General features: G+C 46.7%; 1 protein-coding gene across 1 annotated transcript; it reads right to left on the minus strand.

Annotated features, from left to right (window-relative positions):
* Positions 1-34,985: 34,985 nt before the first annotated feature.
* On the minus strand, positions 34,986-35,334 carry LOC142457922 (small ribosomal subunit protein eS27-like). The gene has a single exon (XM_075559010.1). It carries the CDS (start codon positions 35,309-35,311, stop codon positions 35,057-35,059), a length of 255 nt encoding a protein of 84 aa, XP_075415125.1. The 5' UTR covers positions 35,312-35,334; the 3' UTR covers positions 34,986-35,056.
* Positions 35,335-72,089: the final 36,755 nt, after the last annotated feature.

Raw genomic sequence — 72,089 nt, forward strand, 5'->3', positions numbered from 1 at the left:
CCAAATGAAGACAAAACAAAATGAAAAAAGAGAAAGAAGGAAGGAAGGAAGAAATAAAATGAAAGAAAGGAGAAGAAAACCTTCCACCCTCACAAGCCAGCTCACCTTTTTTCACAAGTCATCCACCACCAAGAGTCCTCATTTTGGCATTTTCCATGTTGCAGTAATGGTCTGTTTTGCTCTCTCCAAACCAAAGAAAACCTCACTGCTCTGGAGCACCTGATGACTCATAGTAACCCTACAGAACAAGGCAGAACTGCCCCTATGAGTCTCTGAGACTGTAACTCTTTACGGGAGTAGGAAGCCCTGTTTGCCTCCCAAGGGTTGGCTGGCATTTTGAACAGCGGACCTTGTGATTAACAGCCCCATGCATAACCGCTGTACCACCAGGGCCCCTCTAGATTATTATTTCTAGTAAGTACTCTAGCCTCCTGCCCAGCTAAGGACCTGGCCTAGAGAAAGCTCTTACTTTCACTTCAAGTCACTCTGTTGCCTCATCTCAGAGAAGACGGAGATTAGAATAGAAACAAGCAGAGAAAGCCATCCAGGGAAGCTGCTTACCTTCTACCCTGGAATCTGGATACACAGAACGGAACAGAAGATTCCCAAGAGTGGCTTGAGAAGACAAGTGTGAGAAAGCTTCAAAAAGTTTATGGAACAACGGAATGAAAAGGTCCATGAACTTTTGGAAGTAACTCATATTAGAATGAAATAGACAGACCTCAAACTAGGAACGTCAAAAGCAGACCTTGAACTAGGAACGTCAAAAGGGAGAAACATGCTTCCACTTGTCAAACTGAAAGACCTGGTGAAAAGCATTCACACTTTGCGTTGCAACACTGAGAGATTCTATGGGCAAAACACCAAGTGATGTCAGCAGCATCAAAAGAAGATGGAACAGTACACAGAATCATAGCACCACATAGACTTGATCAATGTCCAGCCATTCCGTAAGGTAGCATGTGTTCAAAAACAACTAATACTGGAGGAAGAAATCCAGGCTACACCAAAGGCACTGGCAAAACTCAAAGTTCCAGGAATCGACCGAACACCAGTTGTGATGTTTCAACAAACAGACACAACACTGGAAGCAATCACTATACCGAGAACTTTGAAACACAGCTGCCGGGCCAACTGACTAAAGGAGATCCATATTTGTGCCCATTCCAAAGAAAGGGGATCCAACAGAATTCAGAAATGAGCCAATAAAATTAATATCATTAATATCACATGCAAGTTAAGGTTTTCTGAAGATAATGAGAAAAGGTAGCTGGAGCAGTCTACATCAACAGGAACTGTCAGAAATTCAAGCCGGATTCAGAAAAGCATGTTCAGTGAGACATAGCCTTGCTGATGTCAGATGGCTCTCAGCTGAAACAAGAGAACAGGAGAAAGGACTTTACTTGTGTTTTATTGACTATGAAAAAGCATTGGCCTGTATGGCTCGTAACAAATTCTGGATAGCATCAAAGGTGAAGAGAATTCTAGAACATAATCGTGCTCCTGACAAAAGCTTCACATTGGTTGGGATGGTGGTCTGAACTGAACAAGGGAATACTGCGTGGTTTCAGTCAGGAAAGTTGTGTGCATCTTTTCATCATAATGGATGAATCAATGTATTGAACAAATACTTCCAGGAGTTGGCCTAGATAAAGAAGAACATGACATTAAGAACACGATTTCTGGAAGACTGAGTAGCAGCCTGGGAGATCAAATGAAAAAACCTCGCTAGCTGAATGTTAAGAGGACTTGTCACACTTACTGGTGAAGAGCCAAGACTGTAGTCTTCAGGATGGATTACAACTCAACATGAAGCTGTGGTCCTTTTGATTGGTGGTCTTGTACGTAAGGATACCATTACTGGACAAGGAATAAAGAAGGCTGAAGACAAACGGATGTCTTTGAAAGATGGTACTGATGAAGAATATTAGACCAGAAGAATGAACAAGTCTGTCTTAGACAAAATACGGCCAGCTTCTCAGAAGCCAGGATGGCAAGATGAAAATGTCACCAACGCAGGTACTTTATCCAGTGGGATCAGAGAGGCCCCTGGAGAAGCACGGAATGCTTGGGAAGATAGAGGGAAGTGAAAAGGAGGGAGACCCTCAACCAGCTCGACCCAGTGACCTCAACACTCACCTCGTGAAGGCAGAGGATGGTGCAGGATTGGGCACGGAGGGTCACTGTGTGTCAGAACACACTCCACAGCATCTATTAAAAGCAGCGATAGCCCGTTGGCATCCAGTTGTTTCCAATGCATCGCAGCCCCTGTGAGTCCGAGTAGAACTGTGCTACGGAGGGATTTCCCTGCCGGATTTATTGGGAAATAGATCACTAGGTCTTTTTCTCATATACTTCTGGGTTGACTTGAACCTCCAATCTTTGGATTTTCATGCCTCCTTTGTTTACTGTTTCTATCACCAAGGGACTCCTCAGATACTCTGAAAAGCATTTTAGAGGCCATTAGTTTTAACCATTTGACCCTGGAATCCATCCCCAGCGACTCACCCTTTCCATGTACAACTCTAAATGTTGTTTTAGGCTCAGATGTCCCAACCCATCCAAATATTGTTGCTGTTAGTGGCTGTTGACTTGGCGGGACTCCGGAGGACCTCATGCATAAGGGAATACAAACCATCCTCGTGCTGTGTTTTGGATCAGATCATTGTGGCTCATTGGGGTTAGACACTGGGTTGAGTTTTTATTTCACTGAAGAAAGCAATGGTCACAATTTTACATAAAAATAATGCTGACTCATAATGACCCTATAGGACAGGGTAGAATTGCCTCTGTGAGGTTCCAAGACTGTAACTCTCTACAGGAGTGAAAAACCCCATCTCAAACAAACAAACAAACAAAAACACCCATCTGTCTCCTGTGGAGGGCCTGGTGATTTCGAACCGCTGACCTTGCAGTCAGCTCTCCAATGTGTAGCCACTGTACGTACCACCAGGGCTCCTAACCCGGTAACGGTCACTACTAAATTGAGACCAGGTTACGCCAGGCACCAGGAGAAGCATTTCACAAGGCCTAGTATTAAATCCTCCCTGATAGGTATACTTCAACCGATCTTACTATCATTCCCATTTCACAAGTTAGAAAATTGAGGAACAGAACCATCAAGAAGCTTGTTGGGGATGACAAAGTAAGTCTGGATTTAAATACAGTCCCCTGACTTGAGATTCTTCAAGGTTAGCTACCAGGCTTTCGCTCTCTCCTTGGAGAAGAGAGGTTCACAGAGCATGCAATGGAGAAGGAGCACAGAGAGGTGCTTCCTGGACTCAGTCCTTTCTCGTACTTCCAAGGGCCGGTCGCAATTCAAGGGGCACCACAAAATTCAGGGGAAATGGAATTATACGATAGTGTAATTTTTCCATGAAAGTTTTGTAGCCCCATTATACGTTTTTATTTATTTATTAAACATTTTATTAGGGGCTCATACAACTCTTATCACAATCCATACATATACATACATCAATTGTATAAAGCCCATCTGTACATTCTTTGCCCTCATCATTTTCTTTTTTCCTCTTTTCTTTTTTTACATTTTATTAGGGGCTCTTACAACTCTTATCACAATCCATACATATACATACATCAATTATATAAAGCACGTCCCTACATTCCCTGCCCCAATCATTCTCAAAGCATTTGCTCTCCACTTAAGCCCTTTGCATCAGGTCCTCTTTTTTTTCCCCTCCCTCCCTGCTTCTCCCTCCCTCATGTGCCCTTGGTAATTTATACATTGTTATTTTGTCATATCTTGCCCTATCTGGAGTCTCCCTTCCCCCACTTCTCTGCCGTCCATCTCCCAGGGAGGAGGTCACATGTGGATCCTTGTAATCAGTTCCCCCTTTCCAACTCACTCACCCTCCACTCTCCCAGCATCGCCCCTCACACCCCTAGTCCTGAAGGTATCATCCACCCTGGATTCCCTGTGCCTCCAGTTCCCATATGTACCAGTGTACAACCTCTGCCCTAACCAGTCCTGCAAGGTAGAATTCAGATCATGGTAGTTGGGGGGAGGAAGCATCCAGGATCTGGGTGAAAGCTGTGTTCTTCATCGGTACTACATCGCACCCTGACTGACCCATCTCCTCTCCTAAACCCCTCTGTGAGGGGATCTCCAGTGGCCGACACTTGGGCCTTGGGTCTCCACTCTGCACTTCCCCCTTCATTCAATATGGTATGTATATATATATATATATATATATATATATATATATATATATATACACACACACATACACACACACACATATACATATACATACATATATCTATTTTTTTTTGCATGATGCCTTATACGTGGTCCCTTTGGCACCTCGTGATCGCACTGGCTGGTGTGCTTCTTCCATGTGGGCTTTTTTGCTTCTGAGCTAGATGGCCGCTTGTTTACCTTCCATTATACATTTTTGCACAGGGAGAAATATTTTATAATAGTATATTGACAAATATAAGTAGTAGATGTAGTTATATAGAACATACCTATACAACATTTATAATCATATATACCTATATGCATGCACTGATAATACATTTTTGGAAGAGTCAATCTCTGGAGAAGGACATCATGCATGCTAAAGTAGCGCTTCAGACAAAAAAGTGGAAGCTTCTCAATGGGCTGCACCAATTGGCTCAAGTGTACCTGTGAGGACGAGGCAGGACTGTGCGAGCTTTCACCACGGCACAGCAGTGGTCCTTATGAGTCGGAACTGGCTGGACAGCACCTAACCACATCAGAAGGGATTTCTAAGAGTTTGTGGAAATAGAAAGCTAAACAATAATTAAATATACATAGATAGCAACATATATATACACAAACATGGACAAGTGTTCCTTTCTCACATCATGCAAAACAGGTAATTTAAGTGTGTACCACTAACAATATAAACAACTTTTGAGATGAAAAGTTATAAGAGATGATTATATTTACCATCTTTTAATATTCATATATGTAGGGGGGCACACTGAAAAATTAAAAGGGAAAAAGCAAATACTGGCCCAAATATTTACAATGTATGTAACAGATGAAAAAGTTATGATTTTTGTTCTGTTGACAATTCTTTCAACATCATAAGAAAAAATAATAGAAAGGTAGGCAAAATGGGTGAACTTTGTATTTACAAAAGAAGAACTAAGAATGACCAATAAACCCATTTTGAAAACCATAGTCATAGCCCTTCCACTTCCCCAGTGTACCCACCAGGAACTCTTGCTCTTATATGAGTTCACATGCTGGAAACCATCGACACACACGTAGCAGAGTCAAGAAGGCTCCCAACAATGACAAAATACAACACAGATAAGCCCCCGTATGAAAACTAAAATAGAAAATACTGAAAACCAGATCAAGCACAAAGGCTATCAGAAAAGAGATCAGGTGGCATGGTTTTAACCATTTGAGTCCGGCATCCCCCTCCAACACTGTCTGAAAATCACCTTACTCCCCTCCCTCAATTACGGTCAGAGGGAAATCACCGGAGGCTTCTTCCCTGTGTAGATCCTGCAAATGTATTTTGGGCTTCCGCTGTCATCCATAGCCTTGTGCACACCAGAATCTCACACCAGCAATTCTTCTGAGAGCTGGCTTCCGATAAATTGGACTGGATCCTGTTACTTTGTGTTCTGGATTTCAGTGAGTTCAGCTTCAAACAAACGCCAGTGGCGGTGCCCCGAGTCACTTCCTGCAGCAGTGGAAGAGTTTGAGTTGCTCCGCCTCTTGCCAGCACACGGCATTCTCAGACGTCTCCAGTTTGGCCATTCTCGGAATGGAAGTTTTAATTTGTAGTTCCATGTTGCACTCGCGCGTAGGTTTACTGGTCATTTCGATGCCTGTGTTGTGTGTGTGTGGAATGCCCATCCACGAGCCTTCCCTTTGACTTCCCTAACTTTTGGGGGGGTCCATTTTTCCATTTGGCTCTCTGTCCTTGGGTAACCATACTACTGGAGTACTTTACGCATTTTGGATCCAAATTCTTTAGTGGATATATATGATATGTTGTTTTAGGTTCTATCCTTTATAGGTACATATATTCTTTCTCAGTCCATGTTCAACCTTTTTAGCTGCTCCCCGCCCCCCACAAATCAGAAGCTCTTATTTTGAAAGCAGTCTCATTTGTCAGTCATTTTTCTTGATGGCTAGTGCTTTTTATGTCCGATTTTGAGATATTTAATCACACCTACTCCAAATTCACGTTCTTCCACAAATTGTAAAGAAGCTTGGTGTGTGAGTGTCACTACTTAGATTTGTAATGCAGCTGGAACTGATCCTTGTGGGTGGCACACCTTTCTTCTCCTTTCTATCCAAGTCTGCCCAGCTCTTGTGAGGGACCACACCGTCCTTTCTTCTTTGCGTGGCTGTGTCATCTATGTAATAAACAAAGACGTCGATTTGTGAGTCTGTTTCTAGGCCCTAATTATCCAGTGGACTTTTTGTGTCCAAGCCACACTGTCTTAATCCCACTTGTTTTATAATACGTGGTAGTGTAAGACCTCCGGTTTGTTGTTTAAGATGATCTGAGCTTAAAAAACACCAAAACAACCTTGTAGTTTTTCTATACAATGTATAGAAATGGTTAAGCAGTATCTACTAAAACCTAATAATCATATTTGCAAGTAAGTGCTCAACAGAAAGACATACACAAAAATATACAGAGCAGCTCTGGGCATATAAAAAATCCCACTGCCATCAAGTCAATCCTGACTCCCAGTCACCCTACAGAGCAGAGCTACATGGCTCCCTAGGGTTTCCCAGACTGTCAATCTTTACAGGCAGCTTTCTGCTTGGTGAGTTCCAATTGTTGATCTAGAACATAACCAACTTCACCTTCGGGGTGTCTTGTGTAGTAGCCCCACATTAGAAACAACTCAAATGTTCATCAACAGTAGGATGGATAAATAAGCAGTCACACAGTGGAACGGCATTCTCAAGTAAAATGACTTAACTACTCTTGTATGTCATCAAGTCGATTCTGACTCATAGCGACCCTATTGGACAGAGAAGAATTGCCCTATGGCGTTTCTATGACCATGGATATGACTGTTAATGGAAGCTGACTCTCAGATCTTTCTCCTGTGCACCCTTGTGCCACTAGGCCTCCTTATGCTGTTCCACTCACCCCCTGCCATCGAGTGAGCGGGGGCTGACTCACAGTGTGCCTATAGAACAGGGTAGAACTGCCCCTGCCCGTTTCTGAGACTATGTTTATGAGAGTGAAATACCCCGTCTTTCTCCCATGGAGTGGCTGGTGGTTTCGAACTGCTGGTCTGGCAGTCAGCAAGCAGCCCAACCATTCTGCAAACAGGACTCCTGTAAATTAACTAGTGTTTCACAAAACAGCAGGTTTAAAGTTCACAGACACATTGCTTAATGGAACAAGCCAAAATAAGAGACTTTATACTCTGATTCTATTTATAGAAAGTTCCGAAGCAGAATCAAACTTTGGAAATGGAAGGAAGGAAAATTGCTACTTTGGGGGAGGAGGGGTCCTAGTGCTGGACTGCTGGGGGTTGTAGGGGGTGCTGACAATCATCTCATTTCTCTAGAGACAATTCCAAGCGCTCTAATACTTTGTATTGTGGCCCTTTCTATTTGCACATTACACTTTAGTAAACATTTTACTTAGTAAGTCATTCAATGTAACAACATAGATGCAGGAACCCTTGTCTTGCACCTGTGTTGGGGTAGCTAGGGAACAAATATGAATACAATGTGTTAATTGCCCTGGGGAAGTTCAGAGAAGAGTGGTGGGGCCCAGGGTTCTGGGGTGAAGGAATCAGCCAATCAGCTGAGACAGTATTTCAGAGCACTCTGGGAGAACCGGGCAGCGCAATTTGTCTTGCCTCGGGGCTTGGGGGAACTGGAGTAGGGTATTCAGTGCTAAGTAGGATCTCAACTACCGCAGAGAAGGAACTGTGAGTGTATTTGAGTCCAGGAAATAGAGACATATTAAAGCAATGTGCTAAATGGTATTTTTAATTTGAAACGAAATGAAAATTTAATTTAAGCCCTGACTAATTTCCTTTGGACTCTGGGGCAGCGGGTATGTTGCAGTCTGGGTGGGAGTAAAGCAACTCTAAACTTTCTAGCGGGCAAAAAAGTAATAGACTGATCATTCTATCCTCCATTCCAGGGTACACTGAATAAGTTATTAACCAATGGCATAGATTAGCTGTGGCTTCATTAATGAGGTAATGAAATGCAGTTCTATTTGTAAACAACAAACAAATCAACCTCAAGTTTTTTTTTATATTAAGAAATTGCCAAAACTTTATATGGCAGAAGTGTATTCATAAGTAAGGTGTGTGTGTGGGGGGGACACTTGCTCACGCACGTGCAGTGGGGGTGGGTGGGGGGAAACAGAGAGGAGCAAGAAGCAATCAAGAAGGAGATGAAATTTTCTATCTAATCATTAGCAATTTTGGGAAAAGCCCCAAGGACCGAATATTCTGGAAGGAATTTAATGTAGCAAGAATGCACCTAAATGAGACATCTCAGCTTAATCTTGGCCTTCTGGAAGTCCCAGTTTCTTGAAGGTTGGTTTGATTTCTCCCTTAGAAATGTAAACCATGGTGATTGCGACAAGTGTCCCGTGGAGTCAGTCAGGGAAGGACTTGGTTGTTTGCTCAATGCAGACTGGTTGGTAGGTACCCCCACGCCCAACCCCACCCTGGCGTCCCTGAGGAGGCAGAGCAGAGAGCTCAACCCCAGCCCTGACCATTTACTGGCTCCACGACTTTGTGATGCAATGTCCTACCTTCCCAGTGTCTCAGTTTCCTTTTCAGAAAAACTAAGCGAATCACATACACCTGAACGTGCTCTTGTTTAAATCAATTCGCTAAAAATGAGTCTAGCATGAGCACACACTTCTTCCACACTCAGCATGCGGTGAAGCTTGTCATGCTCCTGGCTGGAGTGTGCCTGCAGAATAAAGGCATCACTTCCGGACCACTGTGTCCAGCAGGGAAGGGTTTTGCCAGATCTCGTGCTGGGTGGAGCTGGCTCGGTCCTCGGGCAAATGGTGAGAGCCAGCCAACTCAGAACCGCCTCTGCCTATCTGTTGGTCTGCGTCTTGCTGTTGTGAGGTGTCCCGACTCATGGCAACGCTGCCGGTCCTGCGAGATCCTCACAATCGCTGTTGTCTTTGAGCCCACTCTTGCCACCCCTGTATCAATCCATCCCTTTGAGACTCTGCCCTGCAAGCCTTGAAATTGTCGTATGGTGTGCTTCGCCCTTTCAAAAGAAAGCTAAACATCAGCCCACAGTGAGAAACGCTTTGTGTGTGGATGACGGTACACATGTGTTTATGCATAAGAACTTCATAAGACCTCTGCAACCTGGGATTTTATAGTCTACCCAATGCCATCTCACTTAAAATAAAAAGCTTGCCCGTAGCCTCCTCTATTGATGTTATTACTTCTTAGTGGATTTACACTTGCTATTTGAAAAACATTGCCCTCTTTCAGATTACAAAGGAGGATACAGAGGCACACAGCAGGGGGAATAGCTTACGGAAAGTGGTGAGGGGGGATTGAGTTCAGCTCTGTGGACCTCGGAGCTCCGACTGTTTCTACAAACCACTGACTGGAGCAGCACCACCAGCTCTGCCATACAGATACCAGCACCCCAACACAGAGGAGCCCGAAGGGACTTCTTTTTTTCTTTTGGTAAAAGGGTCCGCAAAGGCTCTTCTCACTGCCAAAGAGTCTGTTCGGACTCCTGGTGAACCCCCAGGACAGCGTGGAATGTCCCCTGCGGTTTCCCAGGCTGGAATTCTTGATAGGAGCAGAAAGAGAAAGCCCATCTTGGCCCCTCAGAGAGGTGGGGCATCTTCCACGGCTGGCCTGTGGTCAGCAGCAAAGGCTGCCAGCAAAGTCTCTTCATGAGCAATCCCATTACTACAAGGACCATTAGAATATGTCCTCCCCGAGCAGGGAAACTTCAACCTCACTCCGCAGATGGAAGCAGAGGCCCCGCATCCTGCCAGTCCCCCGGAAGACAGCTGAAGCCGAGGTCAGACAGACTGCTTGTTCTCGAGAAGCCGAGTGGTTGAAGATCTTGCCCCCCTTTCTGGAAATAGCCAACTGAGGGCCTGGCGGAAACCAGTTTGCCCATCTCCCCCCCAGGCTCCCCACGACGTTCAGTGCCCCAAATCATTGTCAGATTCTAAGAAGCAATCTTTGCCCACGATAGCTGGCTGGGAAGTCTCCGGAGTTTCCTTTGTGGGGCTGCTTTTGCTGTCAATTTCTTTAGAGCTTCCTCTCCAGGAGCTCGTGACCAGGGGCTTGCCTGGAGTTCCTTGGCATGGCCTCTCTGAATCCATTCGCTCTTCCTGATTAGTCTTTCCACAGTCTGCCTGTGCTGAGTATTCACTATTCCCGCTCTAGGAAAAAAAGAAAACATACAACACAGACAAAAACCAAAAAACGCAGAACCAAACCCATTGAGTTGCATCTTGACTCACACGGACCCATCTTTAGGGTTTCCAAGGTGGATGGGTTTGCAGCCTAATCCGCACCCCATGGTGCCCACGCCAGGGCTCCCTGTTCTTATCAAAGCACCCTGCACTTCACACCCTCTGAATCTTGTTCATCCGATAACTATCCCACTTAGAGCCTGACCCAGGAAAGGTGGGTTGAATCAAGGTAAACGGTAAGATTTCCCAAGAATTTGTTTCCTTGAGCTAGATGTTAGTCTTTTGTTTTTGATTCAGGGAAGAATGTGGATTTTCACCCTTGTTTCAGTAGCTGTACCAACGTACAGGCATCTGATCAAAGCTTAAAGACACAGGGTTGGTATTTCTGAAGCTAGACTTACCGTTTTCTGCTCTGGTAGGAGGCTCTTGTACCAACTGCTATCCACATCTTGGCCTTGACTGCCAACTACTCTGGTGAAAACTCATGAAATTCTGGTCAGGTGTGTGTGCCTGTCATTTCAGTCAGCTGGGTGTCCTTCAACGGACATTTGTTGATTCACTCTTTTATGCTCAAATACTATGATTAAGTGCCGCCTATTGTTCTACTGCAGGAGGTGAGGGCAATCGAGAGACAGAGAAGGTTCCTGGTCTGATGGTATTTATATTCTAGAGCAGCGTAAGCACATAACAAATAAGTAAACAAATGAAACAATTTGAGAAAGAATGCATGTACTATGAAGAAAAGGAATAGGAGAGAGCAAGAGGGTGGAGAGAGAGAGAGAGAGAGAGAGAGAGAGAGAGAGAGAGAGAGAGAGAGAGAGAGAGAGAATTGAGTTTGGTTGGTAGTAGACTTCTCATCTTTCATGCAGGAGACCTGACAACCCTACAGATAACAACCATTGCAGCCCATTGTGCACGGAGCCAGTGCAATTGTGAATGGACTCTGGCAGCTCACAACACAAAGGAGCTTGCCCACAACGAGGACCCATCACTCTTCCACCTTTCTGAGCCATCCGCAACTTCAGCTTCCTGTCTCTACCTGCCAAAGACTTCCAGTCTTTAAAGCATCGACCACATCTCAGAGCTAGGCAAATAAGTCTCTATTTTAAATTAAAAATAAAATACAACAGTGTTCTTTGTGCAAACAGTATGACAAGAGATAAGAAAGGCAATTACTTCCTTTCTATCTCTCTAACACAAATAGCAATATAATTCTTGTCTTCCATGTGATGTTTCAATTTTTCCAACTTGTATGCTTTTTATGTATTTCAATGGGTGAGAATGGTAGGGACCCAAACACAAATCATTTACCAGTTAATAAATCCCCCTCTCTCTGTCCTCCTGCTATACTATCTACCTACCTACTGCCTACCACCTACTGAACGCACAGCTGACCTTGTTAATGATCATGGCTTTGAGCACTGTGCTCATTGTTTTTAAGTGTCTTATATCACACAATCGACCTAATAACCTTGTGAGGTAAGTGCTAGTATCATTCCCATTCTACAAGGGAAAACCTAAAGAGCACATCAAGGCCTAAACTAAAACCAAACCAAACGCACTGTCATCGAGTCAACTCTCCATGTGAGTAGAAAGCCCGGCCTTTCTCCCACGGAGCTGCAGGTGGTTTCCAACTGCCGACCCTGCTGATCACAGCCCAACTCTTAGCCACACCACCACCAAGGGCTCCTAAATAATGCCCCCTGAGATGATCTAAATTATTGCCACCAGTGATAAAAGCAGAATTCAAACCCAAGATCGGGACACTATGGTGCTCATAAACCTGGTCTACACCTTCACACTGAGGCTACCTCAAGAAGAGGTCAATCTCACACCAAACTCGGCCCCATCAAGATGATTCTGACTCATAGTGATCTTTTTCGGTGGAGCCGAACTGCTCCTGCCGGGCTTCTGCCACTGTAAATCTTTGAGAGTAAAATGCCTTGTCTTTCTCCCACAGAGTGGCTGGTGGTTTTGAACTGTTGACTTGAGATTAGCAGCCCAATGGGCAACCCACCACCCTACCAGGACTCCCTTAGGCATTGCAAAACTTGGTTCTTTTCATGAGACGGACTGATACAACAAGGAGCCCCGGCAATGTAGTGATTACATGTTGCACTGCTAAACACAAGATCAGCAGTTTGTAACTACCCCTCCTCCCAGGAAGAAAGACGAGGCTTTCTACTACTCCCGTAAACGTTTACAGCCTAGGAAACCCAACCGGGGGCAGTACTCAATGGCAGTCAGATTGATGTAACTGTTGGGTATTCAGCGATTAACCAGAAAATGGATGGCTTGAATCCTCTTGTGGCCCGAGAGAGACCAGCCCTGGCTCCCTGGTTCTGTGAGGGTCACAGTCAAGAAAATTCTATGGGGCAGTTTTAACTCTGTCACGTGGCATAGTCCTGAGTCGGAATCAACTTGAAGGCACCCAACAAGAAAGCCCCCTGGCTAGCTGGGTTGACAAACAGACTCTTTCTGGCCTTCTTTTATACTTATATCAAGACTTACTGTAATTAATGTTGATCATTAACATGTTGCCAGTAGCTGTTTAGCAAAAAAGGTTTTCAAACACAGGATCTTATTGAAGGCTCACTAAGTAATCGTGTGGCAAGGCTCTCTCAGTAGCCTTAGGTGACTGAGGAGGCAGGAGCTGTCCCAAACAGAAGTGATCAGCCCAAGGTCATTCAGACAGCAGAGGTATTCTGCCAAGATCAGGAAAGTGAGGGAGCAGTGGAATGCTAGGCAAGTCCATTTGGCTCATCCCCAAAACAAACAACAAAACATTGGCATCAATTCACGGAACCTCCACATATTACAGAGAAGAACTGAGCTCTGTAAAGGCTTTTTGATGGTTATCTTTACAAAAACAGATTCCCAGGCCTTCTGAGGTGCCACCGGGTGGATTTCAATGACCAGCCTTTGGGTTCGTAGGTGATTGCAAACCACCTGCACTTCCCAGGGACTTAATCCACGTTATCCATGTCGTTATTGCTGTCAGGTGACATTGAGTCATCTCTGGCTCGCAGTGCCCCTATGTACAACCCAAAGAAACACAACTCAATGCTGAGCCACTTCCACAATGGTTGGTTGTGCTTGCAGTCGCTGTGCCTATCTATTTCACAGAGTCTTCCTCTTTTTCACTGAGTCTCTACTTTACCAAGTAAGACATCCTCCTCCAGGGACTAATGTCTCTTGATAACATGTCCTCACTACCTGAGGACATCCTAGCTTCTAAGGAGCATCTTGGCTGTACATCCTCCTGTACAAATGTCTTTGTTCTACTGGCAGCACACAGTACTTTCAATGTTCTTCACGCGCACCACAATTCAAGCACATTACTTCTTCTCTGGTATTCCTCACGGTTCAGCTTCTACATGCATCCGAGGCAATTGAGAATATGCTAGCTTAGGCCAGGTGTTCCTTAGTTCTCAAAGTGACATCTTTGCTCCTGACCTTGAACGCGATCTTGTGCAGTAGCTCTATTGTCTGTAAGTATTGAACAATGCTTCCTTCCTGTCAGCAGACCATAAATATATAAATCTAAAGTGTATTTTATTATTTTCTTGGTTATTGAGCGTATACACCGAAAACCCTGTACCAGTTCCGTAGCATCTATGGGCAGCATTCAGTGACATCGATTCCATCGGTAGAGCTGTACACTCACTCTCATCTCCTTTTCTGGGTTGTTCCTTCCCTGTTTTGCATGAACCCACGGCCCCTACCAAGCCCAAACCAAACCAAACCAGACTCCCTGCCATCAAGGCCATGTCTACTTACAGGGGCCCACAACAATAGGGTAGAACGGTCAAAGGTATTTCTGAGACTGTAACTGTTTAAGGGAGTAGAAAGCCCTGTCTCTCTACGGAGTAGAGGGCAGTGGTTCCGTACTGCTGACCTTGAAGATTGCGGCTAAGGTGGTAGCCACTATGCTACCAGAGCTCCTTACTATACCTTCTGATTCCTTTCTCATCGACCCAGGTGCTGTTGTCAGTCAGACCTCCTCAAGTGACCTCTGAGGAGAATGTAATTCTCAAGGCAGACTGATTCCCACTGCTGGTCGTTGCTGCTGGGTACCGCTGCAGTGGTTCCGAGGAGGCTCTATTCGAGCTGTCTTGTTTCAGCCTCTCCTTGCAGCCCCTGGGTCCAGGCATCCCTGTGAAGGTCTCCCTTTTTGCTGACCTTTGACTTTGCTAATATGATGTCTTTTTCCAGGGACTGGTGTCTTCTAATATGTCCCAAGTAAGTGAGATGAAGTCCAGCAAGCTAAACTATTGTTGGGGTTTAAGAAAACATCGGGAGATGTTTGTGTTTTAAGTTTTAAAGATTATTTCAGGGCATGTACTGAACTATTGAATTCTATGATATGTGGAGTAAGTGCCAATAAAATGGTTTACAACTAAACTAAAATAAAGATTATTTCAGGGCAATGGCTTCAGGAGTTCACCCACCTTCCATGGCTGCAGAAAGGTTGGAGTCTATGAGAATGTTATATTTTGTCCAAAATACGGGCCCCTCAGTTTTTGATTAAACTTCTGCTGTGGACTCTTTGACCAAAATATTCAGTAATGATAACTGGGTACCCTTTAGGTGAGCTGTTCTCAACCTGAGGGTCGCGACCCCTTTGGGGATCAAACCACCCTTTCACAGGGGTCGCCCGATTCATAACAGTAGCAACATGACAGTGATGAAGTAGCAGCGAAAATAATTGTCTGGTTGAGGAGGGGGGTTGTCAGTCAGTCACCACATGAGGAACCGTATGAAAGGGTTGCGGCCTGAGCAAGGTTGAGGACCACTCCTCTAGGTCTTTTCCGCCCGTTCCATTTCCTTTTTACTATTTCTGTCTCTTTTGCTGCTTCAGGAGAATTAAAACCAATTGCTGTGCCTTGCAGGTAAAGCACATTATGAGACCACATTGAGACTGGAGAGGCAGTCTCACTTTCACTTTTGCATCAGGGTGCTTTTCAGAGGTCAAGGCTTGCCCCCAGACTCTTGGCTTTTGGAAGCCATTTGCCATCTCCTGTATCACTGTCTCTAAAGGAATTCTGGGAAGGGCTGGCATCTTGTGTCCCAAGGGGGCTGTCTGACCCGCAGGTTTCCTTACTTGTACAAAGCACCCATGACACCAGCAGAAACCTCTCCAGTGACCGAGGAGTAGTGTACAGCCGACAAAGGGCTTTCAGCGCTCGGATCTCAACAAGTCTGTGAGGCAGCTAGCCCTGTAGTTCTCTGCCCACTCTCCGGAGGGTGGAATTGAGTCCTGCAGGGTTCACAGAGCTATACAAGGGGGCTCTTTCAGGATTAGAAGGCAGATGTGTTCTAGAAGAATCCATGTTTTCTCTACTACACCATGTTGCAGCCTCCCCCCTCCCCCTAGATATAAAGCATTCCACAGCACTAAAATGGTTTGTTTACTGCAGCCCCCCCCCCAGGATAACGCACCTTATAGTGCTGTTTTCCAGGCAGCATCTGGCAAATGGTTGGCTCTCTCCCCGTGCCAGCTGGAAACCGGCAAGTAAAACATTGACCAGATCGTAGCAGGCAGTTGTGGATCACCTGCCAACACTGTTTTGAAATGAAAATAAATGCGACACTGAGCCTGAAATGGGGAGTAGCATGTCAGAAGTAATCAATACCCCAGTATGATATCTTTGATGACTGTGCTGGAGTCAAGGGCGGGGACTCAGAGGGGAGCCATTTGTTCTGCCTGGGGGTGTATGGAGGTCTTTGAGGAGGGCCTGGAGGACAGGGCTGGCACAGGTGTGAAGGGCAAGGAGAGCCTTGATGGGAGCGTTATTGACTCTGGAGCGTCCAGAGCTGGATCCTCATTGTAGGTGTGTGATCTCAGCAGTCACAAGGTTTCTTGTTGGGCATACCCAGAAGCAACAATAGGGTATCCTCATGTGTAAATGAAATTGTCTTGGAAGAGGCGAACTGAACTACAGACTAGCCCAGCGTGGACTAGTGATATGCAAAATCCAAGAGATAAAACTGCCTTTCGGGAATCTTAACATATCTAAAGAAGGCCCATGTCAATCTAAAGGAGATTACTTCATTCCTGGAAATTTGAGGCATGGGAGGAGGAGCACTTCTGAATCCCACCCTGTGCAGAGGAGTCTCTGCCAAGGACACATTCGTTCTAAGATGCTAAATATTCAGGGCACAGGGTGGCAGCCAGGGACCCTCCAAAAGCCTAATGCAATTTTTCCTGGTGAGTCTTTCACAGGGAGACTACAGCCTGGTCATGTCCATGTCTGGGGAGCTGCCGAGGCTCCTGAATTGGGGTGGCTAGTGGTTATGCTTCGGGCTGCTCACCCCAGGGTCAGTAGTTCGAAGCCACCAGCCACTCCTCAGAAGAATGATGAGGCTCTCTATTTTTGTAAAGAGTTATAATCTCGGAATTCCACGGGGGGCAGTTCTACTCTGTCCAAGATAGAAGGAGCCACAGCTGTTAGATATGAGCAAGGTGGTTATCAGACTAACAATGACCTTAGCAACAGAAGATCATGGTGACCTTGGTTACAAACCATCACGTGGTACAATGGACCTGCTGCCAGTCTATGGGCCGAGCAAGAGGGAGAGAGTAGAGCCAACTGCAGTGCGAGCTCAGACAATAGCAGGAGGTGGACTGGGGTGAAGGGGTTCATGTATGTGATGAATGGGAGCTGGTTGAATGTTGACCGGACGTTGGTGGTGGATAGGAACAGACTGAAGAGTCTCCAGTGGAAACTTGGAGGTCCGAGGAGACGTGGTGCCCACTGAGATATGACTGGATGTGTGCACAAGGGATTCTGGGAATGTCAGGCCTGCCGAGTGCGTCTTCTCTGCTGAGGTGAATAAGACAGACAGGGGTGGTATCAGTTGGTGGTTTGAAGGAGGTGGGGGCTTGTAATCTCAGCCGAGCAGAATGGGGAAAATGTTGTCTAGGGGTCCAGGGATAGGCTTCCTTAATGATGCTTCAGGTCCTGGAAGTCTCAGCATGATCTAACCCCTCTGGGACCTCCTCCCCAGCCCCCACCACAGTTATGAGGGCCTGTCCGAGCGAGCGAGGGCCCAGCTGGTACCAAGGAACGTCATTTCTCTCTGCCCTCCATGATGCAAGTGTGAATCAGTCACTCAACTCCTGTCTCCCTGGTAAAACTGAAAGTGATCCTGGAAACAGAGCCATTATGAAATCTGGACTCATTTAGTTTATCTTTGGCAACCAGGTGGTATCTTCTTTACCTGAAAGGCAGGCAGCTCCCCGAGGGTCCTCAGCCTTCGCAGTTCACAAGCTGGGACCTCATGTCTACAAACATTTTTCAGGGGAGAAGGGAAGCAGGGTGAGGAAACGAAGCCGCAGTGCCAGGACCTGCCAAGGACTGAGAGTTGGAAGTGGAAGCTAGTGGCCTTTTAAAAAGCAAACCAGCTCGGCGATGTGGGATGAACCAGACCATCACATGAGGGCCAGGTAGTCTCGCTACGGAAGGTCTCTTCCCCTTACCTGCGGGGCTCCTCTGCCTGCCAGCTTCCTCGTACAGACAATGAAGTTAGGATGTCTCCCTCCCTGCCTCTTTCCACCATCCTTCTGTGCCATGTGACTGGCGCTCTCAAGAGCGTCAAGGATGCTGAGAAGAGAGGCAAGCGCCAGGCTGTGCTCCAACATCACTGACCGGTCTCTGTGCTGATGAAGCCCGGGTACATGGCGAGGCACAAACCAGTGATGATCACTGGGCTGGGAAGCTGGTTGTGGACCTCACGGGCCACATGAAACGTGGAGTGACCAGGCCTGAATTTGATGTGCAGCTCAAAGATCTAGAGAAGTGGCCGAATGATCCGCCCCTGCCATCCTGCCGACTTGGTTTCATGGTGCTGATGACCTCCGCTGGCATTAGGAACCACAGGCAGCAGGGTGAGACTGGCAGGAAAACCTCTGGGGCGGCTCTTTCTCGGTATGCCAGGCATCGAAACAAAGAAAACACCCAATGGACAACTAATCATGTTTGAAAGTTGGGATTTGAGGGTACACTGAGATACTCTCAGGAGCGCTTGCTGGGCGTGGGCCCCAGAGGCTGCTGCTTGGAGAAGCCATTTCCCTTGGGAGGAAGTTTGAGGAGAAAGTGGGCTTGTCAGGCCGGAGTAAAGGAAAAGAGTTTTTCTGCGTTGGGAACCCCCTTCCCCAGCAGGTGGTCCTCATCCTCAGGGTGATAGAAATTCAGGGAAGGCTCCAGAAATGGTGCTGCGGGTGACTTTGTGCTCGTTCACAGGTTCCAACTCCTGCCGGCCATCAGTACAGCAGACGCGACACCACCCAGGCCTGCGCCGTCCGTCCTCACAGTGGTCCACAGGTTTGAGCCCCTGGTCGCAGCCACTGTGTCCTCCCGTCTCACCAAGGGCCCTCCTCCCTCTCACTGCCCTTCCATTTTACCAAGCAGGACGTCTTTCTTCCAGGACCGGTCTCTCCTGATAACACATTGAAAGTATATGAGACAAAGTGTCAGTCTCCTTGCCTCTAAGGAGTATTCTGGCAGGATTTCTTCCAGGACAGATGTGCTTGTTCTTTTGGCTGTCCGTGATGCTTTCAATATTCTTTGTCAACATCAAAGTTCACATGCATTTCTTTTTCTTTAGTCTTCCTCATCCCCCGTCCGACTTGCCCATGCAGATGAAGTGACTGGAAATACCCTGGCTTGGATAAGGCACAATGGATGAGTTGAAACAAAACAAGTATTAATGGTCGAATATCAAATTGTGGGCTGCACTGTAGACCTTCACGGAGTTCCTCATGGAAAGTTTTAGGAAACAGTTCATGGAAAGAGGTCCCTGTCTTTTTATTCCACTTTCCCACAAACCCTTTCAAGCCCCCTGTTCTGACACAGGAGCCCTGGGGGCTCAGTGGGTCACGCTTGGACTGCTCACAGAAAGGCGAGCAGTGTGAAACCACCCCCCTGCTCTCCAGGAGAAAACGAGGCATTCTGCGCCCAGAGAGATGTGCAGCCTCAGAAACCCCACGAGGGGCAGTGCTCTTCTGCCCCATAGGGATGCACTGAGTTGGAATCAGTGGATGGTAGTGAAGGTTCCTTTTTCTTTCTTGTCTTCTGACATAGAAGGATCCTGGAGGCACAGTGGGGTGTGCATGTAACTGTTAACCACGAAGTCAGAGGTTCAAACCCACCAGTTTGCTCCTCCGGGCAAAGATGAGGCTATCCGCAAGTTTAACGTTTTACATCCTGCCTCCAAAACCTTCTACCAGGTGACTGTGAGTCAGCATCAGCTCAGTGACCTGGGGTGGGCTCTGGCACAGGCTTGGGTTTGTCCTTTGGAGGGCTGTGTAGTCAAGGGCCAGGGGGTTAGCACATGTCTGGCTTCACTCTCTGAGCTTCAGTCTCCTTATCTGTGTGTAGTGATGTTCATACCCAGCTCTTGCACTGTGTTGAGGATCCCAGGAAGTCAGGCAATTCGAAGTCCTCAATTTTCTAAGTAGGTGTGAACTCATAAGAAGTGAGGCGTGGCTTGCATTGGTATATTCTTCAAGCTTTTTGTGTCTCTCTTGTGGCCAAGTCCTTGGGATACAAAAGAAAAAGACCATAAAGATAAGATGCAACTGCCTGCCTGGACAACTGTGGCGGGTAGCGGGGAAGAGGGTGGGGAGCTGAGGCTTCAGCCAGATATGATAGATGCTGTGGAGCAGACCCTCCCCCCCAAATCCAAACTCACTGCTATGGAGTCACCTCCGACACATAGGGACCCCGTGAGATGCAGTAGAACTGTCCCTGTGGGTTTCTGAGGCTGTACACTTTTTATGGGAGTAGAAAGCTTCATCTTTCCCCTCAGGAGTTACTGGTGGCTTTGAGCTGCTGACCTTGTCGTGAGCAGTCCAGTGTGTATTCTTCTGTGCCACCAGGGCTCCAGAACAGAGGAGTGGAAGGGCAAAAGACGGCGAGATGAGCAAGCAAACCACTGTGTGATAAGTGATGTGGAAGAGATGCGTGGTGCTCAGCCTTGCGAACGCCGCGTCCCTTAAATAGCTCATGTGGTGGTGACCCTCCAGCCATCTAGTTATTTTTGTTGCTATTTCGTCACTGTCATTTTTCTACTGTTATGATTCGGGCGATGCCTGTGAAGGGGTCGTTTGACCCCCGAAGGGGTCTCAACCCACAGGTTGAGAACCGCTGGATGAAGCGGTCAGAGAAGGCTTCCCAGAGAGTAGCAGCTATACTCAATGGGCCAATCATCAGAGAAGCCAGATTAGATGAGGACAATGCTGCCTTGGGATTAGAGGAAAGCTTTTTAACAACTTGTGGCATGTTGATTGAAGTACTTGCTGATGCAGGTCAAGGATTACAACTCAACGTAAAGAAGACCTAACTCCTCACCACTGGACCAATAGGTCACATCATGATAAATGGAGAAAAGATTGAAGTTGTCAAGATTTTCATCTGGCTTGGATCCACAACCAATGCTCATAGAACTAGCAGTCAAGAGATCAAATGACTCATTACATAGGGTCAGTCTGTGATGCACAAGACCTCTTTAAAGTGCTGAAAAGCAAGGAGGTTGCTCTGAGAACTAAGATATGAAGGCCAAACCACGGTATTTCAATGGCCTCATATGCATTTGAGGTAGTTTATTGTGCCAACCTGATCGTAAACACATGTGGGGTTAATTGACGGGCAGACAGATAAATGGCTCGGTGAGCCTCACCTTTCTAGTTCTCAGGTCTCTTGCTCTGTGATGGTCGGTCCAGGGTGCATCTACCTTAGCCCATTCCCTGCTTTAGCTGGCAAGGCTCACTTCCTGCAAGACAACCCTGAGGAGAAGCCACATGGACCTACCCTGATGCAGCCCTGGGTGCTGGAGCACACCTGTGGAGACCCTGCCAGTGCTGAGATGCTTACATGTTCACTGATTCGGATTTCCTCTTGCAGTCGGCAGCACTGTGAGTGTTTTGTGAGATGGAGGAGGGCTTTGTGGATTTGGTGTTGGACACATGGATTAATGTTGGACTTGTGGGCCTGGGCAGCACTGGGTTGGATGTTTTCTTGATGTGCACTTACCCGTGGATTCATTGAATTATGGTGCTGGAGAAGAATGGTGAGCGTCCCACCTCGGCAGAGAGGAATTCCCTCGAGGAACTGGATTGACACAGTGGCTGCAGCAACGGGCTCATGCGTAAGAGCGATTGTGAGGACTGCGTGGTGTTTTGTTCTGTTGTACAGAGGTAGGAACTGACTCCATGGCCCCTAACAATGACAACGACTCTAAATCTGGCCCCGAGGAGTAGGCGGGATGGAGGATCTAGGAGGGTGAAAAGTGGGAAGAAAGCCCCTTCATGCTCGCTCCCATCAAGAAGGACCCACTCATCATGACTATCGGACAGAGTACAACTGTGCCTTTGGGTTTCTGAGGCTGTCAGTCTTTATAGAAGCAGCAAACGGAGCAGCTAGTGGGTTTGAGCCTCTGCCCTGGTGGTTACCTGCTCAGTGAGTAACACACCACACCCCCAGGGCTCCTTGGAAAGAACAGTATATGGTGTGAATCGATAGAGAGGTGAGAGTGCCTTTATCCACTTGGCTGCCTCCCAAAAGAGTGGCCATCTGTTTCCCTAAGATGGACATCCTTCAACACCTTACAGGATAGCTATACTCTCTTTGCTAGACTTGCTATGTGTCCAAATCGACTTGGCAATGGTTTTGGGGGGGCATTTATGGTTAGTAGTGAAATGCTTAACTAACTGCACCACCTGAGCTTCTCAGTGTTGCTAAGATATAGTCTGAAGGAGGGAGGGAGCAATAATATAAACTGTGTCTAAACGGATGAATAGCAATCATGAAGATGATGTCTAGTGTTTGCTGAGTACTTATGACGCACCAGGCAGTGTGTAAGTGATCTGAATGAATTCAAATTATCCCTGTGTAACTCCTAAAAAGTTTATAGTTGGAACACAAATGAAAGCATACACACTTACTAATTTCATGGTGTCAATAAAAGTGTTTTCATGTTTTCTTTCCTTTTTTATTATTATTTGGGATTTAATACATATATCAGATCATTCCATATTTCAGTCACGTCAAGTAGAATTGTACAATTGCTCTCACAGTTTCCAAACATTCTTTTCCTAAATGATTGACATCATCTCTCTTTGACTCACCACCACCACTGCCCCCCACTACCCCTGAACCCCTTATTCTACTAGCTCTTCCTATAGGTTCATAAATTCTAGGTTTCATACACCAAAAAACGGATCATGTTTACGTTTAAGGCTCGGTTCACACAAACACGTGTTTCCATTGAGTTAAAATCGCACAGTAGACAAGATTCTGTATCCTTTCTTAGTATCAAGTGAGCAGTTAGTTTGCACAGTGACAGGTAGCAAAATGCCTGAGAATGATTAAAGCACCCATTCTCGGCTATCAGGCCCATACGGCCTTTTACAAATTCTTGAGAATTTAAAAAAATTATCTTTTGCCATGAATGTGTGTAGGCTTTTTGTCTTTTCTTTTGACTGCTTTTCTTAGGCTACATGCTCAGAAGCGTGGCTATCAGGGACATAATTTCAAATGTTTGGATTGTATTAAATGTATCTGTAACAAAGCCTTTGACATTTCAGCAGCCTTTCCTCCTATAGGCCAGTGCCACCGTGTCCTCATGTTCTTCAACCACCAGCCTTATCTGTTGCCAAATTTTTCCATCAAGCATGACTTTTATGGCTCGTAATCTGTGCTGCCAGGTGTATACGTTAAAGAGCTATGCTAACTTTTCCATCTGGTTAACTACCAGGCCCTAAAGTTTAGAACAAGTTTTGCCTCATTCCGGAAGCCTACTCTAACTATGCAATCTCCACTATGGCACTCGCTACCCCACACAGCAGGTGCGGAATAGGGCCGCATCGTGTCTGAGCCCCCACCACAGGAATCGAGCCTTCCTCGTGTCTTGGTCCTGTGTGTACAGCAGCGCTTGGTAGGGCAGGGGCTGTGCCGAGTGAAGGAAGCACCATCGGATGCCAGTGTCCTCCCCGAGTGACACAATGGGAGAGGTAGATCGGTCGGTCAAGGGTCACGGCTTTGCCTTTCCTTTGCGGCTGGGCCAGTCGCTCGGAGCTCCCTGCACCGGACACCTTTGCTGCACGTGGTGAGGACTAGGCTCACAGGCTCTGGAGTCAGACTGCTGGGTTTGCAGCCTAGTGTTTCACGTGTCGTCATCTCTTTAAGCATACGTTTCGCTAGGGTTTCTGATAGTCCCCTCTCTCAGGGTTATTTTGTGGTTTAAAGGCAATGATCCAGTAGCACATCAGGGCCACGATTCCGAACAATCCAAGCCCACTGCCACTGAGTTCATTCTGCCTCGTAGCCTCCCTGGACAGGGCTTCCAAGACTGTCGGTCTTTATGGGAGCAGAGCGCCTCATTTTCATCTGAGGAGTGTCTGGTGGATTTGAACCATGGACCTTGTGGGTTAGCAGTGCAAGGCTTAGCTGGTGGCCTAGTGGGCTGTCTTTGGAACCCACCAGCTGCTCTGCGAGAGAAAGACGAGGCTGTCTGCTCCTGGCAAGATTGAAGTTTTGAAAACCCCAAAGGGTTGTTCTTCTCTGTCCCATCAGGCCAATATGAGTCAAAATCAACTCTCTGACAGTGGGCTTCTAGAGAGCACTCTCAATTATAGACTCAATGCTTGGTAGACCAGAAGTTCAAATCCAGGAATTAGCCATGATGATTCCTTCTGAGGATTTTGAGAGAGGTGCTATTTTGTGCCTGTCTGCTAACTGCTTGATTGATTGTATTTCTTGTGGTTGAGAGATGCGCGGCCGAACATACACACAGTTAACCATTTTCATGTACAGCACAGTACCTGACGAAATTCCACCGTGCAGCCGTGCCCAGCTTCTTTCTCTGAATTGTTCTTCCTCTATTAACATAAATAGCTGCCCTGAAGTGCCCTATCTAATCTCAAAAGTTGTTGTTGCAAATCGATCCCTTATAGATAGTTCTTAGAAGAGCACAATGCTCAAGGCAGACATTCTTTACTAATTAGCTAAGCTATTGTTTGCCTTAAACATCATTATCATTGGATGCACCTGACTCCAGGGGGCTGGGGATCTTCTCTGTTGACTACTTCCTCCTTTGTGAGCGAGGAGATAAACTAAGACCATTGTAGGTACTCAGCCAGCATTTAACATCCTCCTCCCGATTAATGGTTTCTGTTCCCGCCTTCGTACTACACCCCTAGGAACAGCGAGGCAGCCTGGGGGCCCAGTTAAGCATCTCATTGCTAAGCCCTACGTGCAGACAACCCGAGACAATTTTGGACTCACAGAAAGCCTAGCAAGACTGGAGAACTGCCCCACGTGGTTTCCAAGCCCTTTCTTGGTAGTGATGAGGAAAGATTCGTTGGGAGGGAAGACTGGAGTTTAGTTTTAAAGGAAGGCTAAGGATGATTTTACCGATTTCCAAACAAGGTGAAGTCCCAATCCTCCGAAAGTTTATTTCGTGTTTCAACCATCATCTGGTAATCATAGCCTAGACTCTCCACACGATTAGCTCTGTTAGGAATTTTCTCGGCGAGGAAAGCCAAGGGCAGAGTAGGGAAAGGCCGTGCAGGTATTGGGAGCAGCTAGCAAAGACATGGAGGTAGAGAAGGGCAGCCAGTAGGAGCAACAGGTGGCTCCTGGTGTCCGGGGACTGTGGGACACAGAGGGCTTTACCGAGGTCTTCCCTGTCAGGGTCGTTTGAGTACCCTTGCACATGCCCTTGCACTTGGGCATCTCCCTTCTTTTCCTTAATCCCAGCCCTGGGCCAAGGAATGTGAGATGCCTTTGCAGAGCCCCAGGGCCTAGATGGTTCCAGACTGGGCTTTGTACTGAAACCATTTGAAAACTTGTCCAAATGCAGAATTCCTCCAGAATCTGATTTTCTACAGGTGGGGCCTTGGAATCTGTGTTTCAAAATTCCTCCAGAAGGCTCTTGCTTTTTCGGAGTCAGTCCCAGTCAGGGCCTTGGGAAGTATTGAACATAGCCTTTCAAAGCCAGTGTATGCTGGTGGTTCACAAAACACTTTCTCATGCACAAAACTGAGTTCATTTTTCTTTTTTTCATGAGCAAGAGCCAGGTGACACAGATCCTTGTGTGCCATGCTAAGAAGTCTAGAGCCCTTGATGGGGTTTGGGTTGTGGAGTTATACCTGCAAGCTACTTTGACTATTTTGTCCAAAAACACCCATTCCCTCCTCAGCAGTGGGCATTCATCTCCCGACATTCCTAATTCCATCTATGGGAGATCTAGGTTTGACATGGGAGTCAGGCTCCCTCAGTTTGAGGCCAGTCCCCTCTGTCACTGCCTCCCCTCCAACCTGCTTCTGACTCATTTCTCTTTCTCCTGGTATCTAATCTCTTTTAATCTCCCGGCTCCTTATGCAGATCTGTGAAAGGAGTCAGGGCTCCGTAAATGTTTGCGGAATGAATCACGGATCGGAGGGCACCTGTGTGCAGGACCTCTTGAATTTCTGTCTCCCTCCCCGGCCTCGGAAAGATGGCAGAATAGAGCCCGAACGGCCAGCCAAAACTAAAGCCTGTGGGCTCTTGCTCTCGCAGTGACCGGCTGTGGTGCATGGCCAAATCCCCACAGACCTCCTGGGCCTGGGTGTACTCCTCTGTGAAGCAAGATCGGCAGCATCCGACCTGCCTGAGTGAAGCCCCTGGGTGGGGGCAGGAGCAGGGAGCCAAGTTGCTAAGACCAGTTATATGTCTCTGCAGAAAGCCGTGCCAGATCTTTGTGAAAGACCATGGCCTTGAAGAGCCTTCGAAGTCGTTCTGCTCAGCGGCACGCAGGGTCCCCACGAGTCAGAAAGAGGCAGGGAAAGGAGAGGCGTGCCTGATACTCCCAGAGTAGTTGTGAGCCAGGAACAATCTATGCTGAGAGAGGGCTTGGTTAATGTGCGTGCTGCAGCTTCCCAGGGCAGGCTCCCGCTCAGTCTCTGCAGTAGATGATCCTGTGTGGACCACGGGCCATATCCTCCACGGGTAAAGTCCCCACAGAGCACAGGTACATTTGGGGGTTAGTTTACAGAGGGTCGGTGGTCGGGCTGGGTGTCATTCAAAGGGGTCTCAAGACTCTTAATAGAGGGCTTCCTAGGCCTGAGAGGTCAAAGGAGGGAAGAGGGTTGAGGATCAGCACACCACAGTCTCTGTTCTCCGGCTGGTGCCTCCTCTTGACTGACCCCTGTTAGACCCCAGACTCAAAAGTTATTACTGAAGGAACCCATAAAGGCCAGCTTCTTCTGGGCACAGAGCTAAGTCTACGGGTCAGAGGGAAGGCTTCTGGTATTGGGACACTACCCAGCTTTGGTGTCTCTCTGTTTCAAAGGGTTCTCCTGTTGCGGTTGGCTCTCGGCAATCCCTCTTGGTTCATCTGACTCACTCCTAACGGGCCCAGAAGCTTCCTTCAGTCTCACCTCCTCCAACAAGCCTTCCTGGAACTCCCTCCGTCCCCGTGTCAATAATTCACCAAGTGAGCTAGCGTTCCCCCTCGGCCCACATCTGGAAACCTCATCCATCACCTAACGCAGGGTCTATGCAGCATGAACTTCAATAAGGGTCTGCTGCCTTGAGCCGAGCCCTGTGATCCCGAGGCTCAGGGCTGAATGGGCTTCTCTTCTATCAAACCTTCACTGGCTGCCGTTTTCTCTGGGCCACAGGTAATGGAATCCCTTTTCCCTGCCATCGGGGTGACATATCCTTGTCCTGTCTCTGTCCTTGTCCTCTTGACTTTATCTCTGACCTCTAGCGTCCACACAGGTCTATCTTGTCAGCGTGACAATTCCTGTCTTACACGTCATAAGGTGCCTTGGGTTCATTCTCATTGTGTTTGTGGTTTTTTTTTAGATAAGCTTTTGTTTTTTGTGATGCAGGCAATAGGGTCCTGGTTTAGGGAACTGACAGTGTTACAAAGTCACGGGAGAATCTGGATGCACAACAGCAATACTCACTCTCCTCCTCCCCATCCACACACACTTATCTCGCCCATTACTGAGATAATGGGCCGATGCTCTAGGTCAGATAAGCCTGCAGTTCAGTTCTTGCTAGAGCTGGTTCCTAGCATGGGTTTCAGAAAGCGCTGGAGGCTCAGGGTGGATTCGTTGATTCCTTTCACTAGCTGTGACCTTGATGGAGACTCTCTTTCTGGGAAACACTGAAAGCCCTATGAGGCATTTTCTGTAATCCCTCCAAATGGAAGAGCCGAGACCCTAGGCCAGTAGGTAGGATTGTTGGTAGTACCCTTGGCAGTTCACCTGGTGCCATCATCAGCCTTCTTGACGTAGATTCCATGTAGCCCAGGTGGGATGGTTACATTTGAGGGTCTATGGGTGTTGAATCATTAAGAAGAAATCCCAGATATTTTCATAGCACAGAATCCTCAAATATTCTTTGTGCTCAACATTACAAAAGAATCAAACTCCCTACCACTCTGCTGATCGCATGCACGAAGAAAGATATCAGTATTAAAAAACACAACTCTTTAGAAATGAGTGGATAACTGGATGCTGATACAATAAGGCTCCTTTCTCATCATATATATATATATATATATATATATATATATATATATATATATATATAGAGAGAGAGAGAGAGAGAGAGTTTTATGCATTGAAGCATATGTTGAGATGAACAGAATCTGCCAAGCAGTTTCCATGCCTGTGCACAAAGTTTCCGAAGTCAGCCTAACATCAGGGCAGTGCCCTCCGGCCCCGCCCCAGAATCCAGAATGTTCACAGAAAATAAAGGAACCATTTTCCCAATCCCTCAACAACAACCAAAAAACCAGCCCCCTGCCATCCAGTCAATTCCGACCGATCGCTTGGAACTGCACAGCACGGAAGCCCAATCTGAAGCCTTAGAGTAGTTGTGGGCCCTGGAGCTGCTCTGTGACACTGGACAAACTCCTTCACCTCCCTGAGCCTCAGTTTTTTCCATGTATGAATTTCCTACCTTGAAGGGTCATTAGAATGGGAAGAAAGAACTATGCATGTGCTGCACAGCCCACTGAGTTTGGCACACCCAGTAGGCCTGTGGCAAGTGAGCAGAGAGAGGAAGGAGACTGAACTTTGTGCTCTCTGGGAGGTAGGAGGTGGTGGTGAGCAGCCAGCGACAGTGGGTCTCCATCAAGACTCACGGGTGGGCAGTTGAGGCCAGTCTTAGGAGCCTATTAGGGTACTGACCATGGTGAATCTGGAATCTTCAGGATCTGAAGAAGGGAAGCATATCTTGCTCATTTGGGTGCCAAACTTAACTCTTCAAAGGATGGCGGTGCCCCAGGTGGTCAGACTTCGTGGGTCTTGAGGCTGGAAGCAGTCTGTCTCTTCCAGACTGAAGGGAACACAGACCGTTAATGGGGCTGCAGTGGTCATGCCTGGAAAGCCAAGGCTCTGTGGGCACCTTGTCCTCAGCTCACCTGGCCTGCTTGTGGCTGAGGTGCTGGAGAGCCTGCACGGCAGCTTGAGGAGGCCACTGCATTCTCCTGAGGGCTGTGTGTCAGGGCGGGCAGAACTCAGATATTCAAGGTGGGTTTGCAGAGGAGTGGGACATTCTTTGCTTGGGTGAGCAAGAGGACCAAGGTTTGGGTGGGGTCAGATCGTGCCCCAGTAGAATGGGCTTTGCAGAGGTCTTCCCTGTCAGGGTCATCTGAATACCCTTGCACATGCCCTTGCACTTGGGCATCTCCCTTCTTTTCCTTAATCCCAGCCCTGGGCCAAGGAATGTGAGATGCCTTTGCAGAGCCTCAGGGCCTAGCTGGTTCCAGGCTAGGCTTTGTATTGAAACCACTTGAAAAACTTGCCCAAATGCAGAATTCCTCCAGAATCTGATTTTCTACAGGTGGGGCCTTGGAATCTGTGTTTCAAAATTCCTCCAGAAGGCTCTTGCTTTTTCGGAGTCAGCCCCAGTCAGGGCCTTGGGAAGTATTGAACATAGCCTCTCAAACCCAGTGTATCCTGGTAGTTCACAAAGCACTTTCTCATGCACAAAACAGTTCATTTTTCTAATGTCTTTCTGAAGTAGATGAAAACCAACTCAAATCCTTTGCCCCTAAGTAGATAGTGACCCAATGGGTCAGAGTAGAATTGCCTCTTAGGACTTCCATCGATGGAATCTTTATCTCAGAATGCCTCTGCATAGTGAATAAGACACAGGTAAACATCTTTCTGGTATTCTCTATTTCCAGTCAAGATCCATCTGACTTAGCATGATCACCCTCCTGCTGAGCCCACTTCTGCGTCCAGCTTGAATTACGATCTGGTTCCTGTTGATGAAATGCTACAATTTTTTAATTTACTTCAGGATCATTTTACGTTGCATATGAGAAGAGGGGACTTCAAAAAGTTTGTGGGAGAGTGCCATAACTGTTTCATTCCATTTCTCTAAATCCTTCTTGAAGACTGTCACATCTTTCGCTCACAGCCTGGAGTGGGTTTGACCTACGGACTTTTCAGCCAGCGATGCAGTACTTTACCAGTGCACCACCAAAGCTCCTTGTGACGGAGCTGAGAGTTTTTCTTTTCTTTTTTTTAAATAATAATTTATACCTTTTTATTAAAAGATCATTTTCTTGGGGCTCTTACAGTTCTTCTAACATTCCATACATCAATTGTATCAAGCATATTTGTACATAGGTTGCCATCATCATTTTCTGGACGTTTAATTTCTACTGAGCCCTTGGGATCAGCTCTTCTTTTTTTTTTTTTAAACATTTTATTAGGGGCTTATACAACTCTTACCACAATCCATACATATACATACATCAATTGTGTAAAGCACATCTGTACATTCTTTGCCCTAATCATTTTCAAAGCATTTGCTCTCCACTTAAGCCCTTTGCATCAGGTCCTCTTTTTTTCCCCTCCCTCCCCGCTGCCCCCTCCCTCATGATCCCTTGATAATTTATAGATTATTATTTTGTCATATCTTGCCCTATCCGGCGTCTCTCTTCACTCCCTTCTCTGTTGTCCATCCCCCAGGGAGGAGGTCACATGTAGATCCTTGTAATCAGTTCCCCCTTTCCAAACCACTCACCCTCCACTCTCCCAGTATTGCCCCTCACTCCCTGGTTCTGAAGGTATCATCCACCCTGGATTCCCTGTGCCTCCAGAGCTGAGAGTTTTTCAAAGAGGAAAATCAGGCCAGTGATCATTGGCAGAACCAAAGAACTATTCATTCATTCTTAAAAAAATTTTCTCTTTAAAAAATTTTCTTTCAGCAAACATGGATTAAATAATTACTGAGGCCTGGTGGCATAATGGCTACACATTGGGTGGCAATCCACAAGGTCAGCAGTTTGACTCCACCAGCCATCTCCCTGGGAGAAAGGGCTTTTTGCCCCTGAGAAGAGTTATAATCTCTGAAATGTACGGGGGCAGTTCTTCCCTGTCTATAGGGCTGCTATGAGTTGATAGAGACTCTATGGCTGTGAGCCTGGTTTTTGGTATTGGGCCATATCTAAGCAGCCACAGTAGTGCTAGGAGTTGAGTGTGGGACTACTCACCACAGAGCTGGTGGTTCAAACCCAGCACTTGTTCCAAGGGAGAAAAATGAGGCTGCCTGCTACTATAATGATTTATAGTCTCAAAGACCCTCAGACACAGTTCTATTCTTTCCTTTGGGGTCACTCAGAGTTGGCATTAACTCTCTGGCAGTGGATTTGTTTGCTTGTGGCCTCCTCAAGGGGCTTGCCACCTATTAGAATATACACAAACTCACACTTACACAGGCGACATAAACCATAAGGCTGGAACAGTAGGCTGGGGCTAGGGTGGGAGAAGATTCCAGGATGAAGTCTTGGGCTGGGTTTCGAAGGACAAGTGGAATCTCATCATTTCTGGAATGACATTTTTGTAAAGGAAGCTGCTTACACAAAGTTCCAAGAAGGTATAGTGCCTCTAGGGGATACAGAGTTTGTGGAATTATTTGAGAAGAGGCTGGATAGGCAGACTGAGCTGTGTGGCTGAGTTTGGTGGATTCCTTTAGGCAGTGGGGCAGGAGTGACACCAGATTCCTGATTTAGACCTCAGTGCTACTTAATTCACTGCCATCGAGTCGATTCTGACCCATAACAACCCCATAGGACGGGGCAGAACTGTCTCTGTGGGTTTCTGAGACGGTAACTGTTTATGAAAGTAGAAAGCTTCTTCTGAGGACCGGCTGTTGGTTTTGTTTTTTAATCATTTTATTGGGGGCTCGTACAATTCTTATCACAAGCCATCCATCCATCCATCATCCATCCATTGTGTCAAGCACATTTGTTACATTTGTTGCCATCATCATTCTCAAAACATTTGCTTTCTCCTTGAGCCCTTGGTATCAGCTCCTCATTTTTACCCCTTCCTCCCTGCTCCCCCCTCCCTCATGAACCCTTGATATTTTAGAAATTATTATTATTTTACACTGTGCAACATCTCCCTTCACCCTCTTTTCTGTTGTCCGTCTCCCAGGGAGGGGGTGTGATCGTTAAGGTTTATTGTGCCAACCTGGCCAATAAACATGTGGGGTTAATTGAAGGGCAGAGAGATAAATGGCTTGGTAAGCCTCGCCTTTCTAGTTCTCAGGTTTCTTGCTTTGTGATGGTTGGACCAGGGTACAGCTACCTTAGCCAGTTCCCTGCTTCAGCTGGCAAGGCTCACTTCCTGTAAGACATCCCTGAGGAGAAGCCACATGGACCTACCCCGATGCAGCCTTGGGTGCTGGAGCAGCTGCACGGAGCCCCCTGCCAGTGCTGAGATGCTTACATGTTCACTGATTCAGCTTTCCTCCTGCAGTCGGCATCATAGTGTGTGTTTTGTGAGACTGAGGAGTACTTTGTAGATCAGTGTCAGACATATGGGCTAATGTTGTACTTATGGGCTTGGACAGCTCTGGGTTGGGATGCTTTCTTAATGTACACTTACCCTTTATATAAAACTCTCTTATACATATAAAGTTCTATGGATTTGTTTCCCTAGTTTACCCAGACTAACACAGGGGATTATATGTAGATCCTTGTAATTGGTTCTGCCTTTCCACCCCGCCTTCCCTCCACCCCCCTGTATTGCTACTCTCACCACTGGTATTGGGGAGTTCATCCGCCCTGGATTCCCTGTGTTTCCCGTTCCTATCTGTACCAGTGCACATCCTCTGGTCTAGCCGGATTTGTAAGGTAGAATTGGGATCATGATAGTTGGGGGAGGGAGGAGGGGAGGAAACACTTAAGAACTAGAGGAAAGTTGTATGTTTCATCGTTGCTACACTGCACCCTGACTGGCTCATCTCTTCCCTGCTACCCTTCTGTAAGGGAATGTCCAGTTGCCTACAGATGGGCTTTGGGTTCCCACTCTGCACTCCCCTCATTCACAATTATATAATTTTTTGTTGTTTGATGCCTGATACCTGATCCCATTGACACCTTGTGATCACACAGGCTGGTGTGCTTCTTCCATGTGGGCTTTGTTGCTTCTGAGCTAGATGGCTGCTTGTTTATATTCAAGCCTTTAAGATCCCAGATCTTTTGATAGCTAGGCACCATCAACTTTCTTCACCTCATTTACTTATGTACCTGCTTTGTCTTCAGAATCCTTTGGGGAAGGTGAGCCCACAGTTGGTTTTGAACAGCTAATCTTGTGGTTAGAAGCCCCATGGATTCTCCAATGTTACCAGGAGACCTTGGTTTAGACCAGTGCTTCCTAAAATTCATGTCCCTGTGACATGGGGATGTCATCAAAATACAGATTCTGATTCAATGGCTGGGGTGGGTCTGGGATGCTAAAAGTTTTCAAGGTGTGGTGATGGATTATATGAAAAGACTGGGCAGATAAAGGGGAGAGGTTACCACAGGCATGAAAAACATCAAATGTGTGTAAACTCACGTCTGATAATAATGGCCAAGAAGATGCTCTCTGTTGAAGCATGAGAAGCATCTCTGTGGTTTTTCCCTAGGACAAGGGTCTCATTCTCTCCTGCTGGCCTGCCCTCTCCCGGGAGTTTCCCTGGTGGGGAGCCTCCTGCAATGGATCTAAAGCTGCCTTGCATCGTGTACCAGACAGGCCAAGAATCTGGAGCTGAGACCACGTTCCCCTTCCAGGTCTCTAGCTGGTTACTGGCAATGAGGTCCCTCCATTCCTTTTTATTTTCTAATGGGGTTTTAGTTTACTTTTCTCCTTTTGATATCTATGATCAGGTGCGGGAGAGGTGTGCAGTCCTTTATTTCATTGTTTCTATCGGACCCCCCCCACTCTTAGCAGACCCTCCCTGTTGGCCCCCATGAGTGTCTCTGCTTATTCCTCCAAGTTGGACACAGTCCATCTTCAAGTTGCTGTTTGGAGGGAAGGAGATCTGCTTCCCGCTGCGATCGGACTATGGGATGTTGACTTGGCTGCAGGTGCTGTGGGAGCTGACCTTGGCTACTGATGCACGGCTCCATGAATCCACTGTATTTAAGAGCTTTAGATGCAGCATGCCATTGGATGTTTATATTTTTTGGAATAGTTGTATTTCTTACAATGAATAAAAGTGGGTTGAAAAAATGCAGAAAGATGTGGCTAAACACACACACACACACACACACACACACACACACACACAGAGACAGAAGGAAAGAAACGGAAAAAGGAAGAATAGCATCAAACATGACACTGGGGAAGGGGGTTCCCTTGGAGGCTCGCCTTAGAAAAGGAGGCTGTTGCTTTCCAGTCAGGTTTTGGAAGGTGACCCCTTCAGTGCGGGGTTATGCCATCCCCTGTACCGCTTCCACCCAGAACAGAATAAAGACAGGAGCCTTGGGGGAGCACTCGACTGGGACCCACAAGGCCGTGGCTCAACCTTCACAGCTGCTCTGAAAGGGAACGACGAGGCTGGCTGCTCCCATACGAATCCACATTCTCAGATGGGGTCGCTTTGAGTAGGAATCCACCTAATGGGACATCTCCTCAGATGGCCATCCCAGCATCTGACATGAAGCTGTGCTTCCGGGATCACCACAAGCTACGGACAGTCCAGCAGAAACGGTGCCTCCTGTCTGTGCCATGCTATGAGAGCATGCCCCCCAGCACGGGCCCTACAAGGGGACCAGCCTGGGCGGTGGTTTGCTGTTACTATTTGTGAACTCTTCATTCTTGTCATCTGCTAGTAGAAGGGAGAGTTGCCAGACGTTTGGGGGGTGGGGGCAGTGGGTGGGGGCGGTTTTGTGTGTGTGTGTGTGCGCGCGTGTGTGTCGGGGTGGAAATCGTGGGAACATTTACATTTGAGAAAATTCCATTCATTGATTTAATTATTTCTGGGAACTCAGGAAAGACCACCATGCTCCTTTAGCCATGAGAACCCTGGAAGCCCCGGAAGGAGCAGCCTGTGAGCAATCGTGCACTGCGTGGCTGAGTATCCCCTCTGTATTTCATGGGTTCGAGACGCTCAATAGCGCTATACTGGCAGCATACGGTGCAATTAACCCAGGGTGCAAAGAATTAGAACCGGAGGGGCCACGGTAAATCTTGCCGTCGTCGCCTTGCCATACTTACCCTAACGCGTCTGTTCCCAGCTTTTCTTTTCCCTTACCCAAGTCTCAACTCTACGCACTTCGTTTTCTTTTTTTTTTTTTATCCAAAATGGGTTTATTAGAATGGCTTCCCACTCATCTCGACTCCGGGCCTTTTAGTGCTGCTTCCATCTGAAGGAGCATCCTTCTGTGAGCCTTGCTTTTCCTCCTGTAGGCTGACAGAGGACAGTAGAGCAGCCAACACACAAAACTACTGTTTGTGCGTGGCTGAAGACCGTGGTGATTTTATAGCAGCCTGGGCATTTGACATCCATGAAGTAGGAATTGGGGCTCTGCACCAGGCGCTTCTTCTTGTGTTTTCTCTTCTCCTCTTCGGGAGAGGGGTGAAGGAGATCCTTTGCGAGAGGCATGATCGCCGAGCGGTCGTCAGCGCCGGAAAAAGGCACTTCGTTTTCTTTAGTGCAGTTGCAATTAGCCCCATATTCAAGTCTGCTTCCTGCTTTTTCTGCTCAGCATTGCAGCATAAGTGTTTTTCCCTGCTGTTACGCAGCTCCTCACAGTCATGCTCATGACGAGCCGGACCCCAGTTTCCTTAAGGCTGGCTATGGGGCCTTTCAGGCACAGGAGGCTATAAAGAAATGGAATGAGCAGCGTTGCCGCTGGGAGTGCGAGATGCTCCAGTCCTCTGGGGAAAGCTAGTTGGCATTAAGTTTCGCAGACCAGAGCCCTGTTGACTCCCGAAGAGCTAGTCATTCCATTCTGGGAATCTCCCATAAGTACCTAATCCAAAGTGCAGACCCAGAGTCCCTCACCTAGACCAGAACTTTGCATATTGAGAGAAAGAAATGAAAAGCAGTTTTATGAACAAAGATGAGCTAGCTGCTCAGTGGATTATTATCTAGCCACTAAAGATGTCTATGAAGGGCTTATATAAATAAAAATTGCTTACATGGTCACTGAAATAGGCAGGCTGTAGGGTCCAGCCATATGAAAGTGAGCTACCGAGTGGGCATAGATGAACGCTACGGGCAAACACACCGGAGGCCAGCAGTGGATGGTGGGAAGGGGGATCCTTTTTTTTCCTTTTAACTTCTCAGGTATTAAAAAAAACAAAGCTTGCTCTGATAAAAAATTAATACATATTCATCAAATACTGTGTCAGCCATTAAAGATATATGTGATTTTAGGAAGTTAATACTTTCTCTCGGAAACACATTTTCCCAAAATTAGTTTAGAGGCAGAGCTAATTCTAAACTATTTGGAAGCAGATACATATACAGTTGAACTTTGACCTCAGTGTCTGTGGGTAACTGGTCCCGGGACCCCAAAGGTACCAGTCTGGGAAGGCTTAAGTCCCCTCTATAAAATGGTTCAATGTTTGCATACGGCTATACACACTCCTGCATAGTTTAAACTATCCCTAGATTACTGATAGTACTTAAAATATTTTCTACTTCCTCAGCAAGTACTTCAAGTCCTTCACTTTTAGCCAGAAAGGTTGTGTCATTTTTTTCAGTCCAACTAATATTGCTTATTATTTATTGTTAATTCTTTTTTCTTTCTGGTTTCTTTTTTTTAAAAGCATTTTATTAGGGGCTCATACAACTCTTACCACGATCCATACATATACATACATCAATGTGTAAAGCACATCTGTACATTCTTTGCCCCAATCATTCTCAAAGCATTTGCTCTCCACTGAAGCCCTCTGCATCAGGTCCTCTTTTTGGTCGTGTCAGTTTTATATCACAGTGTGTTCCCGAGTCTTCCTCCAACCCCGATGCTGGGTTCTCCTTCCCAAAGCAGGAGCACAAGGAAATGTTCTGGAATTCCCATTCTTAATATTATCCATGATTTGCTCTGTTCCACACAATTGAATGCCTTATTGATAAAGATTAAAGACTACATACACCCTTCAGTGCAGATTATATCTTAACATAAAAACAACAACAGCAAATTTCCACAAAAACTTCACACAGTGGGATCAATAAGCAACTCATGATACATGAAGATTGACGTTATCAAGGATTTCATTTTACTGGAATCCACCATCAACATTCATAGACAGGACACGTAGTCAGAAAAACAAATGATGTCTTCTTGTACAGGCTAAATCTTCACTTTGAAGTGCTAAAAAGACCTCTTTAAAATGTTAAAAGTAAATCCAAGGACTAAGATGCCCTTGACTCAAGCCATGATCTTTTCAATTGCCTCTTATGCAAGAGAAAGCTGGACAATGGATAAAGATGAAGGAGGAAATGGTGCTTTTGAGTTGTGGTGTGGGGGAAGAATTTTGCTCCTACTCCGAATGGCTGGAAGAATAGACAAACCTGTCTTGGAAGAAATATAACCAGAATTATGTAGAGACCCTGTGTCTGTACTTTGGATATGTTATCAGGAGGGACCAGTCTCTGCATCTGGGCTTAAAAACAAAATCATTTTATTGGGGGCTCTTGCAGCTCTTATAACAATCCATACATCAATTGTATCAAATACGTTTGTACATAGGTTGCCATCATCATTTTTAAAACATTTTCTTTCAATTTGAGCCCTTGGTAAGAACTCGTCTTTCCCTCCCCCCCTCCCATCCTCGTGACCCCATTTGATAAATGATAAGTTATTATTATTTTCATATCTTATGACCGCTGTCTTCCTTCGCCCACAGTTCTGTTGTTCGTCCCCCTGGGGGGGACATCATTCTCGGTAAAGCGGAGTCAGTCACAGGAGGAAGACCCGCGGGAGCTGGATTGGCACAGTGGCTTCAACAGCTCTGCCTTAGTGTGGGACTGGGCAGGATTTCATTCTCTCATGCCCCAGGGCACTGTGAGTTAGAACTGATTGGACCTCACCTAGACCACACCTGCGGAGAACACAGTCATTACCCAACAGGTTCATGATCAAGCCTCAGAGGCCTTCAGATCTCTCAGGTATGGAGTCAAATCAGTTTGCTAATCAGGTCATATTGATTAAAACGTTTTTTTGTTTTCTTTTTTTAAAAGAGAAGATTAAAATAGAAAGTCGTCATATTCTCTACCTGCTTTATCTGACGAAATAGTTATTTTACAACAGCAGGACGATCTTTAAAGCACATGGACATCTGCATCAGTTCTTCAAGAAAGGACAAAAGACAAAACTAAATTTTCGTCCATCCATTAAATAACATTTTATTAGTGGTGAGGAGTGCGGTCAAAAGGTTTGAATCCACCAAGAGGCATCTCTCACGAAAAGTGCAGCATGTTAGGCCAGCAACAGCAGCCTCTGACAATTCAGCAGTGGTCGAGCTCCGTCTTTACTGATATTGGTCACCTGGCTACAGCACCTGAACGAGGTGTCAACACCTGAGACCCGAACACACCGACCTTTGCGATGTGACCACGGCTTCCATGGGTGTTTGGAGTTCATTGTGGACCCAAGTAAAGGGAAATCCTCGACCACTCGAGCTTGTTTCCATTCCTCACGAGTTGCTTATTGATCTAGCTAGGAGGATATTTTTTTGGCTTTTTGGTTTTTAGGTTGAACTGTCGTTCAGGCACACACGCACATGGAGACCCGGAGACTCAGACACTGCTTACGTCGTGTCTTGGAAACAGATTCCCCCAGCCAGAGGAACGTTGTGGCCACTTTTTATTTTCTCTTTGTTTGTCTGAATTTTTCAGATTTTCTACTTGAACACTTGGTATTTATGTAACTTTGAAAATAAAATTTAAAAGCAGTCTTTTTTTTAGATAGAAAAAAAAAGAAGAAGGAAGATGCAAGGTTGACTTTTGCATGGGAGCAGAGGAATTCTGGAGAGAAATTTAAATTTAACCCTGTCTACGTCTATGTGGACAAGGTGGATTCTTCTCCAAGACCCTCCGGGGGTTGAGGTCGGGCTCAAAGGCAATCCCCTCCCCTTTTGTCCCAAGTGCCTTTTCCTCATCCGGTCTGTACGTTTCTCTGTCCTCCAGGGAGCCTCTTCAGCTTGTCCTATTGCCCATCAAAGCGCAAATCATACATTGTGTGGGATTTTCCCAGCCTTAGACCTGATTCTTTTAAATTTCTTGATCAGTCTCTTTCTTGCATTGGGGATATACTTATGATATTCTTGTTGATTTCATTAAGTTCTAACACCTAAGAGCTTCAGGTACAGTCATCAGCACTGGAGAAATGTTCTCGATGCCCCTGGAAGCTTTATATCTCTGCTTCTCCACATCGCACCAAACCACAATGAAGGAAACTGCCAGAGTCAATTGTGATGGGGTGGAGCTGCCTGCCCGGTGGGCTTCCCAGACCGTGGTGCATGCGGCGTGCTATTGAGCCTAGTCTGACTCCCAGTGACCTTAGAGGACAGGCGACAGGATGGTTTCTAAGACTGTAACTGTTCATGGGAGTAGAAAGCCTCCTCTTGCTCTAGCAGAGCAGCTGCTGGCTTCAAACTGTCGACCTTGCAGCCAGCAGCCCAGTGCATAACCCACAATGCTACCAAGGCTCGCTCTATTCACGTGAAAAAAATCCTCGCTTCCATCTAGTCATTTTCAACTCATGGTGACCCTCTAGGACAGAGTAGAACTGTCCCTGTGGGTGTCCAAGCCTCATCTTTCTCCTGCCCTGTATTATACAAGGCTCGTTAAGGTTTTGGTATCGAGTATTTAACCACTGCATCACCAGGGGTTCTTGTTAGACTCTCAAATCCCAAACCAAACTCATTGCCATTGAGAGGATGCCGACTCATCGCGACCCTATAGGACAGTACAGAACTGCCCCCTGTGAGCTTCTGAGAATGTAACTTTCTCCTGCGAAGCTCCTGGCAGTCTGGAACTGCTGACCTTGTGGTTAGCAGCCCAACTAGGTATAAGATAAACGTTTGTTAAAACACGCAATGGATGACACAGGGTCTTATCTAGGAGAAAGCGTTCCTGAAAAACAATACTCACAAATAAACAGGCTATGCATTGGGCTACTAACCCCAAGGTTAGCAGTTTGAAACCACTAGCCTCTGTGAGGGAAACTAGAAGAGACAGTCATGCTGTCTTCGCAGTTTTGTCCTGTATGGTCTCTGTGAGTTTGAATGGACTCATGGCTGTGAGTTTGAATTCTTCCTCCTCCTCCTCCTCTTCTTTTTTTTTAAAACAAGATATGACAGCAACATCCAAGAATCTAATTGAATAACTCCTTCTGTACCAGAGTCTGCAGTAGGTATGGAATTTTCTTAAATCTTTTCCATAACCCCATGAAAGAAGTACTGTTAGCCCCAATTTACTGATGAGGAAAGCAAGGCTGAAATTTGCCCAGGGGAATCGGGGTGGGTGGGGGGTGGACAGACAGGATGTTAACTTATACCTGACTCAACCCCTGATCTTTCCACAAGTCAGGAGAGGCGCCAAATGAATGACTCAGGAAACGGGGCCAAAGGTTTCGGTCTTCTGAGGTGAGTGCTCTTTCAGGCCAGGTGGCTAATGAAATGTTACCCATTTGATTTGTTATCTTCTATGGATCTTCTGTGCCGGACTCCACATGGTGCTAAGCTGGTAAAGCGCATCGCCACCCGCCCCGACCCCCAGCCCCATCTCTTTTTTCTCTAGTAACAGAACATTGACACCTGTCTGCCCGAGTAAGTGTTTAAGTTCCCCTCCTTGGCTCAGCTGCTTCTGCTGTGCCTGACCAAGACAACCCGTCCTCTGGACAATATCAAACACACCAGGCTGCTTTCCTCCTGGGCAGCATGGAGAAATGATTAGTTTCTCATCCCTGACCTTTCCTGGGCACGTCTGCTGGCCTTTGCCAGGTTCTGTGTGATATCAACCGCTGTCGAGATGATTCTGGCTCATGACAGCCCCACATGCATTGGGGCACAACTGTGCTCCATACAGTTTCCAAGTGGCTGCCTTTATTTGCAAGTAGATCACCAGGTCTTTCTTTTGAGGTACTTCCGGATGGGCTTGACCCTTCAACCTTTCTGTTAGCAGCAGAGCACGTTAACTCTTTGAATCACGCAAGCACTCAGATTATGTGTTCAACCCTAAACCCACTGCCGTTGAGTTGGTTCAGACACCCAGTGGCCTCATAGAGGATGTCGGAGGCTGTAAACCTTACAGGACCAGACAGCCTCCTCTTCCTCTCCCAGAAGAGCTGGTGGATGTGAACCGCTGACCTTGAGGCTAACAGTCCAACACCTCCCAGAGCGCCACCAAAGGTCCTTAGGTTATATAGTTAAAAAAAATCCCAAACTAACCAAAGTCCCTGCCATGAAGTCAATTGTGACTCCTAGCAACACTATAGGACAGAGCAGAACTGCCCCTTTCTGAGATCTTCTTCAGTCTTTAGGGGAAGAGACAGCTCCATCTTTCTCCTGTGGGGCAGCTGGTAGATTTGACTCACTGATCTTGTGCTTAGCTGCTCAGTGTGGCCTGCGCACCACGCAGACTCCTGAAGTTATGCGCTAGAATTGTCCATTCAAGAGCACAGGAGCCAGCCCAGAGAGCAAATGCATGGAAAGAAAAGTTAACAGAACCCAGCACAGTACTAATCTACTTAAAAGTACTTAATGGCATCAACAACAATGGTTGGTTTCAACACTTGATGGCCTGTTGAATTTTTGACAGTTATTTGCAAGGCTGGCCTAAGGTAAATTTTGAGCTCTAAGAAGCCGGTTTTCTCCTCTGGAGGCGGGTTCACATGCAGAGTCCCAAGAGGAACTAAGAGAAAAGGAGTCTTGTTCATCCCCACTCACTGCCTCCTCCCATTCCCCCCGCTGCTGAATTCTTCTCTTTGAGGGAAAGCATGCTTAAAGAAGAGGACAACAATGGTGCGTGTAAACCTTCTGGCCTCACCCAAAACATTATAAAATGAGCCATAAATCCCAGGAACACAATGTCTGCACACTCTGTAGTCTTCCAGAAACTGGAGGCCAGACAACTGGAAGGGGCGGGCGGAGTGGGAGATTGAAAGGAAATTTCTCACACTCTTCTCATACTCCTAATAGGCTCTGCCACAGGCTATATTTATGTTCTCATTAAGCTCCTACCCAGCCCCCGGGGAGGATGGGCAGCAGTGATTGGAGCTGAGGAGACATTGAGTTGCCTGAAATCAACCGGCCACTTAGGGGCTAGAATCAGAGCTGGGACCTTCAGGTCCCATAGAAGCATCCTTGGCTTTCCTTTTATTGTTGTTGAGTGGGAACTAGTTGAATCAGACCCATATGTTGCTATCTGTGCATCTGCAGTTGAAACCATCAGCAACGCTTCCTAAGCCTTGAGGGATTGGTGCCTCCTTTGACGTTTTAGAGCCCCAGTGGTATAGTGGAGATTGGTTGGGCTGCTACCCACAACGTCAGCAGTTTGAAACTACCAGTCACTCTGAAGCAGAAAGACAGCGCTTTCTCCTCCTGTAAAGAGTTGCAGTCTTGAAAAATCATGGAGACAGTTCTATCCTGTTCTCTGGGGATGCTATGAATTGGTATTGACTTGATGGCAGTGAATTGCATTTATTTCTTAATTTTCATTTTTTGAGTCCATACCTCTTAAAATTATTAATCATTTTATCAGGGGCTCTTACAGACATTATAACAATCTATAATTCAATTACACGAAGCATATTTTTACAATTGCTAGCTATCACCATCAGTTTCAAAACATTTTCTTTCTTCTTGAACTCTTTGATATCAGCCCCCCTACCTCTACCCTACCCCCCAGTAAATTTTATTATTATATATTTTTTATTTTGAGGTTTTTCACTTTTTAACACTTGTTTCTTGGGCATTTGCAGTTCATGAAAAGAGAATGAGCATTGGAGGTCCCTGATAGAATCCTGATTGCCTAGAGCTGGGTTGTCCAATAGAAACATAATGTGAATCACATATGAAAAGTTAAATTTTGTTTTAGCAACAAGGAAAGCTAAGAACAGATAGCATTCATGTGAATGTATACTTAACCCACTAGATAAAAACTCTTGGCGCTTCAACATGGAATCCCAGATCAAAATTGTGTAGGTGATAGCATGCACTCTTTAAATCATGCTAGGTTTAAAAAGCCCAGTGTGGGTTTTGCACTTACAGTATATTGCAATTTGTGCTAGCCCCATTGGAAATATTCGAAAGTCACCTGGTGCTGGTGGCTGCCATATTGGAGGGTTTTTGACATCTTTTCAAGTCACTCTATCCAACACTGTTACTGCACGTCTGCTTTTTAAGATGCACCATGTTAGGTTAAGGTTCCGTTTTTTTTCCCTCTGTGTTTTCAGTGGAACACAGTACTCACAGATGATGTCTATCTTATGAGCCAATCTCCTATTTAGCTGAAAGATGCTCCCTGGGAGTAGTTTCAGCTCCGTGTTTCAATGATATCCCAATGGAACAATCGTGAAGGTTCTACTGGTCCAGTCAATCTGGCCTTTTCCTTTTTTCTTTCTTAATTTTTAAAGAATTTCAGTTTTTTTCTACAAATTTCTCCCACTGTGCCCAGAACCATCTATTGTTTGTGGTCTGATCAGTCAGTGATGGTGTCTGAGCACCATCTGGTTCTTCTGGTCTCTGGATAGGTGAGAGCATGGTATGTGTAGGCAATTCGTCCTATCCACTAGTTTCTTCTTTCAGTCCTTGGTTTTCTCTTTCTTTTTAGTTCTATATGAGCGGAGACTATTTGTATTATAGATAGCTGCTCATAAGATCTGTTTTTAAGCAGTATAAACACTTCTAACTTATATACCTCCAAAGGATGCTAGCTAAAATGAAAACCTGTACAGGGAGCTCATAGGAGAGAGCAATTCACCTCGTTTGGGAATTGCTTCTGAAGGATTCCTGGAAGAGGAGACTTTGAATTGGGTATTGATGACTCTCAGTGGGGAAGGGCATCATTGACAAAGGTAGGATCATTCACCTGGGGGCTGGTAAACAGAGGACGCCCTCTTCCTGAGCTAGTTCAATCTTGATAGTCTCCAGGATGTTTTGAGTTTTGCCAGGGGACTTGAATTCCAGGAAGCACAATAAAGTTTCAGTACTGATGCCTTTGCTCAGGCTTCTGTGTTTAGAACTAAAGAAACCAATCCCATTTTTTTTTAAAGGACCTTCTCTCTAGACCAACATTCTTCAAACTCAAGCAAACATCAGAATAATTAGGGGACTTATTAAAACACAGATTTCTGGGCCCTGGCTTTAAAGTTTCTGATCCAGTAGGCCAGGGATTGGGCCTAGAATTTGCATTTCTTTTTTTTTTTTAATCATTTTATTGGGAGCTCTTACATTCCATAGTTCAATCACATCAAGCGATATTATACAATTGCTATTACAATCAGTTTCAAAATGTCTATCAACTTACTGGCCCAGGGACCAGTCTTTTGAGATCCGTTGGTCTAGTCGACTAGGAAAGCCAGCAGGCATTCACTTACCACACATTCCCGGATTAGTGCTTTGTGACAGATGCTGCTGCAGCAGCAGCGGGGCCTCAGAGGTGACCAGAACAAGCGAAGCTGTGCTCCCCGCTCACCACCCCATGGAACTTCTAGCATGGACACCAAGAACTGGGATGTGGTGATCGCACAGGGAGCTATGGTAGCACATTGGTTATTCATTGGGCTACTGGCCACAAGGTCAGTAGTTTGCTCTGAGGGAGAAAGATGAGGCTCTCTACTCCTGTAAAGAGTTACAGTCTCTGAAGACACAGGGTAGTCCTACCCTGTCCTATAGGCCTACTCAGTCAGACTGAACTCACTGACAGTGTGTGAGTGATCTCAGGGTTGCTGAGTCAGAATCGATGGTAGTGATTTCAAGGACTGGGTTTTCTGGAGCTGATGTGATCAATCATTTTCTACTCTTTTTTTCACTTCTTTTTAAAAAATAAATCATTTTATTGGGGGCTCTTACAGCTCTTATAACAATCCGTACATCAGTTATTTCAAGCACATTTGTACATATGTTGCTATCATTATTTCCATCATTTTCTACTCTTATCCTTAAAAATCAGATGACTAAAAATGACAGAATCTTGACTTCCAAGTTTGCTTTCACACTCTGAGAGAAAAGTTTGTCAGAAAACATTTACCATTTATTGAGACCCGGTGATGTGACATGCGCAGTGCTGTGGGATACGCCCATGTGATCACATGGTATTCTGCTTATGCTGCGCTCAGCAACGCCATTGGCTGTTTGTATCGGGAGTGCCAATATTTCCATGGCTGGGTCAGGGCAAAACTGCAGCCTGTCCCTGGTCTGTCTGTCTGTCCATGGTGCTGCCTGTCTGGTCCTCTTAGCAACACTCTCCCCCTTCCCTGCTCCGGCCTCCCTAGCGAAGCACTCTTCCTCATCGTCAGGTCCCGGTACAACCACTCACTCTTCAGACAAACCTACACAGCATTTCCTCTGTTTTTATTCTGTTTTGCGCCGGATCACTCTGAGGTCACTTGAGGGGATTGGATGACAGCTAACAGCAAGAACAGCAAGACTGACCTGAAAGTCATATGACCTGTCATACAGTAGCTACTAAATGAAACTTGCTGATTGAGCGAAGGAGTGAATGAATTTGATGAAATCAGGGAAAGATTCTTGGAAGTGGGCCTTGCCTCACTGGGCTGCGCGGGACTTCCCGCAAGTGCAGGGCGAGGAGAGGGGCTGCCAGGTAGCTGACGTTCAAGGCAGTCTTGAACCTGGCATGGTTCAACGGGGCCAGGGAGGGGACCAGACAATTTGGGTAGGTGGTGGGTCTCCTATTGGTCAGAGATTTTAGACATGGAATTCTGATATGCTGTGCAGGAGAAAAGCCAAAAAGGCATTCACTGTCATCGAGTGGATTCAGACTCATAGCGACCCCAAGGGGCAGGGTTGAATTGACCCTGCGGGTTTCCAAGACTGTAACTCTTCACGAGAGTAGAAAAGCTCATCTTTCTGCCACCCAGTGACTGGTGGTTTCAAACAGCATACTCTGTGATTAGCAGTCCAGCGTGCATCCCATCCACATGAACCAAGAAACCAAAGCAAGCTCGCTGACCTCGGGTCAGAGCTGACTCAGCGTGACTCCCTGTGGGTTCTGAGGCTGTAACTGTGTACGGAAGTAGAAAACCCAGCCTTTCTTCCAAGGAGCTGCTGGTGGTTTCAAACTGCCGACCACGGGGATCGCAGCCACCACCAGGTGTAACCACTCCGGCACCAGGGCTGCTGCCACGCAAACCAGGACTCCACATAAACAGCGGGTACAGGTACACGTTTATTTCTTTATCTGTTAGTCATTTCATTGGGGGCTCTTACCACTCCTATCACAATCCATCCAGCCATCCATGTGTCAGGCACATCTGCACATGTTGCCATCATCATTTTAAAAACCGTTTCTTTCTACGTGAGCCCTTGGCATCAGCCCCTCATTTTCTACCCTCCCCACCCTTCCTCCCTCATGAACCCTTGATAATTTATCAATTATGATTTTTAAATTTTTTTAATGTTTTATAAGGAGCTCATGCAACTCTTATCACAGTCCATACATACATCAATTGTGTAAAGCACATCTGTACATTCATTGCCCTCATCATTTTCAAAGCATTTGGCATCAGGTCCTCTTTATTTCTTCCTCCCTCCCCGCTTCCCCCTTCCTCCTAAGCCCTTGATAATTTATAAATTATGATTTTTTTCATGTCTTACACTGACCACTGTCTCCCTTCACCCACTTTCTGTTGTTCTTCGCCCGGGAGGGGGTGTAAGTTGATCCTGTGATCACAGTTCCATTTTGAACAGTACAGTTAGCATTTTAATGTGTCACTATTTTTTTTTTTGAAAACGATCCTGCAGACTGCTGAGGGGGAGTCCGTTTTGAGCCTCAACATCTCTGCGCACAGCAGAGGGGGATGAGGTCCGATTCTGCTCGGGCCTCACAGCTCTGCTGGAGCTCGCTGCTGCCACCAAGGTGTCAATGTAGCTCACCTACGGTGTCTTCTTGTACCAACCCTGAACTTTTCATTAGATTCAGATAGAGACTTGCCACAGAGTGAGGTTTTTAAAGGAAATCTAAACACGGGGCTGGGCCCACGCAGAGCCATGTTGACCCCTCTCTAGCAGATATAGCCCGGGGAGAGTGGCGGGTCTGTCCAGACCATATGGGCACGGGGAACTAAGTGAGAAGGAGAGAGAGAGAGAGAGTGCCCCATCATGGCCCACCAAGCCCCGTGGACGACATCCCTGCTCGGAGAATCCAATGCACAGAGAGGACCTTAAGGCTGGCCCCAACCCAAGACATCACATTCCCTCACTGCCCCATAGCACTATGGGGGACAGCACTGGGGACATGGCAGAAAGCGCGCTAGGTCTGCCCCACGCACAGCCACACAGCAGAGTGAAACGTGAAGGGAGTGCAACAGGACAGCAAGGGGAGCAAAGTAATCAAGTCCCCAAGGGATCCTGAAAATAGACTTCTGACTCGGAGGACAGGGCTTGGCACCTCATCAGACCCAATCGGAAAACCCTCACGTGGTCACCAGACAGACCTAGAACTATCTATTGGGTTTTTGGGTTTTTTCCCCTTTTCTTTCACCATATGTCTATCTATATAAGATAGGCAGGACAAATAATCCCAAGGAGAGAATAATGGGACCAGCAGTCCCTTAGGGACATGGGAGAGGACGGGGCAGGGAGGGGGAGTGCGGAGCGAACAAACTCAGGGATGAGGGCACAACAAGAGATCTAAAAATGATGGCGAGGAGGCCTGGTGGGGTTTGGTCAAGTGCAAAGTATCCAAGAGGAATTACTGAGAGCCGAGTAGAGGGTGAACATGGTAGTGGGACAGGAGGAAGGTGAAAGGAAAGAGAGGAAAGAACTAGGAGGCAAAAGCTATTTATAGAGGTGTAGCTATTGGCATGCATATATGTAAATATATTAATTTATAATGAAAGGGATAGAAGCCAATGTACCTATATTTATATGTTAAATATTAAGATAGCAGACGGCTTTGGGCCTCTACTCAAGGCCTCCTTAAACACTTTATTCTAATAACCTGGCCCTTTTTTGGTGTTTGTATTTGTTTTATGTATGTGTGTATGTGTTTATTTTTTAATCATTTTATTGGGGGGCTCTTACAAATCTTATGACAATCCCATCATTCAATTATATTAAGCACATTTGTACATATGTTGCCATCAACATTTTCAAAACATTTTCTTTCTACTTGAACCCCTGGTATCAGCTCCTCTTTTTTCCCCTCCCTCCCCCACATTCCCACCCTAGTGAATTGTTGATCAATTATATATTACTATTGTTATTTTGTGTATTGTACTGTCCATTGTCTCTCTTCACCCACAATTCTGTTATTCATCCCCCTGGGGGATGGGCTATATATCCAACCTTATGATGGGTTCCTCGCCCCCCCCCCCATGATAGCGCTACTCCCACTACTGTTCCTGCAGGTTTTATCTGTCCTGGATTCAATGTGTGGAGAGCTCTTATCTGTGTGTACTTTGGTGTAGCTAGAAGTGTGAGGTAGAACTGGGTCATGGTAGTGGAGGGGAGAAGGCTTTCATGAACTAGAGGAATGTTGTGTGTTTTGTCGATGCTATACTAAACCCTAACCTGGCACTCTTTGATACTCACCTTCCTGACATGATCACTGAAGACAAGATGGGTTCATAAGCAAATGTGGTGAACAAAGTGGATGGTGCTCAGCTATAAAAAGATATAGCATCTTGGCTATTAAAGGCATGAAGTTAAACAAGCAGCCATCTAGCAGGGAAACAAATAAGCCCACATGGAAGAAGCACATCAGCCTGTGAGATCATGTGAGTGGAGACCCGAAGCCCATCTGTAGACAATCGGACATCTCCCCACAGAAGGGTTACAGGGAAGGAACAATTCCAGCAGAGTAGTGCTGATGAAACACACACCATTCCTCTACTTGAATGCTTCCCCCCCCCCACTACTGTGACCCAGTTCTGCCTTACAAATCCAGCTAGACTGGAGTACACAGATTGCTACACATAGGAGCTCTCAACACATGAAATTAAGAACAGGTCAAACCCATAAGAAGAGTTTTGGGTGTAGTGATATCATGAGGAAAGGAGGATGGTGGGCTGGGGTGGGAGGAGGAAGGGGGAGAAAGGGGGAACTCATCACAAGGTTGGATATGTAGCCCATACCCCAGGGTGACGAATAACAGAAATGTGGGTGAAGGGAGACAGCGAACAGTATAAGACATGAAACAATAACAATAATATATAAGTGATCAAGGATTCATGAGGGTAGGAGGGGGGGAGGAAAGGGACAAAAGAGGAGCTGATACCAAGGGCTCAAGCAGAAAGAAAACATTTTGAAAATGTTGATGGCAACATATATACAAGTGTGCTTAATATAATTGAATGATGGGTTGTTATTAGATTCGTAAGAGTCCCCCAATACAATGATTAACTGTAATAAAAAGAATCCAGAAATCTAAACAGCATTTCTCCACTTGATCTTTCAAATCACCAGTTCTTCTATTTAGTTATTGAGATAGTTTATTGTGCCAGCCTCGCTGATAAACACAAGTGGGATTAATTGAAGGGTGGAGAGCTAAATGGCTCCGCGAGCCTCGCCTTTCTTGTTTCTTGCTGTTTGATCATCAGACCAGTGTGTGGCTGCCTTGCTTGCTCTGTGCCTCAATTTACAGGCTATACTACCTGTGGGATTCCGAACTTGTGGACTGTGTTGCTGTAAGTTGAGGTCCCTTTAAGATCACACAATTGAAATTTATATCTCTTGAGCTGGGGACTGACAGTTGGTGACCTGCCTTGCTGTTTTGCTGCCTGGGCTCTCTACAGAGGACTACCTGGTAGCCCTCAAGACTTGAAGGACTGCCAGTGTCTCACAATTCTCTCACGGGAATGAGTCGCACTGAGCCATTTTTATTTTTACTGCTTTATAATTTAACTGTTCATTTCTAGTATTATATATCTATCTGTTTATAATTTAACTGTTCATTTCTGTGTTATCTATCTATCTATAATTATCAGCAATCTGGTCTTATCTCTCTAGAGAACCCTGTCTAACACAGTTATCAAAGAGTTGCATCATCAGTAATTATTATACATATAATTTTTCTATCAATGTTAATAGTGGGATGTGATCAACATAGCTATAAATTACTTAAATGTAACATTTCATAGAATATATGAATACCTATCTCAACATGCTTTTGTAAAGTCATTCTACATTGAATTACATTATTAGCTATAGTATTGTGAGTATTGAATAGAAACCTTATACCTATAAACATATTTATTGTGACATAACCCACATATCATACAATTCAATAGTTTCCTCATATCGAGAAGAGTTGCCCAATCACCACCACATTTCAATTTTAGAACACTTTCGTCTTTCTTGTATTCCTTGTTATCAGCTCCTAAATGGACACCTTTGTGGATTTTTCTCCTTTTCTTTTAGCTAGTACTTCATTCTCCAAAAAGTTATCGACAGAGGGACACAAATACCAGTCACCACAATATGTAGCTAAAACATCAGAACGCTTCATTAAAACGGTGGTGCCCGCAAACACCCTGGCAGCCACAGAAAGAACAGTGGCTTGCTCACAGCGTGGGCGGACCCAACTTGGCGGTTTTCGCAGCACTGCTGTAATTGAATAACAGTGACGGCTCGGACTGCTAGAAGAGTCAAACAGTAAGTTGCCACAGAGTCTTAGCCTTGTGGGTACACCGATACTTCTAAGTCGGGCTTCCAAAATAATGTTTTTTTCTTGTGATAACTCAAAACCAGGGATATTTTTATGAAAAAATAAGTTTCTGCTGAAACATTGCATACAAAGCTTACAGACAGGAATTTTGGTGTCACCCCATCTGACAGGGTCACCGACTGAGGTTCATACCCTCTGCATCCCCTCCACTGCCGCATTTTTCTTCAGCAGATTGGCTAGTGGGTTTGGGCACTTTAACCACTGCACCACCAGAGATCTCTCGTAACGGTACGTGCCTGTGTGTGAGTTACATAATCCCTTGTCAACTTGAACGTATTAAGAGCGAAGGGGTGGAGTCTAACCTGTCAATCAGGCCACAGACTGATGTGCCTCTTGTGGGCATGGCCTTCTCATGGGCCTTCTGGGAACTTCCTGTCTTCCTCCCTGGAAGCAGGCGACACACTTTGTTGTCCTGTTGACAAGCTACGTGGAGACTTGTTGAGACCTGGGAGAGACACTCCCTCCTCTTCACCTTCCTATTGAGACACATGCAGAGAGCTGGAGAAGCCACATGGAGACTGGCGCCAGTACTGAGATGCTTGATGTTTCCACGGCTACTGGATCCACAAGACTTTTTACCCGCTCACCTGTGATCTTCCTGCATTCAGTATCATTGCATGTGCTGCATGAATCTGAGGACTGGTATCAGACATATGGGCTAATACCGGACTTATGGACTTGATCTGGGCTGGACTGGAATAGTTTCATAATAGACAATTACTATTTTTATAGAAAGCTCTTTCTTATACACATATACATGTCCCTGGATTTGTTTCTCTAGTCAACCTGCCCCCAGTACAACCTGGTAAATGTGGGGCAGGTGGCAGCACCCAGGACACTGCCACCATGACCAAGAAGATGCTTTTTCCTCTGGTCCCTTCCCTTCTCCTTTCTTCTTCCTCCTCTCTTCAGACCTGGCACCATGAGGACTAGATGAAGCCCAAGGAGCCCAGGTGGTGTAGTGGGTTATGAGTTGGGCTGCTAATCACAAAGTCCGCAATTCAAAACCACCAGCCGCTCCTTGGGACAAAGATGAGGCTCTTTGCTTTTATAAAGATGCTTGGCCTTAGAAACCTACCATGTCCCCATGAGTAGAAATGGAACAGACTACGGTGGTTTTTCTTTTTTTAGGAATTCTCACACTGGCCTTGGCACTCCGATAAGAGGGACATCATGGAGAGACTAAGGGGCAGGGCCCAGGGGGTGGCAGAGAGGAACACAGGCCAAGCTGGTTTCAGCCTGTGTTAGTCCCTTACCTGATCCCCTGCCACTGACCAAAGGCAGATGGCCCATCATTTGTCACTTTCTGCATCCCCACCATAGGTGCTTTAGGTACAGAAGAGACCTTGATCTCAAACATAATTTAAGGAAAAATATTTATTAAGCCTTAACAGGGACAAAGACAACAGAAAGACGGCATTAGCAAGAGGTCACAATGGCATCTGAGGAATCACAGTCAGGATGCTAGTTCAATAAGGCATGGGGCAAAGGAAATGGTCACAAATTGATTAATGGCAGATAAAAAACTCAAACGCAAACTCGCCGCCATCAAGTTGATGTCAACTCATAGTGACTTGGTCAGGACAGAGTGAACTGCCCCTGTGAGTTTCTGAGACTGCAACTGTTTATGGGAGTAGAAAGCTCCTCTTTCCCCCCCTCAGAGTGGTTGCTGGTTTTGAACTGCTGAGCTTGTAGTTAGCAGCCAAATTTGTGTGTCTCCAGCACCTGGGCTCTCTCAGTACACCACAGTTACAGGTGCGACTACAGAATCAGAAACAGGGTCAGGATCAGGACTTGTACACTATGCTAGACAGGAGCGCTTTCACGATTGGATCAAGGCAATCAGGGATTGACTGTTAGGGAAAGGCTAATGAGGATGGACCCAGGGACCCACAGTATTACCCATTAAGGACACACCCAGGCAAGCTCCTCAGAAAGCCTGTCCTTCTGGGCTGGCTGGAGAGGGGTGGAGGTAATCCGCTTTCCAATGCATTCTGCCTGAGGACAGGACGACCTACACCCTTGATCCACGACCAGCAGGAATTCAATAAAGGCTTACTCTATGTGGAGACTGTACAAATGGATTTTCGTTGTCCTGCATAGCCTCCCCCAAAGGGGGTGCTCAGAATTTAAGTCCTCGTACGGGGGGGGGGGGGTTGTCGTGGGGGGAAACCACCATTCCAGTGGACTATTATCGCTATGATTATTACCTCATTACCCCAAGTCCAGGATCTCCTCCCAGGAAACAATTGCGCACGTACTGAGGTCAGCAAAGGGCCAGGGTCAAATCTGCTGAAGGCTACTACTGTGTGTGCTAATCTGCAGGGAAGTCCCTGCCCACACTCACTGCCACGGAAAACAGGACACATGAACACACTGAAGAAAGGTGAGGCTTTCTACTCCCGTGAAGAGTAATCATCACCGAAACCCACAGGGGCAGTTCTACCATGTCCTGCAGGGTCGGTAGCCACTGGGATGGACTCACCAGCAGTGAGTTTGGTTTTGGCTTTTTGCAGGAAGGAAACCAGACTTTGCCTATTCCTTTAACTGAGGACTATGAGTAAGCAGAATAGCAGTCAATCTAAAAATAAGGTCTGGGAGGGCCTCCTTGGGCTTCTTTCTACGTTAAATACACACAAGCTTTCCCCTTTCTACCTGCCTAGGGAATGTGGGCCCGGTTCCGAGGCAGAGGATGCGGAGAAGCTCAGGGAGAAAGGGCTCCCGCGATCACTGTGTGTTGCTTGAAGATCAGACCTGGGCCAAGCTATGGTTATGCCCAGCGAGCTCCCCCAGCGCTGCTCTCAACAGTTTGGTTCTCAGTCTTGCTACGAGAAGGTTGGTCTTATTAAACGATCTATCCCTTTTCTTTCCTTGTTTATAAAAGCAACGAATACTCATTAGAGAAAACTAGAAATTACTAAACAATTAGGCACCTGTCATTCAAAGATCCCCAAGGTTAACAGTATCTATCTGATTAAAGGCCGCCCCGTGGCTCCCCTCTATTCCATCTCCCCCTGTATCCCCATGAGGTAAGTTTGTGTTTATCGTTGTCCCACATATCTAGCCATTGACTCTGCCTCGTGGAAACCCTGTGCATATCAAACTACACGTGTCTTCCACAGTGTTTGTAGTGGCTGATGTTTCTAAAGTAGATCACCAGGCCTTTCTTCCTGGGTGCTTAAAAAATCATTTTATTGGGGGCTTGTACAACTCTTTTTTTTACCCCAAACATTTTATTAGGGACTCATACAACTCTTATCACAATCCATACATAAACATACATCAATTGTATAAACCACATCTGTACATTCTTTGCCCTAATCATTTTCAAAGCATTTGCTCTTCACTTAAGCCCTTTGCATCAAGTCCTCTTTTTCCCCCTCCCTCATGAGCCCTTGATAATTTATAAATTATTATTTTGTCATATCTTGCCCTATCCCACGTCTCCCTTCACCCCCTTTTCTGTTGTCCATCCCCCAGGGAGGAGGTCACATGTAGATCCTTGTAATCGGTTCCCCCTTTCCAACCCACTCACCCTCTACCCTCCCAGTATCGCCCCTCACACCCCTGGTCCTGAAGGTATCATCCGCCCTGGATTCCCTGTGCCTCTAGCTCCTATCTGCACCAGTGTACATCCTCTGCTCTACCCAGACTTGCAAGGTAGAATTCGGATCATGGTGGGGTGGTAGGTGGTGGGGAGGAAGCATTTAGGAACTGGAAGAAAGCTGTATTGTTCATTGGTGCTACGTCGCACCCTGACTGACTCATCTCCTCCTCTAGAGCCCTCTTTGAGGGGATCTCCAGTGGCTGACAAATGGGTTTTGGGTCTCCACTCTGCACTCCCCTCTTCATTCACTATGGTAAGATTTTTTTTTTGATGATGCCTTATATCGGATTCCTTCGACACCTGGTGATCGCACAGGCTGGTGTGCTTCTTCCATGTGGGCTTTGTTGCTTCTGAGCTAGATGGCCGCTTGTTCACCTTCAAGCCTTTAAGACCCCAGATACCATCTCTTTTTATTTTTTTTTAAACGTTTTATTAGGGGCTGACACCATCTCTTTTGATAGCTGGGCACCATCAGCTTTCTTCGCCATATTTGCTTATGCACCCGTTTGTCCTCAGCGATTGTATCATGGAGGTGTATACCTAATGATATGATTTCTTGTTCTTTGATGCCTGATAACTGATCCCTGTGGGACCACGTGATCACACAGGCTGGTGTGTTCTTCCATGTGGGCTTTGTTGCTTCTGAGCTAGATGGCTACTTGTTCGTCTTCAAGCCGTTAATACCCTAGACACTATATCTTTTGATAGCCAGGCACCATAAGCTTTCTTCACCACATTTGCTTATGCACCTGCTTTGTCTTCAGCAATCGCGTCTGGAAGGCGAGCATCATGGAATGCCAGTTTAATAGAACAGACTGTTCTTGTATTGAGAAAGGACTTGATAGAGGCCCAGTGTCTATCTGCTACCTTAATACTAAACCTATAAGTATATGCACATAGATCTATTTCCCTATTGTCATATATCAATATATTTACATATGCACATGCCTGTACTTAGACCTCTATAAATGCCCTTTGTCTCCTAATTCTTTCCTCTGTTTCCTTTTACCTTCCTCTTGTCGGTGTGTGGAAGGTCCTATTGTTTTCTCCTCCAGATTGTTTATCCTGTCTATCTTATCTAGATAGACCTGCAGAGATAATAATATGCACAAAAAACAAGACAGAGCAAAACAAAGCAAGAAAAGCAAATGAAACTTCTGTTCGGGTCCTTTGCCCACCTCCATAGTGGGCAATTAGTTTTTTCTTTTTGGAAGTTAGCAGAGTATTGTAGATTTTAGTAAAAGATGTTTTCCCAGTCCGTGGGCTCTCTTATTACTCTCTTGGTGAATTCTTTCAATGTACACAGGTATTTTATCTTCAGTATATCCCATTTGTCAATTTGTGACACATCTGTATTTGTGTCCTGGGTGCTTTTGAATGGCCTCCGACCACCAAGGTTTCGGTGAGTATCTGAGTGCAGGATATGTTTGTACCACCCAGCAACGTGTTGCCTTTGTGTCACTTGGGCTCATGGTGAGTCCATAATGGGGTCCATATACTTAGGTATTGTTAAATGAGATAGCATTTAATGGTTCATGTTTTCGAGCTAGGTTTAAATGTCAGCAGAATGTATATCAGAGTTCAGGGTGTGGGTATGGGAGAGGGGGAGGCAAGGGAAAGGAAGTGTTAACAAACCCAGGGACAAGGGAAAAAATGGTCCAAAATCAATGGCGAGGAGGTTCCTGCCCACAGCGAGCTATTTATCTTCTTAGCCTCTCCAAATGAGGTCATCAAGCTGTGACCTAATTGACAGGCTAAATGCCACCCCTTCACTCTTAAGTCTCAAGTTGGCAGCAGATTATGTAACCACCACACTCAGGATGTTACCTATTGGCTCAGTTGTGAGGATGTGGGTTTTCTTTACCTTGGGGTATCATTCGTACTGCAAACTGGATGATATTAGTGCTGATTTCTCATTTCTTAATCTATCCATTAACAATATCTATTCCAGCCATCCTAAGCCATGGCCTGGGCTGGGGCTTTGGGTATAGAGATTAATTCTAAGACTTTTCCTTGAAAATCTCCCTGATTGGCAGCAAGGAAAACTTGGGTTACTTTCTCCTGACCTGGCATCTCCACGGGTACCCAGGGGCTTTAAGCACACCGAGGGACACTGTCATAGTGTCTGTGTGAGACACCAAAACGACTGTCTATAACATCTTTGTGTAGTGTTTCAGAAGGAACATATTTATTATACAATATAATAAAATGTTCCTGTCATTAGTTATAGCAATAAAACATTTTTTATAAGCCAAGCGTACTTGTATCGATCTACCTAAAAGGTACATTGCCGGCATGCCTTTTGAACCTTCTGATACTTTCTGGGCAGAGCTGTTGTCATTACGCAACTACAAGGCTGCATAGTAATAGCCTTCGTTACTAGCAAGCACTGTTGTTTTGTTGCTGCTAGTGTCTTTGAAGTTGCTGCTTTTATCGCATTTTCTGTTTTTCCCAAAATATTGTGGCAATTAGTATTTGTGACCCTATACCAATATCCATTTTTGAGAATGTCATAGTGATTAAAGAAAAAAGGGGACCTTCTAAAAATATGACGTTTATGTCTATCAAAAGACGATATCAAAAGAGCAAGAAGCACCCACAAATTGGGGGGTGGAAATGACAGTGATATAGCAAATAAAGGGCTAATTTCAAAATCTCTAGAAAACTGTAACACCTTAAAAAGAAAAACAAAAATTGCCAGTTGTAAAAATGGGCAAAATTCATAAGCGCACAATTTACTAAAGAGGACATTCAGTCAGCCAACAACCATATGAAGAGGTGCTCAGGGTCATTAGCTATGAGAGATACAAACCCAAACAATGATGAAATGTCACCTCATACTAACACCCTTGTTGTTCAGTGGCATTGAGTTGGTTCTGACCCGTAAAGACTCTGCGCAATAGAATGAAACACTGCCCTTTCCTGCGGTGTCAGTCCATCACCGTGAGGGTGCCCCTCTCCTTCCCTGCTCCTCCACTTGACCAAGCATGTTGTCCTTCTCCAGGAACTGGTCTGTCCTGACAACTTGTCCGAAGTATGTAAGATGAAATCTCACCCTCCTTGCCTCAATGACCACATTTCTTTGAAGACAGAATCATTTGTCCTTTTAGCAGTCCATGACATTTTCAATAATCTTCTCTAGCACCCAATCTAAATGCATTGATTCTTTTTCAGTCTTCTTTATTCATTGTCCAACTTTCTCATTCATATGAAGCAATTGAAAACACCATGACTTGGGTCAGGCTCACTTTAGTCCTCAAAGCAACATCCTTGTCTTTCAATACTCTAAAGAAGTCACGTGCAACATATTTACCTAATGAAACATGTCTTTTGATCTCTTACCTGCTGCTTCCATGAGCATTGATTATGGATCTAATATGAGACAGAATCCTGGACCGCTTCTACCTTTTCTCCATTTTTCATGATGTTACCTATTGGTCCAGGTGTGAGGATTTGGGTCTTCCTTACATTGAGTTGTAATCCCTACTGAAGGCTACAATCCTTGATCTTCATCAACAAGTGTTTCAAGTCCTCCTCACTTTCAGGAACCAAGGGTGTGTCATCTGCATATCACAGGTTGTTAATAAGCCTTCCTCCAACCCTGAAGCCACAAAACCCAGGAAATAACAAATGTGAGATGTGGGAGATTGGAATCCTCACACAACTCTGGTGGGATTGCAGAATCATATAGCCACTGTGGAAAATAGTATGGTGCTCCCTTTAAAATAAATGCAAATAGAAGTATCATAAGAACCTGCAATCTCCCTGCTCTGCATGTACCCATTGAAATAAACAACAAGGCAGGAGCAGATGTATGCACACCCATACTTATTGCAGCAATATGTAATAACAGGAAGATGGAAACAACTAAAAACCCCATCTGTGGAGGGATGGAGAAATAAATGCTGGTACATATACACAATGGAATATTATGGATCCCTAAAAAACAATGATGAGTATGTCAAACCACTCGTGGATAAACTTGGAAGACATTCAATGTAGCAAAGCGAGTCGATTTTATAAAGAAATATGTCATGGCACCATTTTTTTAAAGGTAGAACCTAGCATTTTATTTAGATCTTCATTAAACTGTTGGAATTGAGAACCAGACATATGTAATAAACCTCCAAAAATAGATCCTGAAAGGCACTTTCTGCTTAGGGCAAGCAGTCATGGAGCGAGCGTGTAAACAAGCTGGCTTCTCTGTGCCACACCAGCCAAGTCAGCCTCTCCATGGCCAGCTGCCCCAGCTCTGCCCTCCCTTCTGTGAACACCAGCCAGACCCCCTGTAGGTCTAACCCAAGGCTTTTCTGTAGGACACCTTGGCCTACCTGGGAATGCTGGAAACAGTCATGGCACCATTTTTATAAAGAAAAAAACATAAGAAAGAAATGGTTTTCGCAGCAAAGGAAAATTTTTTGAATATATGATGAGGTCTTGAGCAGGCCAGCGGAGAGGGTCAGGGAAGGAAGGAGAGAGGGTGGGTGGGAAAAGCAAAAGAACTGAGATTCGCGTACACGGGCATTTACGGGGATGCTCTCTCTGTTGTGACGCGCAGCTACGTATGGTATGTTTTCCTTTGTATAAATATACTCTACAAATAAAAAGGGAAAAAACAAATATATATATATATATATATATATATATATATATATATATATATATATATATATATATATATATATATATATATATATATATATATAGAGAGAGAGAGAGAGAGAGAGAGAGAGAGAGAGACAGAGAGACAGTCAAAGCCTAAGAAACCCGCCAGTTTCCTGACTCATCAGACCGAAACACTGGTCTGAGTGGTTGTCAGAGGGAAAGTAAAATTGAAGCGGACATCCAATGTTTTTGTGCCAACACTAGCTAGCTTCTAAATAAACAAACAAACAAATAAAATAAGCAAAAGCAAAGGGAGAGAATGAGAAAAGTATAAAAAGAAAGAATTTAAAAAGAAAAATATAAAAAAGTTCTTGTCACTAACCATCAGGCACCCTGGTGGAGCAGCGGTGCCATGTTGGGCTGGGATCTGTGTGGTCAGGAGTTTGAGACCAGCAGCTACTCCGTCAGCAGTTACAGCCTTGGAATCACACAGGGCTCACCACGAGTCAGCAGTGAGTTACCCCCAATTAGTTGTAGCTAAGAATGCCGCGATTTAATATAGAAAGATGTTATGAAATAATTTTGTTGTCAGTATTCACACTATCTAAGAAATAGTACATCTAAGCAACATATAGTCCCATCAGCTCTTATTCTAAGATTAAGACAGATAATCAACATGGCTCAGGATTCTTCATGGTCTGGCATGGGAGGGTCTCCCTGGAGGGAGGAAGGGATGCACCGGGAGTTATGTCACTAGGTGACACCAACTCTCACAGTGCCGCTGCCTGACAGGCCACTTAGCATTGTGAGACCTTTAAAAAAATCGAGATATAAAAAATATTTTAGAAAAGACTTGGCGGGCAAGGTTGAATCAATACAAGTGGCTGACGGTAATGGGGACAGTTCTCCGATGCGTCTTGCATATTGTATAGATGCTTGTTGCATATTTTGGGTCGCTGTCACTCTAAACCACTATCTCTGTCGTCTGGTCCTCTTCACCTTGTTTTCCATCCCTAGGACCTTTCACCTAAGCTCATCTCTATGACTTCCTCCTGGTGGCGTCCTCTCCCCCAGTCCATGTCTCTGGCCCTGACCTTCTTTCTTACATGCCTCCATATCCCACCTGGGCTGACCCAAGCCTCTGCTGAGGATGCTACTTGCCCCTTGGCCTTTGAGGGTGAAGGTGCAGAAAGGGATGGAAGGGTTGCCTCTTCCTGCTTTTCATCGCCACTTCCAGCTCCTCGCGCGTCTGTGCAGCCCTCCCCTGCTCTGCCCTTCATTTCACATAGCAATACCACCTCTCTACGGCCAGGTAGTGGCTGAGTGCTGTCTTGTAACAGTGAGTGTATCAATTGATCTCCCCCTGTGTTAGTCCGGATTGCCTAGAGAAACAAATCCAGAGACACACATATATGTGTGTGAGAGACAACTTTGTGTCAAAGGGCAATTGTACATTAAGAAAACATCCCAGCTCAGTCCAGATTAAGTCCACAAGTCTGATATTAGCCCATATGTCCAATACCTATCTCTAAAGTTCTCCTCGACTCATGCAAAACAGGCAAGAATGTCGAATGCAGGAAGATCATAGGCCAGTGGGTGGAAAGTCTTGGGGATTCAGTGGTGGTGGAAACATCTCAGCGCTGGTGTGGTTCTCCACGTGACTCCTCCAATTCCAGGGCTCTGGCTGTATCAGGGTAGCTCCAAGTGGCTTGTCCACAGGAAGATGAAGCAGGGAGAGAGTGTGTATCTGACCTCCAGTGAGCTATTTATTTCCATTGGGACCTTCCAAATGAGGTCATCAAGCTGCGACCTTATTGACAGGCTAGACTCCACCCCTTCACAAATTGAGAGGAAATTATGTAATTGCCACACACACACGCACACACACACACAAAATCTTGCAAGGAGGGTATTCATTATTGCAGCTCTAGGGGGTCCAGTGGTTGAATTCTCTCCTTCCATGGAGAAGACTGGAGTTTGATTACCTGCTATTGCTCCTCCTGCTTAGTCTGTCAGTGTAGACCTGCATGTTTCTATGATGCTCTGAACAGGCTTCAGCCGAGTTTCCAGATCAAAGTGAACTAGGAAGAAAGGTCTAGTGATCTACTTCAGAAAACTACCCAACGGACACCCTATGGATCCCAATGATCCAGTCCATAAGCAATCATAGGCGTGCGTGGCACAGGCCTGGCAGCGCTTTGTTGGTTTGTGCATATGGTCACCATGAGTCGGGGCTGCCTTGATGGCAGCTACCAACAACAACGCCCTTTCATGCCAATGAAGGAACCGGAAGCTTAGAGAAGTAAGAATTTTCCCAAAGTCTGGGCTGGGAGTGCAAACTCTGGTCTACTTCTGAGCCTTTGTTCTTTCCCCCATTCTGCTGCCTGGGAAGGCCTGTGATCACATTCCCTCCAAGACTAACAGGTGTGAGATACTGCCCCGCTCTGAACCATAGTGTCTTCTTCTCGGAACTGGGGAGATGCTTCCACCTGGGGATTCAAAGGATTGCTGGGGGTTTCAAAGCCATCAAAAAATGTCCACGGATAGCCCCCCACCCTAAGGGGATGACTAACAGAAATGTAGGTGGTGATGGGAGGCAATGAACAGTGTAAGTTACGAAATAACAATAACGATATATAATTGATCCAGGATACATGAAGATGGGAGGGTCGGGGAGGGAGGGGAAAAGAGGAGCTTATACCAAGGGCTCAAGCAGAAAATGTTGTGGACATGATGATACCAACATATGTGCAAATATGCTCGATACAATTGATGTATGGAATATTATAAGAGCTGTAAGAGCCCCCAATAAAATGATTTTTAAAAATGTCCCCAGAAGATGCAGGACCTTAGACCAGATGAGCGTGAGTCCCAACCCTGAGCATCATGCACGTTCTCTGCCCAACCAGGGCGACAGCTCCGAAAGGAGTCCCTGTGAAAGCACCTCTCTGAGTTATCCGCTCTCCCTGGCCTCGCTCCTGGGCCACAGTCTGGGAAGGGCCTTCTTTGGATTGTGTGAGTGGAGAGAGAAGGGAACATTGGGGAAGTTGCAAGGACCAGAGAGATAGCAAGAGGGGCAGTGGGGCCGTGGAGGGAACTGAGGCTGAGAAGAGGCAGGCAAGGCCTCACTTTGACGAGTCACGCCGAGGAGCCTGGGTTTCCTGCGAGGACAGTGGAGAGGCACGGAGCGCCTTTGAGCAGTCATGAAGGTGACTGTAAATGCTAGTAATGCTGCGGGGGGTACTCATGTTTACTGTCAGGCATTCCCCCTTCACTCATAACAACAACTGCAAGGGAGTAGGTACTGTTACGATCCAAATTTTATAGACGTGGAAGAGAAGGTTCAGGGCCATTAAGTAACTTCCTCAGGGCCATGCAGCTGGCTTGTGTCTGAATCAGACATCACCCCAGGGTTAGCAGTTCAAACACATCAGCCGCTCTTCAGGTGGCGTCGGAATCAACTCTCTGGCGGGAGCCCCGGTGGTGCAGAGGGTGAAGCATAGGATGGGGTTTGTACCCACCAACCAGCTGCTCTTGCTTGAGAAAGAGGAGACAGTCTAGGTCTGTAAAGATCTGCAGCGTCGGAGACCCTATGGGGCAGTTCTGCTCGGTCCGGTGGACTTATTAGGAGTCAGCGCTGACTCAGTGGCTGTGGGCTTTGGTTGAGTAAATCATGCCAGAGGCATTGGGGTTTGATTCCTGGCCGGTTTGTTACTCTGACGTTGAACTGGCTGTAGGGGAGCTAAGGCAGATTAGGAAGATGGGCCTGGTGGGATGCTTCTCCATGCACATGGATCATAGGAACGGCACAGGACAGGGGGAGAGGGGGAAGGAGCGGGGATGGTGAGGTGGTGGTGGTGGGGGTGAGTTCCGTCCTGCCGTGCTGGAGTTGGGCGCTAAGAATGAAGATTCTGCCAGCTCCTGAAATGGCTGGGTCTGGGTCACAGGGGTGGCCTGTATATGTTGGGTCCATGAGTGAGGGTGAAGGGAGATGTCCTCCGAGCAGGAGGGGGCAGCCCCAAGCTAATGCAGGGCCATCAGGCGGAGTAGAGAGGACTGGGGGGTCGCTTCCTGCTGGTGGGAGGTTCCGGCCATCTGCAAGCCAAGCTCCAGCGTGTGTCCACCCAGGTTCACTTTTGGCTGGGGGGATGAGGTTAGCCTTGGCTGTGAGTCCTCACTTAATTACCCTTGGAGGTTAATTCTATAAATGCCAGTAATGACCAGGAGGAGTTAATTTCTCTCTCACCTGCCTGCCTCACTTCATTTTTAATCCCCCCCCCCTTAATGGGCCATCCAAGTTGGTTGGAATGTTTTCCAAAGCAGGCTAGGGAGAGATGTAAATAAACGAAATTCCCTTGTCAAGAGGATCAGGAGATGGAATTAAGGCGAGAGGCGTAATTCACAGGTGAATAATTGCTTGGAAACCTCGCTGGGAGACTGCTGGGTTTCTCTCATTATTTATCTTCTCCCAATTTTCTCTCCTTTGAACTGGCTGCCCGCTCGGGGGTGCATGGGGGCGGCTCAGGAGCGAGCAGGAGATGTTATTCGGGATTTCCCCTCTCTGTTGTGAAACAGTTGCAGTTTCTTGATTCTGGAAGCTTCTGCTGGGAGGTAGACCTCATTCAGACCCCCGGAAGTGCACGCGGAGGTAGATGCTATTGGCAGCCCCATTGACGGATGGAGAAACTGAGGTTCCGGAGAGTGAGCTCACGTCCCACAGGCCACACCTCCTGTCCAGGTCGTGGCTCTCCCCTGCCCTGCAGAAGTCAGTGCCAGCTCCCACCTGCCCGACTGCCTCCACCCTTCCCCGGGCGCTTCTTGCCTCCTTCCAAACACCCTAGGCTGCCTGCCTGGTCGCCTCCCTCCCGAAGCCCAATCGCTTCCTTCCGATCAACCTGCTCCGTCTTCCTGGTTTGCGGGTGGCCGCGCCCCTTCCTTGCAGAGCTCATTTTCCATTTTAAGATTTCCTGTTTGAACTAAGGGCCAAAGATCGCGGCAGTATCAGCCCGGAGCCGGGCTTCTGTGTGTATAAAGGGGAGCCTCGGCCCCTGCCCTCTGTTTGTCCACTGCCCTTATCGACGGAGCCCAAGTCCCAAGTTCAGAGGCTCTAGTTCCTTCCCGATTTGCTGGGTAAAGTCCGGCCCTTCCGTGCGGGCGGCCAGGGCGGGTGGCCAGCCTGGAGCCAGTAGTCGTTTACGGCTGGGCAGTGCTTCCGTCCTGCCTGGCAAGCCCCTGGCTGCAGCCAACAGACAGACGGACGACAGCCGCAGGGACTTGGAGGTGTCTTTCTTTCCTTTGCCCTCAGCCCTAGATTGGTTGACTCATCTGGTGCCTGCTGGCCTGGGCAGTTGTGTCCCTGTGAGCAGGGCAGGCCTGAGAGGAGGCCATGCGCCCATCTGTGCTGGCTGTAGCCTCCATGAAAGCCCAGATCTTGCGGGGGCCCAGCTGGCTAGGACACGGACACACACACACACACACACACACACACACACAAGTGTTTAGCCTTCATGAAAGAAAGAGGTCCTTCAAGGGTACCATTTTTGTGGGAGATGATAAGAATGAGGACAGGCAGAGTGGGGTGCTGAGTCACAGGTCCTCTCAGCTCCTGGCTCCCATCTGGGCTACAGAATCATCTAGAGCCATTCCGATCCCTATCACCTCCATCTCACAGATGAGCCCCCAGGGCTGGGAATCAATGGCTTCATTCAACCATCTCTTTACTCATCAAGGGCTTACAGAGCACTCACCGCTGGGGACTGGGGTGAGTGATGGAGCAGGAATTGCCAGGCAGGATGCAGAATGCCAAGAGAAGCACTCTGGGGTGCTCTGGGAGCAGGGAGTTGGAGGGGTGAGCTCAGGAACTGCTTCCACATGATTTGTTCAAGATCTCAGCACAGCCTCAGAGACCAGGAAGAGGGTTGCTGCTCTCCAAGGTGTCTGCCAGACTCTCCCTCCCCACCCTTCGCTTCCATGACACATTACATTACACCTCCCGTTACACAAATGACCACGGACTAGGGTCTCGCTCGCCAAGGGAATGTCAGCACCTGGAGAGCAGGGGCTCCATTGGTCCTGCGAATGGTTTTATCTCCAGGGCCTCAAGTGGAGGCTGGCCCAAGGCACTCGATGAATATTTGCTGTTGAGTGAGTCGACGTGCCCGCCCACACGATGCATGCCACACGATATCTCAGAACTGTAGGATTGACACATGGGAGGAAGTTTCTAGAGTAGCACAGATGACGAGCTGGGAACGGAGCCAGAGCCAGCTCCCTGCAGACATGACTTTGGGTCTCATATGCTTTCTCTTAAGACCCCGAGACTGGGTGTTGGGGCCCTCAAATTCTAGTCTCATTTGCTTCTTTCAAGTCTGCGTGATCCAACTTTCCTCTATTGCATTGCAGGAAGGCCCAGTTGGCTGACTCCGGGAGCCCTGGTCTGCTGTCAGATCTGGGAAGGGGTGAGCAGCACTGGGCCCAATGTTCTCAGAGGGGAGAGGACACCTTCTGAGAAGCCAGGTCTGTCTGCTCTCCCCTTGCTGGCCCTGCAGGAGGATCTGTTGTTAGCTCTTGTGGCCAGAAAGATACCTCATCTATAGTCACAGCTGCCTGGGTCCCTGCTCCCGCCCTGCTGCGTGAGGGAATGGTTGGGTCATGGCGTCTCCCTTGGCCAGCTGCCTCATTTCCTTTGCCAGAATGCGACACCCAGGGCTCTAGGAGACCTGGCACCTGGTGTCACTGGTCTGTTCTAGGCTGTCTTAAAGTCCAGAGCCTGTGCAGAGTCCCACCTTTGGGCTGGCCAGACTAATCTACTCTTTCTCCAGCCCCCCTCCACACTCGGCTCCGTGGTGTCTCAGCAGCAAGATTCTCCTGCGATCCAGAGACGGGAGCATTGCTCCAAAGGACGAGGAGTTCCCATAGGCAGAGAGTGTCCTCCCAGGCAGCAGCCTTGAGAGAGTTCACGGAGACAGAAGAATTCTCAGTCTGCCTTTCTCAGTGGCATCAGGCTCCCTTCTACATCACCTTTAGCCTCGCCCCCCTCAGCCTCTTCTGGCTTTCCCTCAGTGAGGGGACTGGGTGCACTTGAAAGGCCAGGGGACCTGGAGATCGCAGGCCAGCTGCTAAACAGCAATGCCACTCAAGCCTCTGCTTTTTCATCTATAAAATAATTATTTCTTCCCAGGCTTTTTATGAAGATTCCATGAGATAATACTGCACATAACGCTCAGGGCAGGTAATTGGAGCTAGTAATGCTATAGAATTAGTATGTGCTTGGCACTGTTCCAAGTATCCCATGACCCTAGGAGGTAAGTTCTATTGAACCCCATTTTCCAGGGAAGGTAAGTTGTGGCCAAAGGTTAGACAGCTAGTAGGCAGCAGAGCCAGGACGGAGCTTTGACCCAGCATTGCAGGTTCTTCACCGGGATTCCACTGCCTCTGGACCAAGTGTGTGCCTGCTTAGCAGGGAGGGGGGGGCCTCAGCCGCTCTCGCAGCCTTCTGAGTGGCTGGTCATTTGTCTTTGATGAGACTTATCCTTAAGCCATCTTGCAGGTTTATCCATTTCTCTGCCCTCCTACACACTCTCCCACACAGCTGAGGCTGGGCCAGCTGCGTATTCTTCTACTGCACCCTGGGATGAGGGCTGAGACCCTTAAGCCGAAGTCTTCTGAAGAGACCTTCATGGAAGTTGAGTCTGTCACATAGGTCTAATCTTTACAAAGGAGCACAGAAAATATGGCCATTGAGCGATTCAGTTGAACTGACCCTACAAGTCAAGCCAGATATTGTCTCCAGACAATTTACAGGCCTGTGGCTTTAAACGCCGCTATACCCCAGCTGAAGGCAGAGCCTGCAGGGGCAGTGTGGGTGAGCAACTCAGCTTTAGCCCTGCAGCCTCAACGGGCAGACTGGAAGGGACATGAGAAACCAAGCCCAGAGGGAGGGAGAGCTGTGCCCATTCCACAGAGAGGAAGGCGAGGGTCTGAACTCAGAGCTGCCAGATCCTAATGGGGTGCTTGCATTGATTTTTCCCTGCTTTTGGAAATTAGCCCTTAATTTTGAAACCTCACGGGAGAGCAGGAAGCCCCTGTTGACCCATACTGGCGGTAAACCCCATATTGGAGCATAGAGCCCCTTGTTTATTCTGAGAAGGAGTGTGGGGTAGGTCAAAGCTGAGGGAGTTTGAGCAGCAAGAGAGTAGGGGAAATGACTTGTCCAAGGGCTCACACGCTCTCCAGGAAGGCAGTGCCTTCTCTCCCCAGCCAGTTGAGCGCTCCTCTGAGTCAGGGAGCTGGAGAGAACACATTCTGGGGACTGTGTCAGTCCGGCTCTGCCCTGGAGTTGCTGTGTGGTCTGGCGGGTGGCTTTTCCTCTGTCTGCACTTGCTCACCCCAGCTGTATAGAGACATGCTCTCTACTGACCGCACCCTTCCAGTTTTGGACCGCCAATCCGGGTTTCGTCAATTATTCCCGGTCCTTGCCTTAGGGATTTGGGGATGGTGACAGTTCTGCAGTGGGGGACAGAAAATTTTGGTGGTTGTTTTTCCTCCTTTTAACATCTTAATTCTTGCATGACTCTGTCCCATAAGACCAATCACAAGACAAGAGTCTTTCTTTTCTCCCGCTTCTTCTATTGCCTCTTACCTCCTCACAATGAACAGAGAGTTTTTCTTCTGCTGAGAAAGAGGTGAAGAAAGATGGGTGGGTGCAGGGCTTTATCTAGCAGAGATGAGATAGCAAGTGGGGACTCTTTTTGCTTCTAAGGCACCATCCACTGTAAGGTACCCTCTCCATGTAATAACAGCCTTTGGTATGGCGGCTAAGTTCTTGTGGTGTAGTGGGTTACAGGTTGGTCAGCAGTTCAAAACCAACCAGCTGCTCCCTGGGAGAAAGAGGAGGTTTTCTATTCCTGTAAAGATTTGCAGTTTTGGGAACTCACAGGGACAGTTCTACTCTGTCTTACGGCATCACACTGAGGTGGTTTTGATTTTGGGGTGCGGGTAGAGAAACCACATATATCCATGCACATTCATGGCAAGCTGTACCCAAACTTTACCAAAAAGAAACAACACCCCTCTGAACTCACAGCCATAGAGTTGATAATGACTCATAGCAACACTACGGGGCAGGGTCGAATGACCTCTGTGGGTTTCCGAGACTGTAACTCTTTATGGGAGTCGAAAGCCTCATTCTTCCTCCCACCCAAACTTTAGAAGTGACAAAAAGTGTGTGTATGTGTGTGCGGGGGGTGGGGGAAATAAAGGTGTGTTTAGGATTGAGGAAATGCAATATTTACTTAGAAATGAAAATTGATTACCTTTAACTTATGATAAGTCTGCTGCTCTGAGTCATTGTCAGCCATTAAGCATGTTATCTTAATTCATTTTTTATAGGGCTGTGAATTCCTACATTTATCTACCTTTGTTTTCCTGTGTGGACAGGCTGCCTGGCTCCTGGAGGTGAGATAACTTGTGATCTATCAGCCATTTCCCTGGAACCCAGTGTTAGGCCAGAGTGAGTTTTCATTTCTGTCTACACTGCCTGGGAGGTAACCTTGTACAATTCACTTTGTCTTCTGCCTCAATGGCCACTCCTCTCTCGGGGTTGCTGCAAGGATTCAAGGAGATACTACACCCCCACTCCCATGCCTTCACCCCGCATGAGGAGCTGGTACCCTCTAAAGTCTGTATGCACGGTCTTAGCCATTCCACTATGCTTTCCAATGTTATTGGGAGTGGTCCTATCACCAGGGATGGATGTTGCACTCATACTGAGTCTCCTGAGGCTATAAAGGGAGGGGTTCTTGGATCCACTGCCTGGGCTCAGATCGCTGCTTGACACCTCACTGGTGGTAACAAACTGTGTGTGACCACACAATCTTAGAGCTCTTTATGACCCAGCCTCCTCATCTCTGAAGTAGCTCTAATTGTAAGACTTACTTCCTAGGAAGGTTGTGAGAAATAAATGGGAATATCGAGTGGGTGTATAGAATTTACCAGAGTAACGAAAGGCTTTTATTATGACATGTAGCTATATCTTTGCCATTTCCACAGTTTTCCATGGACAACTCAGTGACATTAATTACGCTTATCATTGTACACTTCCAAAATGTTTACCCCCTTTAACAGAAGCTCACTGCCTGACTATTTATCTATCTATCTATCTATCTATCTATCTATCTATCTATCTATCTATCTATATATGACCCTGCACTGGATACACCAAATCCTACTGCCATAGAGTTGGTTCTAACTCATAAATCTTTACAGTTACAAATCTTTATAGTCGCCTAATTTTTTCCATCAGAGCAGCTGGGGGTTTTGAACCACTGACCTTGAGGTTAGCAGTCCAACACTTACCTAATAGCACCATGGAGGGCTCCTTATATAACAAGTGCTGGAAGCAAGATTAGGCAGACAGTCTGTCAGCCAGCTGTCCTCTCGCTATTCTCTGCTGTGTTCCTAAGCTCGAGGGAAAACCAGCTTTTCTGTGATTGTGTGCCAGGGACCTGCATGGTTTGCAAGCGGGAACCCTACTCTGAACGTGTCTCACTGCAAGTGTCCCAGTGCCTAAAAGACTTAGGAGCTGCTCAAAGTTGACTGTGACAGGCATTGATGTTGTTTGGGCCAAGAAGACTAGACCACAGCCCACCTCTTGGCTGTACCTCCCAAACCACCCGTTCAAGGCTGCTGCTGAATCCAGGCCCTCCCCAACTGCTGTCAAACATGGAGGTGCAATCATTTGTCTTAGGGTGGTTTGGGGGGATGAGTCCTGAGACAAGAGTCTTCCCTGATGATGAGAGAGCTTCATAGGCCACTCTTTGGATTTCCCTCTTTCCTCACTGGAAGTTGGAAAATATCCTTCCAATTGCTGGGTTTCCTCTGAGACTCCTGGTGCCTGGGAGGTGTGGGCCAGGCATCATTTGTGGGATACTGTATGCTTTACATACAAAATGCTCATAAATAGTCCATTTGAGGAAAGGTTATTTTCTTCTTTTACACTCGAAGGGCGTAATTGTATGTGGTTAGGACTGTGGCTGTGGGTTCCAATCCAGGCTCTTCTGTCAACTCATGGTAGGACTTTGGATACTTGGTCTGAACTAACGGATCCTCGGTTTACTCCTCTGTAAAATGGGGATAGCAGGGGTCCCGCATTGGCTGGTAGTGCCGATGATTCAATTAGATAGTGAATATTACCTGCATAGCAAAGAACAGATGCTCTGGCTGTCTCCTGGACTTTCAGCTGTCGGTGCTTTAAGTCCTCTTTGCTTCCAACAAGCAGTGCTGTGCCACCTGCACATCACGGGCTGTTAAGGAGTCTTCCTCCAACCGGATGCCTCCCTTTTTTCCATACAGTCCAATTTCCTGGATTATTTTCTTAGCCTCCAGGTTGAATAAGTATGGCGAAAGGATAGACCCCCTGATGCACATCTTTCCTGATTTCAAATCATGCGGCATTTCCCTGTTCCGTTCGAAGGACTGCCTATCGCTCTACGTGCAGGTTCTCCGTGAGCACAAAGAATTCCACTACTTTGATCTGTTCCCCACAACTTGCTATCATGCACACAGTCAGCTGACTTTGTGGAGCCATCCAACCCAAGTACATACCTTCCTGGTGGTCTCTGCTTTCAGCCAAGACGAGTGATAGGAGCGACGATACCCTTCATGTCATGTCCTTTTCTGAATCTGCCCAGAGTTTCTGGCACTTGGAGTCCATCATCAACAGCACTGAGATTTCTCTCTTAAAGGGTTCCCTGACCCAGATCACACGCCAAGGGCGCCCGGAGCCTGTGGGAAGCTGACCACTGGAGAAGAAGGGCAATAGTAATATCTCCCAAGAATTTGCCAGTCAATAAGGACCTACCTTGTTCAAGAAAAGATTGATCGCCAGCTCCTACTGGCTCACCCAGGACAAGGAAGGATGTGGGAATTAATATTGTGGTGCCTTCTCGGTGCCTGGCACAGAATCAGGAGCTCCTAGGAGCGACAGGTTCTGCTGTTCTTCCCGTTGTACTCTATATGGCTCAGAGAGCTGAAAAAACATGTTCAAGGCCACACACCCCACGAAAGGGCAGAGTGACTGGCCCTCGTGGTCTCATTTCACCCACCTAAACCTTTTCCGCCCCGTGCCCTTTGCGCATGGAGGTTTCTCCCATTCTAGGCACTCTTCTATATCCTGAAGCTCTAGGTTTGCTTTATGGCCCCATCACGCTGCAGTTATGGACTCCCCCCCCCCTTTCCTTTCTGGATTCTTCCAGTAAAACCTAGATGCCAAGAGAGCAGGCTGCTGTCTGCCTGGCTCACCGCGGTGGACTCAGCAGCCAGCAGAATGCATGGTGCTAAGTAGGTGTTCCATGAAGGTCTTCTCCATGAAAGAATGGAGCTGGGATTCTGACGCTGAGCCCGGGTATCACTTGCTATTCCTCTCTGCTTTTCTCTCTTTATTTTTTAATATCGCGGTTTCGTGGAGATGGCATTCCCAAAGCACACACCTCAGCTATTTAAATTGCACAATTCAATGATCGTCACTATAGTCATGGTTCTACATTTCCAACACGTCCAAAAGAAACCCTGCACTCATTTGCAGCTACTCTCTTCTCCCCATCCCACACCGTTGATGGCAACACCTGTTCTATTTTCTGTCTTGGTGGATTCGCCCACTTTGGGTCAATGGCTATGGGACAATATATGGCCTTTTGGGTCTGGCTTCCTTGACTCAGCATGATGTTTTCAAGGTTCATCCACATTGTAGCAGGCATCCATACTTCATGTGGAGCTATTGCATTTGACTTTACCCATCCGTCATTTGATGGACGTTTTGGCTATTAGGAAAAATAATATTGATTTGAGATGCTCAGACAAATTCCCGTGGGGACATGCGTTTCTATTATGCTTGAGTATATATCTTCAAACTGCTTTTGGTGCTCTTCTGGCTGCTAGTGTTCAAACACACATTTCCATGGGCAGACCCTGGCCTCCTGGGAAGACCTCCCTCACCTGCCGTCTGTTGCTCTCCAACTGGACCTGCCCCAGCGTTACACTGCCCGAGTGCTAAGGATGCTGGGTTAGGGGGCCCTGGGGCTTTGGTCTCCAAGCATCCCGGACAGCATGTCACCCTCTCTCTTGGCTTGGCGTCATTGCCTTAGGTAGCACCCCACCTTTCATCTTTATGGAGGGAGAACAAAGATCGACTTGAACTTGTCCCTAGACACAGACAGACGCAGCACTTTAATGATTAACAGTGACATGTTGTTATTGACCTGTGCTGGTCTCTTGAGGCAACGAGGCAGCAGTAAGCCTGCCTGCTCT

Source organism: Tenrec ecaudatus, chromosome 10 (assembly GCF_050624435.1).
Source record: "Tenrec ecaudatus isolate mTenEca1 chromosome 10, mTenEca1.hap1, whole genome shotgun sequence".
In the NCBI taxonomy this organism is placed as follows: Eukaryota; Metazoa; Chordata; class Mammalia; order Afrosoricida; family Tenrecidae; genus Tenrec; species Tenrec ecaudatus.

What these genes read in the sequence shown, in the direction of transcription:
- LOC142457922 (XM_075559010.1), bottom strand. Translation starts at nt 35,311, where the DNA reads ATGCCTCTCGCAAAGGATCTCCTTCACCCCTCTCCCGAAGAGGAGAAG.